Source organism: Antechinus flavipes, chromosome 3 (genome assembly GCF_016432865.1).
Source record: "Antechinus flavipes isolate AdamAnt ecotype Samford, QLD, Australia chromosome 3, AdamAnt_v2, whole genome shotgun sequence".
Lineage (NCBI taxonomy): Eukaryota > Metazoa > Chordata > Mammalia > Dasyuromorphia > Dasyuridae > Antechinus > Antechinus flavipes.
In genome coordinates, this window is record NC_067400.1 from 246046301 (window position 1) to 246110334 (window position 64034).

General features: G+C 36.9%; 5 protein-coding genes across 5 annotated transcripts in view; all 5 read left to right on the forward strand.

The window, feature by feature from the left end:
- The window catches only part of LOC127557142 (keratin-associated protein 6-2-like), an 11725-nt gene extending 297 nt beyond the window's left edge, over positions 1-11428 (forward strand). The window contains exon 2 of the mRNA XM_051990578.1: positions 11188-11428. Within this exon, the coding sequence (XP_051846538.1) occupies positions 11188-11428 (241 nt within the window). The remainder of the gene's footprint in view (positions 1-11187) is intronic.
- Positions 11429-22699: 11271 nt separating this feature from the next.
- LOC127557143 (keratin-associated protein 6-2-like) lies at positions 22700-25447 on the forward strand. Its single transcript, XM_051990579.1, has 2 exons — positions 22700-22850; positions 25200-25447. The coding sequence occupies exons 1-2, from the start codon at positions 22700-22702 to the stop codon at positions 25445-25447; spliced, it is 399 nt and encodes a 132-aa protein (XP_051846539.1).
- A 26295-nt stretch (positions 25448-51742) lies between these two features.
- Positions 51743-51994, forward strand: LOC127557862 (keratin-associated protein 20-2-like). Its single transcript, XM_051991148.1, has one exon. The coding sequence runs from the start codon at positions 51743-51745 to the stop codon at positions 51992-51994; it is 252 nt and encodes an 83-aa protein (XP_051847108.1).
- Positions 51995-57009: 5015 nt separating this feature from the next.
- On the forward strand, positions 57010-57303 carry LOC127557145 (keratin-associated protein 6-2-like). The gene has a single exon (XM_051990580.1). It carries the CDS (start codon positions 57010-57012, stop codon positions 57301-57303), a length of 294 nt encoding a protein of 97 aa, XP_051846540.1.
- A 4807-nt stretch (positions 57304-62110) lies between these two features.
- Positions 62111-62308, forward strand: LOC127557863 (keratin-associated protein 20-2-like). Its single transcript, XM_051991149.1, has one exon. It carries the CDS (start codon positions 62111-62113, stop codon positions 62306-62308), a length of 198 nt encoding a protein of 65 aa, XP_051847109.1.
- Positions 62309-64034: the final 1726 nt, after the last annotated feature.

A 64034-nucleotide genomic window follows, 5' to 3' on the forward strand; every position in this document is an offset into this window, starting at 1 on the left:
AATAGAAAAACTATCACAAAAGGGTCCTGGAATTTCCTTGAAGAACTCACAGAAGTAACAAGAAGTAATCCTTCTGGGAGATGATGCAGAATTTTATCTGTCCTAAGGGAAATTTCAACAATAACTCATTTCAAGCAAGATGGCTTTACTTTGATACACAAATGCTATGTCTATTAAGATTTTCTAATAAAGTTGTTTCTCTGGCTTAGCAAAATTGTTTTTAACTGTCTCTCTTGATTTCCTTCTCTTTGAGATTCAGCCTCTTAGCAAGAAGAGATATTAAACCTTGATGCATTTATTTCTGATGTAGAAGATTTCTGTCAATGAAGTCATCTTTCCCAATTTCTGTTCTGAAAAGGTATTACTTCCATGGAAAATGTCTTTCTCAAATTTGACTCTGATATTATTAATACCCATGGCCCACTTTACTAAAGATATGGCCTTTGTCTCCTATAAACTCCATCCTTTCTCCCATGTTATGCCCATAAATTCTCAGGGCATTGATCTACAAAGTTAAAAAAAAGATTCATATATTCTTGATGTCATATTCATAGTTTATGACTTCCAGACCAAAGGTGTTTCTGAAGATTTTGGAATTGTCTTCTCAGTCTTAGTCTGGAAATCTAGGTGGAGTAGTGGATTAAGTGCAGAAAATGGAATCAGGAAGACTCATCTTCAAGTGTTTCAATTTGTCCTCACACCCTAAACAGTTTGTGTGACTCTTGGCAAGCCACTTAACTTTGTTTACTTCAGTTTCCTCTCCTGTATAATGGACTGGAGAAGAGAATGGAAAACAATTTTATTTCTAGAACAAGGGAATGGCAACCACAAAAATCACTGGTGAGAGATATATACAAAATCTGAACAATGTCATGGAACCTTGCACCTTTGGTGGGCATATTTAGTGGGTAGCAAACTTCATATCCTGTCCAACTGAAACAATGACCTTGAAATGAAGCTCTCCCCTCCATAAGGATAGTGGGCCCACATAATCCAGTACATTTAAACACCCAGAGAAAAAAAAGGATCTCCTTGGCTGCTGAGCAATCTTGCTACACTATGCATTCCTGAGCTCCACAGACTAGATTTTTTCCAAACTCATGTCTCTCACAGAGGGTCTTTGGAAGAAAGCAGAGTCTGATACTCAACCTGGTACATAGATGATGATTATGAAATTTTTATTGATTAAAATATCACTTTCAGGAGAGTGTGAAACAATAGAAATACCAGTAACAAAATATCATTGCTCAGCTACTTTTTATTAATTTCAAATACATTTCCATTACTCTATATTGCTCTCAGGTATTACTATGCATTGATAAAAATGTGTAAGATTTTGTGTATAGATACTGGATTTTAGGGGGAAATGTACTCAGCAGCCTCTGTCAATTGAGTTCTGCCTTAAAATGCCTCTAATTAATCCTTTATCAGGAAACTTTTTTTGTAGGTCAATTCCATGATGTAAATTCTTCAGGAAAAGGGAGATTCTCTCATTCTTCATTAAACAAAGAATATTTTATTTTCATAAGCAAATTCATGAATCAATGAATGCTATCTCTGAATCCATGTTATCCTCATTTTTGACAGACAGAAGGGATTTACTATTTACATTATGCAGTGGCCTTTAAAATACCTTGAAAGAGCTAGAATTAATTCTTGAATGTGTTGGACAGTGATCCTTACCCAAATTGAAATCAGAGACTCTCGGGGTAAAAAGATTCAAAAAAAGAGTTTATTATGATCTTGCGAGAAAGGGCAACTCCCAACAGACAAGTTGTCAGTAGAGGAGTGCAAAACACAAACTGCAAAACATAAGATCAAATAGACCAGAAGTCATCTCCCAATCTTTTTTCCCATTGTCTGGGTGAGTCCAGCTTTACACTCTAAACATGGAAGTTTAACCCAGAAACAAAAGGATATTAATAAATAACAAAGTTCTAATTTAAATTTTCTTAGAGAACTGCTATACAAGCAGATATTCTTGGATGAGAGAATTCTGTTACCTGAATTCCCAAGTGCTTAAATATTAATTAAAAGGCGGGAGGGAAATAAAAAGGGAAATGTTCATCTAAGACAGTTGAACACTTGCAGCTTTTTAGCTATAGCTCAACTTGTTATTGCAAAGGCTCAAGTCACAATTAGGGTATAGTTTAATGCCACATTTCCATGAGAGATTTTCACTCAGTTTATCTCATGCAATTCCCATGATTCCTCCTTTCTATTTATTAACCTTTGAAGACCTCTCACACTATTCTTAATATATTTCCTCAGCCATTTTATTCTCAGTCTCCAATCCCTCTGGACTTTTTTTTTCTCCCTCTACTGGTGTCCAACCTAATCTAACTGGACTTCTCTCTCCAGCTTGTTTAATCTTCATCTTGACCATTAATTTTTGTACTATCTTTGTTAATTCCTCCATCCTGTCTCAAATCTAGTTAGCATCTTTAGAGAGAGATACAACTTTTGAGACAATCTCAAAGAGATCAATCTCTTTTGAGACAAAGCCTTCATAGACTGTCTTATTACTATAAGTTAAGAAGTTAGTAGATTATTTTGATGGCATATCTTTAGGCAGGTCTGGGACCTAGTCAGCCACCTGGCTCCCTGACTCCATCTTTTCAGTTTGCACCTTAGCAACACTCAAGGCTACATTTCCCCCATAAAAGATTTGCTTATAATAAAGATTTTTTTTTTTTTGCTAAATTCTCTTCAGGACCAAGATCACTATAAGATACTCTCTCTCCCTCATAATGTCTTCCCTCTAGCTAATTCTGGCCACTCTGCCAGATAATGGCTTTCTTCTATCTTATGGGGGACCTTCTTTCATATGCTGTCCCAACTCTATTTCATATTTACCATTCCTAGTATCTACTGTATCCCTTCATTTTGTCTGTAACTTATTCCCCCCTAATAAATCTACTTTTTGTCAAAGAGAATGGCCATTGTGAGTTCTTCATATGACCAAACCCCCACTCTTGGTGCTTGCCATAACATGGTGACAAACTCATACCATAGATCACATCAATGAGGACAGGTCTAGAATGGTATGTGGTCCAATTTTCTGATGTCTCTGGCAATTTCCTTCACTACTTGTTCATTATTGTCAATTTTCATGCAGTAGAAATTTAATTTCTCACAAAAATTTAATTTCCCACAAACTCTACCTTCTTCAACCAACAGGCCTGAAATCTACTAATAAATCATTGCTATTGTCATGTGGTTAATAATTATTTTGACCATAGTCTGCAGTCCAAAGAGCCTTTTCAGCATATATATTGGGATTCCATACTCCCAATTCCCATCTGGGGGCCATCTATCACCCCAACCTTTTGTGTTCCCAGTAATTAGAACAGGTAACTTTCACAAATAAAAATGCCAATTGGATGTGAAGCCAAGATATTAGAGAGGAGACACATCTTTTTCTGAGTTCCCTCATGACCTTCAAACTAACAACAAATCTAGCCTCTGATCTGGTTTTGGAATGACAGAATGCATGAATATTGAGAATGTAATAAATTACCAGCAGGAGATAATTTCTGAGATATCCAAAAAAGGTCTGTTTCAATTGAGCACAGAGGGAGGGGGGTTCAAGCACAGGCAGGCTGAGCACAGACTCCAAATGTAGGTAGTACACAGTTCCAGGGTGGTGTGGGCTCTGTGTGCCCAGAGAATCTACCAGGAAGAATCTACAGCAGTGTTGGCTACTCTGTCCTTGCAAGCCAGTAGATCAGCAGATTAGTAATAAGACATCCAACACAAATACAAAAGGCAAATAATGAACCCCTAAACACCAGAATTTGACAGGATCTGACATGCCCACCCAGAACTGGAAGTTAGTCAGCACTGACCCAGAGCAGCCATTGCAACCTATAGAAAAAGTTTAGACAATCTTCCCTTTGCCCTAAAAGCAGACCTCAACTTTTTAAAAAATAAATGAGCAAAAAAGCAAAACAAATTCTGACCATACATAGTTTTTATGGTGAAATTTGTTTTTCTTTTTCCATTTTTGTCAAATCTATTTTTGTAAGGAGTTATATGCTTTTCTATTTCAATAAATCTGTTTTGTAAGGAGTTTTCTTCAGATAATTTCTGTGTTTTCTTTTCCAAATCCTCTTGCAAATTTCTCGTTTCCTTTCCCCATTTTTCTTCTAGCTCTCTTACAAGATCCTTTTTAATTTCTTCCAAGAGAACTTTGTGCGATGGGGACAAATTTATATCACCTTTTGGGGCTTCATCTGGAGATCTACTTTTGGTGACCATATGGTGTCCCTGATGATTTCAGGGTCTTTAGAATAGTCCGGAAAGCTGGGGAACTATAGGTTAAGTACTGGAAATGAAGTCAAGAAAACTCCTCTTCATGTGTTCAAATGTATTCTTATAATCTAAGCAGTTATGTGACCCTGGGCAAGCCAGTTATCTTTTTTTTTTCCCAACAGCTTTCTCATTCTATTATGAACTAGAAAAGGTAATGGCAAATTATTTGGTTTCCTTGGCCAAGAAATACTTAGAGGGATGGCAAAGATTCAGACAACAGTGAAAAGTGACTAAACAACAAAACTCTCATCTAGCTGTCTTGCACCACTTTGATTTCACCAAAAAATCTCACCTCCCTCCCCTTAGGTTTCAGCCACTCATTAGGAAGAGATGTTTAGCCTTGGTGTACTTATCTGTATCATTGCTGATTTTCTCTCCACTTAATTTTTCACCATGAAATAATACTTCTCCAAATTTCTGTTCCAAAAAAAGCATTATTTCCTTATTAAATATCTTTTTCAATTTTGATATCTATATTACTTCCATTTTATTTACATTTATATTACCTCTGCCCCACTTTTGTGGAAGTATAGCCTTTGTCCCTTATAAGCTTTATTTCTCCTTTCATGATCTGCCCATAAATAGCTCTTTTCTTCAAAGTTTCAAAAAGATTTACGAATTCATGGTTTATGATTTCCAAGATGTCTCTGATGATTTTAGAATTGTCTTCACAATCTCTAGTCTGGAAAGCTAGGTGAAGCACAGAATTGAGTGGTGAAATGGAAGATTCATTTTCCTGAATTTAAATATGTCCTTATACACTAAGTAGTTAGTGTGGCCTCTATGCAAGCCATTTAATTTTGTTTGCCCTCAGTTTCCTCATCTGTATAGTGGGATGAAAAATGTATTGGCAAAGAATTTCATTTTCTCGGCCACAAAATCTTCAGGGGAGATGACAAAGATTCAGACAAAGGAGAATAGCACTTTGTTTTTACCAAGAAATCTTAAGATCTGTACCGTAGCATATAACATACCACAAAGATCAAAGAAGAGAGTCATATACACAATCTGATCATTTTTAAGGAATCTTCCACATTTACTTGCCAAATCTCTTGTAGATCTAGTGCATCCTAACCAACTCAAACCAGAAGTAGACAAAATCAAAGTAGACAGTCAAACTGACATTAGGTGGTGCCCATTAAAGCACTTAAAGAGAGCTAGCACAAGTTCCTGATTATCTTCTAAACCAAAGAGTATATATTGAAATTAGTCCCTTAGGTCTTGATCTGGAGGACCTTCTATTGTGTCTGAGCTCCTCTGGATATTCCTTAACTTAGCCAAAGACCATCCATGTACTGAATAGTACTGCTTATACATAGATCTATGCTTCCATCTTCTTTAGTTCTAATAATGCCTTTTCATTAAATCTCAGAGTCACAGTAGAATTTCTGTTTGGCTTCCTTATGTTTTAGAGTGCAGTAATAATGTCTCTGGATGTTCAACAAATGAGCTCATTTTCTTCTGTTAAACCAAAGAATTTCTGAGAAGTTGTTCAACCTGAGAGGTGAAACCTTCTTTTCTCTACTATACTTTCCATAGTCTCAGGTACTTTCTCATTTTGATATCAGCTTTAGGTGAACACCAATATTTTTTCTGAACTCACTGGTTCAATAGACTATCAGACTATTAGCTTGAATTCACGAACCTATCAATTTTATATTGTCAGTACTACCAAGAAATCCCTATTGAAATAGATATTGCCTGTACTGTGGTCTAGCTCTAGCTGCTCTCCTTTCATTAAAAACCCTGAACACCACATTCCTGACCCTTACCTTGAAAAGAAACTGCTCTTTGCAACATATCTAGTGATGCCCTCCTGAGTAAATCCAAAGACCTCTTCAAATATTTTTGCTTCTTGATCTCTCTTTGGTTTTGATACTGCTGGCCAATTACTGGATATTTTTTACTTTTCTCTTCTTGCCTGATGATTCTTTCTTATTCTTCTTAACTAGTTCACCATCTTGTCTTTTCATGTAAAATGATGAATAGAACCCCAAATTCTGTCTCTTTAATTTCTTGTAGGTGTGCTCATTAGAATAATAAGAGAGAATAATTCCCTTCCATTGCAGAGTTTCCAAGTAATACATTTGGAAACTCATTACACAGGACCAGATCTATGATAGCATCTCTGTTAAAAATCCAGATCAACATTATCAATAGGTAATATATACAATTTCAACTAGATAACCATTTTAAATATGTAATGGTAATGTAGTTAGTTACTACTACTACAAATGTAATATGTACAATTTCAACTAGATAACCATTACATATTTGAAATCATACCAAGTCTAGAACAGATTTTCTCACCCCTCCCTCAAGCAATGTCCTCTCCCCCACCTCTTCTCAACTTCTTTCAACACCAAGCCAAGATTTTAGGTTTATATAGTTATGGATATCCCTCACCTTGCACAAACAAGAAAAACTGTGAAAAATGACTGAACAACAAAATTCTTTCTAATTGTCTTTCACCATTTTGTTTTCATCAAGAAATCAAGAACAAGTTAATAGCCCACCCCAAAGATTATAGAATCATAGTTATATACACAGTCTGAACATTATCAGTAAATCTTGCACATTTTGTGAGCAGAATTGCTAGTAGCTAACTGTAAATCCTGTCCAATTCAAATCCTGACTTTGAACTGAGACTCTCTTCCTCTCCATGAGGACAATGGACCTATGGTGGCAAGGATATCCCGCATTAACAGAAAACATGACCCTCCCCCACCAGACAACTGAAGAGAACAACCATTTACAGCCTACAACCAACCTTTGGATTTTTCACCTTCATAGACTAGATTCTCCCCAAAATTATGTCCCTCACAGAGGTTCTTTGGAAGAAATCAGAACTTGACATTCCATCCTGTAAATAAGCAGTGCTTACTAAATTTTTATTGCTTAAAATTTTATTTCAGGAAGTGTGGGAAATACTACAAGTACCAATAACTCTCTTTTGCTTTCCTGCTTTTCCTTAGTTTCAAATGCATTTCCATTTCTATATTGCTCATAGGCATAACTGTCCATTAACAAAAAGCAGGTAAATTTTTGTGTTTCCACTGGATTTAAGAGGGAAATGTCCTCAACAACATTACTCTAAGGATATATCTTCCTAAAAATACCTCAAAAGGGTTGACCAATCTTTTATGAAAGACAATTCCATGGATACAAAGCTTTCAATAAGTGAGAAATTTTCTTTTGGTCAACCCTCATTAAGCAAAGAATATTTTATTTTCAATAGCAAATACAAAAATCAGTTGATGGAGGACAATACTATCTTTGAATCATTGTTATCCTCTTTTTTGACACACAGAATGGGTCTATTACTTACACTATATGGTGACTGTTAAAACATCTTAAGAGGGCTAAGACAAGTTCTTGAATAGTCTCTAAACCAAAGAGTCTGAGTTCCTTAAAATTGAGTCATTTGGGTTTTGATCTAGAGTTTCTTCTTCCACCTAGTCTGGTCTCCTCTGATTGCTCTTCAGCTTAACCAAAAACCATCCATGTCCTGAGCAGACTACTTACACACAGACAAACACTTGTATTTCCTCTGCTCTAATCCCTTGTATCCCAAGGTCACAGCAGGATTTCTGGTTGTCATGTGACATCTTATGGAACTACCTTATCATTTAGAGTGCTGTTGCACGAGGATTGAATGTGGGAGGAAAGAGGACATACCTATGACTGTCCCAATAGACTTAAAGTTATTGATCTCCTAAGCAACTCAAGAATTTCTGAGGAGACCATCATACTAAGAATCAAAACCTTCTTCTCTTCTCTCTTCTACAATTCTACAATCACTTCATACACCATTGGCTCACTTACTTTCTCATACCGACCTAAAATAACCCAGCTCTAGATCCACACTGGCATTTTCCCTGAACTCATTGATTCAGCAGGATATTAATGGCCAGATTCCATGATCGACCAACTTCATATTCTCAGGACTGCCCGGGACTCTCACATTTAAGTAGACCTCACCTTTACTATGGTTCATGGGGACTATTCAGTGCTCTCCTTTCACTATCCTTCAAAGCCCTGAACATCATATTCCTGACCTCCATTTTCAAGAGAAACTGCTCTCTGCAAGTTGCCTAGGGATGTGCTCCTGAATAAACCCAAAGGCCTCTTCAAATCTTCCTGTTGCTTGAAGTCCCTTTGGCTTCAACAATGCTAGCTAATGGCTATTCCTGGGTTGGCTTTACACTGCTCTTCCTGACTGAATGCACTTTTTTTGTTATGCTTAACTAGTCACCATATTATTTTTTCATGCTAAAATACTGGCTAAATCCCAAAATTCTATTCATTTTTTTTCTTTTAACTAAATCTCTGGAATAATGACAGAGAAGATTTTCCTACTATCCCAGATCTTCAATGACATTCCTTTCATCACTCATTGACCCAAGTCCAAATTCATAATGACCACTCTGCTAATATTTAGATCCATATTACCAATAGTCAACATATACAATTTTTTAAATTTTTAAATAGTATTTATTTTTCCAAATACATGCAAAGATAATTTTCAACATTCACCTTTGCAAAATCTTGTGTTCCAAATTTTTCTCCCTCTCTCCTCCCTCCTCTTCTCCAAGATAATCCAAAATAAGTTAAATATGTGCAGTTCTTCTAAACATATTTTCATACTTAACAGGCTGCACAAGAAAAATCAGATCTAAAATGGGGGAAAAAAACAGAAGAAAAAAAACCAAGCAAATGAATAACAAACAACAAAAAGGTGAAAATAATATGTTTTTGTCAACATCCAGTCCCCATAGCTCTCTCTCCATATGTGGATATCACTTTCCATCATTAGTCTATTGGAATTGCCTTGTATCACCTCATTATTGAAAAGAGCCAAGTCCATCAGAGTTGATCATCACATAATCTTGTAGTTACTGTGTACAATATCCTTTAGGTTCTACTCTCTTCACTCAGCATTAATTGATGAAAGTCTAGGCTTTCCTGAAATCAGCTTATTCATCATTTCTGCTGAAACAATAATATTCCATTACATTCATATACCACACATTTGCTCAATTTCCAGTTTCTTGCTGCTGCAAACATTTTTGCACATGTGGGTCCTTTCCTTTCTTTTATGATCTCTTGGGGATACAGAACCAGAAGAGTCCCTGTTGGATAAAGGGGCATGCACAGTTTAAAATGCTCTCCACAATGGTTGGCTCATTTCCAAACTCCACGAACAAAGCATTACTGAACCAGTTTCCCCTCCAATATTTGTCATTATCTTTTCCATTTATCTTAGCCAGTCTGAGACGTGTGAAGTGATACTTCAGAGTTGTCTTAATTTGAATTTTTCTAATAAATAGTGATTTAGAGGAATTTTTCATATGATTAGAAATGATTTTAATTTCTTTATCTGAAAATTATCTCTCCACACCCCTAGAACAATTGCTCAGCAATCATAATTTCCACCCGATAATGCATAACAAAGTCTAGAAGAGATATCCTAATCCTACCTCATGGAAAACCTCTTCTCTCATTTGCTCTTCTCATTTCAGAAGAACCAACATTCCTAATTCTGCTCTATCAATGCAAATAGCTTTTTCGTAGAATAAACTTCTCTGGTCTACCTTCAAAACATCACTAACATTAAAATAGCTTTTTCCAATCAAAAAGGTTCCCATTTAGATAAAAACTACACAGCACCTCTCCAAAAGAGCTTCTGAATTGTCTCCTTGAATCAATCATTTGCCCAGTGGATTTTCCAAAATCATTCTTGTGAGTCTTTCTCCCCAGGACTCTCCAAAGTCCAAGACTCCATACTTAATTGTGTTGTAAACTTCATCTACTTTTCTTCCTCTGAGAATTTAAATATCTTCTCAATTTTATTTCACCCTCTTCTTTAACTGGCCCATTCCCAAATGGGCCGTCTTCATACCCTTCCCACATTTTTGGGTCTTGCCAGTGCTAGTTTACCTTCTTTCATTCAGACAATGGACAGCATTTTCCTTCTCTTTACCTTTGCACAGTACACTACACTTGTCCACCCAGGCTAAAAAAAAAAAAAAAAAAAAAAAAAAAACCCTCGCCTCTCTCCATTCTTCCCTTTGACTTTTTCTGGTCCATTTTATTGTCAGTTTGAAACTAACCTGAGGCACATGGCTTTGCCCATTTCCCTTAGTATCCTGTGCCTCTCTGCCTCTAAGATTTTTTCCCATCAACTCTCTATATTTGTGGCAGGGCCCTTTGTTTCATTTTGTTTTTGTTTTTGGTCTAAGAACATTCATGCTTCCCAAGGAGAGGAACTCTGTGGACATTTTTTATAATCCCAACCATGAGTCTAGGAGTGGGTGCAGTGTAAACAACAAGGAGGGTTTTTTGCTTTATCAATTTCTGTAATAGGTGCTGGGTAGATGGATTCCATCAAGAGATGTTTTGTCACAGTCTAAATTCCAATCTAAAATTTGTGTGAATTCTTCTGTCACTTAATTCTCAAGAAGCACTAATTTAGAGACAGGATTCCATAGTTGTGATGAAGTGTTAGACAGCCAGGTACGCAAGGATAATGGAAGGAGTATACTCATTTCTGGAACAGCATTGTCATGAAATTTGGGAGGACATCAGTAACAGTGAGAAGATAAGTTTTGCAGCATAATAATGATTTTACATTACATGAATGAGATTGGGGCCCAGCCTTCTCAGGAAACCACTGAATCAAGAGTAAAACAAAACAAAAACAAAATTTTAATGTATTGTTTGTGTTGTCAAAGACCAAACAATTGAAAGAATGTGATATTATTCTGGCACTCTTGGTGAATGGAAATTATGCAATTCTGTCCTAAGTCTGTCACACTTCCTGCTGGAACAGTATAAAAATTACCGTGCAAATGATGTCAAACATTCTCACAGAACCCATCTTAAACAATCAACTACCCAAGTGAATCCTAACACCATGTGCTACTATGGCAGCTACTATGGGGGCCTGGGCTATGGCTATGGCTCTGGTTATGGCTGTGGATGTGACTGCTTCCGTGGCCTAGGCTATGGCTATGGAGGCTGTGGCTACGGAGGACTAGGCTACAGTGGCTATGGCTATGGCTATTGTCGTCCATCTTGTTGTGGAAGGTTTTATTCTTATGGCTTCTATTGAAAAAAACCCTTGCTGCTGAATTGCCAAGGAATTCTTGTCCTTCCCTGATTTGGGTTAATTCCATAGTTCTTTAAGGACATCTCATTCCTTCTGCACCTATATCTGGATGGCATGGAAAAGCTCCCACACATTATATACCTCAACAACGATATTGTTTGAGGATGTATTCTGATGGAAGTGGATCTCTTCGATAAAAAGAGCTAATTCAGTTTCAATTGATCAAGGATGGACAGAAGCAGCTACACCCAAAGAAAGGACACTGGGAAATGAATATAAACTGCTTGCATTTTTGTTTTTCTTCCCGGGTTATTTTTACCTTCTGAATCCAATTCTCCCTGTGAAACAAGAGAACTGTTCGGTTCTGCACACGTATATTGTATCCAGAATATGCTGTAACCTACTTAACATGTAAAGGACTGCTTGCCATCTGGGGGAAGGGTGCAGGGAGGGAGGGGAAAAATCGGAATAGAAGTGAGCACAAGGGATAATGCTGTAAAAAATTACCCTGGCATGGGTTCCGTCAATAAAAAGTTATTAAAAAAAGAAAGAAAGAAAGAAAGAAAGAAAGAAAGAAAAGCTCTCACAACCAGATCTTGGAATTCCCAGGAGTAATCATGGCTGGCAAGATGCAGATACCATGAAGCAGAAGGACACATCCTTCTGGAAAATGATGCAGACTCTCACTTATCAAAAGAGAGACTCCAACAACACTCCATTCTCAACAAGTTGGCTCAGCTCTTATACACTGAGTTTTTTATGACATTCTAATAAACTTGTTTCTTTGGCTTAGTAAAAGTATTTTTTACTTGTCCTTGAACTCCCTCCACTTGTGTTTCAGTCTCTCAGTGTGAAGAGATGTACAGGCTTGATGTGCTTATCTGTGTCACTGTAAGGATTTGCTCTTCAATCCATTTCTGGCAATAAGCAGATACCTCCCCAAATTTCTGTTTAGAAAACTCATTTTTTCCATGTAAATGGCTTTCTCAGTTTTGACTATTGCAGGTCTTATATCTTAGTCCATTCAATTACCTATGCCCCATTTTACTGAAGGAGTGAGACATTGCACTCTTTAAACATCATCCCTGCCCTCTCATTTTAACCATAAATGGACAGGGTTTTTATCTTCAAAGTTTCAAAAAGATTCACATATTTTGGGTGTCATATTCATGGTTTGTGACATCCAAATCCAAGATGTCCCTGGTGGTTTCAGAATTGTTTTTCCAATGTTGATTTGGAAAGTAAGGTAAAGCAGTGGATAGAATTCCAGAAGTGGAATCAAGATGACTCATCTTCACATATTAAAATCTGTTCTCATATCCTAAATTGTTTGTGGGATGCTGAGTCTGCTCCTTAAGTTTGTATCCCTCAGTTTCCTATCTGTATAATGGGATGCAGCAGGTTATATCAAATAACTTCATTGTCTTAGCCCCGAAATCCTCAGATGCAGTGACAATATTTCAGACAACAGTGAAAAATGACTAAAGAACAAAATCCTTGTCTAGTTCTTTTTCCACTTTGTTTTCACCAAATATATCAAGATCTAAAGCACACCACGGGGAGCTTTAGCTATCACAGTGATCACAGAAAAGAACCACATATGCATCTGAACATTATCAGGTAACCATATATCTTCAGTAAGCTAAATCTCTATAGCCAACGGCATATTGTGAAGAACTCAAACACTGCGCTTGAACTGAAGATCTCCCATACATGAGAGCAATGAACCCATGATTGCAATGATGTCCTCCATAACCAGGAAATACTTCAACTCTCCAGTCAACTTAAATACCCAGAAAAAGACAGCATCTGTAAGGTTGCTCAGCAGCCTGGCAAATAATCTTTTGATTTCTCAATTGCACAGGCTAGACTTTCCCCAAAATCTTATAACTCAAAGAAGTTCTTTGGAAGAAGCTAGAGCAGTAATTATTAAATTTGTATGAATTAAAATTATCTTTTAGGAAGTTTGGGAAATACTAGAAAGGCCAATGCCAATGGATCTTTGCTTTCCTGATCTTTGTTAGTTATAAATAAATTTCCATTGCTCTATGTTGCTCATAGCCATGACAGTTCATTGACAAAAATGCAGGCAAGCTTTTAAATTTATAGTAACTTTTAGAGAAAAATGCCCACAGCACTCTCACTACATGAAGACTGTGCTAAAAAAAAAAAATAGGCCTCCAAATGTTGACCAATGTCTTATCAGGAAACATCCTATGAAGGTCAATTCTATGAATATAAGCATTCAATAAAAGGAAAATTATCTTTTGCTCACTCCTAATTACTCAAAAAAAAATACTTCATTTTCAAATCCAAAATTCAATTGAAAGGAAGAGAATGCTAGGTCTGAATCCACATCATTTTATATAGGGGTGTATTACTTTCTATGTGGTGGCTATGAAAACACATTAAGAGAGGTAAGGACAAGTCCCTGAATATCCTTTGCTACCAAGAGTCTGAGTTATTTGAATTGAGTCACTTAGATCTTGGTCTGGAGTTCCTTTTCCCATGTAATTTGGCCTCCTCTGAATGCTCTTTAGCTTAGCCAAAGACTACTCATGCCCTGAGCAGGCTACTTACACACAGACCAATACTTGTATTTTCTTCTGCTCTAAGCCCTTGTATCCCAAGGTCAAGGTAGGATTTCTGGTTATCATATGATATCATGTTGAGCCATCTTATAATTTGTAAGAATATTGAATGTGGCAGGGGAGAAGACACACCTATGGTTGTCCTGGTCAACATGAGCTCATTGATCTCCTGAGCTACCCAAGAATGTCTCAGTTGTTGCTCAATTGAATAATAAAAGTCTCATTCTCTTCTCTCTTCTACACTTTTCCAATGGGCAACCACTTCATTTTCCAGGACTTAAGTTATTTTCTCATATTGACCTAAAATAGCCCAAGCTCCAAATGCACACTGTCATTTCTTCTGAATTCGCTGGTTCAATAGGTTCTCAATGTTTGAGCTTACCTACCTCATATTCTCAGGACTGCTCAGGATTCCCACATATAACTAGACCTTGCCTTTACTGTAGTTCAAGGGACCTATTCAGTGCTCTCCTTTCACTATATTTGAAAGCCCTGAACATCACATGCCTAATTCTCAGCTTCAAGAAAACCTACTCTCTCCAAGATTTCCTTTTTTTTTTTTATTAAGTTTTTTTATTTAATAATTACATTATATTGACACTCATTTCTGTTCCGATTTTTTTCCCCTCCCTCCCTCCACCCCCTCCCCTAGATGGCAAGCAGTCCTTTATATGTTGGATATGTTGCAGTATATCCTAGATACAATATATGTTTGCAGAACCGAACAGTTCTCTTGTTGCGTAGGGAGAATTGGATTCAGAAGGTATAAATAATCCGGGAAGAAAAACAAAAATGCAGATAGTTCACATTCGTTTCCCAGTGTTCTTTCTTTGGGTGTAGCTGCTTTTGTCCGTCATTTATCAATTGGAACTCAGGTCTCTTTGTCAAAGAAATCCACTTCCATCAAAATATGTCCTCATACAATATCGTTGTCGAAGTGTATAATGATCTCCTGGTTCTGCTCATTTCACTTAGCATCAGTTCATGAAGGTCTCTCCAAGCCTCTCTGTATTCATCCTGCTGGTCATTTCTTACAGAACAATAATATTCCATAACATTCATATACCACAATTTACCCAGCCATTCTCCAATTGATGGGCATCCATTCATTTTCCAGTTTCTAGCCACTACAAACAGGGCTGCTACAAACATTTTGGCACATACAGGTCCCTTTCCCTTCTTTAGTATTTCTTTGGGATATAAGCCCAATAGAAACACTGCTGGATCAAAGGATATGCACATTTTGATAATTTTTTGGGCATAATTCCAGATTGCTCTCCAGAATGGTTGGATTCGTTCACAACTCCACCAACAATGCATTAGTGTCCCAGTTTTCCCGCATCCCCTCCAACATTCATCATTATTTTTTCCTGTCATCTTAGCCAATCTGACAGGTGTGTAGTGGTATCTCAGAGTTGTCTTAATTTGCATTTCTCTGATCAATAATGATTTGGAACACTCTTTCATATGAGTGGTAATAGTTTCAATCTCATCCTCTGAAAATTGTCTGTTCATATCCTTTGACCATTTATCAATTGGAGAATGGCTTGATTTCTTATAAATTTGAGTCAGTTCTCTATATATTTTGGAAATGAGGCCTTTATCAGAACCTTTAACTGTGAAAATGTTTTCCCAGTTTGTTGCTTCCCTTCTAATCTTGTTTGCATTAGTTTTATTTGTACAAAGGCTTTTTAATTTGATGTAATCGAAATTTTCTATTCTGTGATCAGTAATGGTCTCTAGTTCATCTTTGGTCACAAATTTCTTTCTCCTCCACAAGTCTGAGAGATAAACTATTCTATGTTCCTCTAATTTATTTATAGTCTCGTTCTTTATGCCTAGGTCATAGACCCATTTTGATCTTATCTTGGTATATGGTGTTAAGTGTGGGTCCATGCCTAATTTCTGCCATACTAATTTCCAATTATCCCAGCAGTTTTTATCAAATAATGAATTCTTTTCCCAGAAGTTAGGGGCTTTGGGTTTGTCAAACACTAGATTGCTATAATTGACTATTCTGTCTTGTGAGCCTAGCCTTTTCCACTGATCCACTAATCTATTTCTTAGCCAATACCAAATGGTTTTGGTGACTGCTGCTTTATAATATAATTTTAGATCAGGTACAGCTAGGCCACCTTCATTTGATTTTTTTTTTCATTAGTTCCCTTGAGATTCTCGACTTTTTATTGTTCCATATGAATTTTGTTGTTATTTTTTCTAGATCAATAAAATATTTTCTTGGAAGTCTGATTGGTATAGCACTAAATAAATAGATTAGTTTAGGGAGTATTGTCATCTTTATTATGTTCGCACGGCCAATCCAAGAGCACTTAATATTTTTCCAATTATTTAAGTCTGACTTTATTTGTGTGGAGACTTTTTTATAATTTTGCTCATATAATTCCTGACTTTCCTTTGGTAGATAGATTCCCAAATATTTTATGGTATCAACAGTTATTCTGAATGGAATTTCTCTTTGTATCTCTTGCTGTTGGGTTTTGTTGGTGATGTATAAAAATGCTGAGGATTTATGGGGATTTATTTTGTAGCCAGCTACTTTGCTAAAATTATGAATTATTTCCAATAGCTTTTTGGTAGAATCTCTGGGGTTCTCTAGGTATACCATCATATCATCTGCAAAGAGTGATAGTTTGGTTTCCTCATTGCCTACTCTAATTCCTTTAATATCTTTCTCGACTCTTATTGCCGAGGCTAGTGTTTCTAATACGATATTAAATAATAATGGTGATAGTGGGCAACCTTGCTTCACTCCAGATCTTACTGGGAAAGGTTCCAGTTTTTCCCCATTGCATATGATGCTTACTGATGGTTTTAAATATATGCTCCTGACTATTTTAAGGAAAAGTCCATTTATTCCTATGCTCTCAAGTGTTTTTATTAGGAATGGATGTTGGATTTTATCAAATGCTTTTTCTGCATCTATTGAGATGATCATGTGGTTTTTGTTTGTTTGGTTATTGATATAGTCAATTATGCTAATAGTTTTCCTAATATTGAACCAGCCCTGCATTCCTGGTATAAATCCTACTTGGTCATAGTGTATTATTCTGGTGACAATTTTCTGTAATCTTTTTGCTAATATTTTATTTAAGATTTTAGCATCAATATTCATTAGGGAGATTGGTCTATAATTTTCTTTCTCTGTTTTCAGCCTACCTGGTTTAGGTATCAGTACCATATCTGTGTCATAAAAGGAGTTTGGTAGGACTCCTTCAATCCCTATTTTTTCAAATAGTTTATATAACATTGGAGTTAATTGTTCTTTAAATGTTTGGTAGAATTCACATGTAAATCCATCTGGTCCTGGGGATTTTTTCTTAGGGAGTTGATTGATAGTTTGTTCTATTTCTTTTTCTGAGATGGGACTGTTTAGGATATTTACTTCTTCCTCTGTTAGTTTGGGCAAGCTGTATTTTTGGAGGTATTTTTCTATTTCATTTAAGTTGTCGAATTTATTGGCATAAAGTTGGGCAAAGTAACTCCTAATTATTGCTCTAATTTCCTCTTCGTTAGTGGTGAGTTCTCCCTTTTCATTTTTAAGACTAACAATTTGATTTTCCTCTTTCCTTTTTTTAATCAGATTTACTAAGGGTTTGTCTATTTTGTTGGTTTTTTCATAGAACCAACTCTTAGTTTTATTAATCAATTCAATAGTTTTTTTACTTTCAATTTTATTGATCTCACCTTTTACTTTTAGAATTTCAAGTTTAGTGTTTGACTGGGGGTTTTTAATTTGTTCCTTTTCTAGCATTTTTAATTGCAAACCCAATTCATTGACCTTCTCTTTCTCTATTTTATACAAATAGGCCTCTAGAGATATGAAATTTCCCCTTATTACCGCTTTGGCTGCATCCCATACATTTTGGTATGATGTCTCATTATTATCGTTTTCTTGGGTGAAGTTATTAATTATGTCTATGATTTGCTGTTTTACCCAATCATTCTTTAGTATGAGATTATTTAGTTTCCAATTATTTTTTGGTCTACTTCCCCCTGCTTTTTTGTTGAATGTAATTTTCATTGCATCGTGGTCTGAAAAGGATGCATTTACTATTTCTGCCTTACTACATTTGAGTTTGAGGTTTTTATGTCCTAATATATGGTCAATTTTTGTATAGGTTCCATGAACTGCTGAAAAGAAAGTGTATTCCTTTCTGTCTCCATTACATTTTCTCCAGAGATCTATCATATCTAGCTTTTCTAGTATTCTGTTTACCTCTTTGACTTCTTTCTTATTTATTTTCTGGTTTGATTTATCTAATTCTGAGAGTGCAAGGTTAAGATCTCCACTATTATAGTTTTACTGTCTATTTCTTCTTGCAGCTCTCTTAGTTTCTCTTTTAAGAATTTAGATGCTACCCCACTTGGTGCATATATGTTTAATATAGATAGTGCTTCATTATCCATGCTACCCTTTAGCAAGATATAGTGTCCTTCCTTATCTCTTTTAATTAGGTCAATTTTTGCTTTAGCTTGATCTGAGATCAGGATGGCTACCCCTGCTTTTTTGACTTCACCTGAAGCATAGTAGATTTTGCTCCAACCTTTTACCTTTAACCTGCATGTATCTCCCCGCTTCAGGTGTGTTTCCTGTAAACAACATATTGTAGGATTCTGGCTTTTAATCCATTCTGCTAACCGCTTCCTCTTTATGGGGGAGTTTACCCCTTCACATTTATGGTTAGAATGACCAATTCTGTATTACTTGCCATCTTGTTAACCCCGGTTTATGCTTTCCTCCCTTCTTTCCCCTTTCCCCCCCTTCCAAGTATTAAGCTTGTGAGCACCCCTTGTTTCTCACAGCCCTCCCTTTTTAGTGTCCCTCCCCCCGGCCTTAGAGTTCCTCCCCCTATCTTACCCCTTTCCCTCCCAGTTCCTGTATTCCCTTCCGCTTAGCTTATTCCTTCCCTTTCCACTTTTCCCTTCTCACTTTTCAATGAGATGGGAGAAGTTTCACCATAGATTGAATATGTCTTAAGATTTTTCACTTAAAGCCAATTCTGAAGGCAGTAAGATACCCACTATATTCATCCCCCTCCATTCTTTCTCTCAGATATAATAGGTTTTCTATGCCTCTTCATGAGATGTACTACCCCCGCTTTACCCTTTTTCTGGTACAATGTCCTTTCCACATCAATTTCTAGAACAAGGTATACATGTATTCTTTATGCATCTATATAGTCAAAATATAGTTCCCAAGATTAATCTTTACCTTTTTAGATTTCTCTTGAGTTCTATATTTGTAGATCAAACTTTTTGTTAAGTTCTGGTTTTTTCATCAGAAATAGATGAAATTCGCTTACTTCGTTGAATGTCCATCTTCTTCCCTGGAAAAAGATGCTCATTCTCGCTGGGTAAGTTATTTTTGGTTGCATACCAAGTTCCTTAGCCTTTCGGAATATCATATTCCAGGCCCTTCGATCTTTTAATGTGGATGCTGCCAGATCCTGGGTGATCCTTATTGTGGCTCCTTGATACTTGAATTGGGTTTTTCTAGCCGCTTGCAATATTTTTTCTTTCATCTGAGGGTTCTGGCATTTGGCCACTATATTCCTTGGTGTTTTGATTTTAGGATCCCTTTCAGTGGGTGATCGATGAATCCTTTCAATGTTTATTTTTTCCTCTGTTCCTATGACTTCTGGGCAGTTCTCTTTGATAATTTCCTGGAAGACAGTGTCCAGGCTCTTTTTTTCATCATGTTTTTCTGGGAGTCCAATGATTCTCAGATTGTCTCTCCTGGATCTGTTTTCCAGGTCTGTTGTCTTCCCCAGAAGGTATTTCACATTTTTCTCCATTGTTTGATTTTTTTGGATTTGCTTGACTGATTCTTCTTGTCTCCTCGAGTCATTCAATTCCACTTGTTCAATTCTGATTTTCAGTGAAGTATTCTCTTCACTCACTTTTTTAAAATCTTTCTCTAATTGTCCAATTGAGTTCTTTTGTTCTGTGGAATTTTTTTCCATTTCGCCAATTTTGTTTTCCAGTTCACTAATCCTATTTTTCAAGGATTTTACTTCTTTATCCACTCTCTCTTTAACTGACTTCTCCAGGCTCTTTTGCCAAGCCTCCCTCTCCTTTTCCCAAGCTTCCTTCTCCTTTTGCCAAGCCTCACTCTGCTTTCCCCATTTTTCTTCTAGCTCCCTTGTGAGAGCCTTTTTAATCACTTCTATGAGGTTCATCTGTGCTGAGGAACAGACGATCTCCTCCTTTGGGGAATCACCTGGGGACTGCCTGTTTTTAGTCTCCTCAGGATTTAGAGTCTGCTCTCTATCTGTGTAGAAGCTGTCTAGGGTTAAAGTCCTCTTCAGCTTCTTGCTCATTCTGTCTATTAATCAGAGACAAACTACCAAAGAAAAACAGAAAAAAACTGGAGTCTTTCTTTGGGGGGGGGCTGGGTGTGTTATCGAGCTTCCTCTACAGACTGCAGGGGCAGCAGTGAGGCACTAGCAGGACTGTGCTGCGCCTGCGCTCTGAGATCCCAGAGCGTGCTGAGTCACTGAGGGGGGGCAGGGGGGGGGCGGCCAGGTCCTGAGAGACTCCAGCTGTTTGCGGTTGTGTTCTTCAGCCCCGGTGTTTTTAGCTTCTCTGCTGGGCTGTTGACTTGCTGCAGGTTCCAAACCTGTAGCGAAGCTCTCCCCGCAGAGACAGCTGCGATCACTCCCCACCCCCTCTCCAGTCTGCTCCCGTGCTCTCACTGTCGCTGCCTGCCGCCTGCGCCCGATCTAAAACCGCCCCAGCCCTCCAGTAAAGACAGACCTTTCTTGGCGGATCTCAAGGATGGCTTCTCTTGGTAACTATTTGTGGGTTTTTTTCAGTCAAGCATTGATTCAGAGGCTTGTAATGAAGTGGATAGTGAGAGAAAGCGCGGAGCTTATGCAACTGTGAGCCTCCTCTCCGCCATCTTAACCGGAAGTCCCTCTCCAAGATTTCCAATGAGGTCCTCTGAAAGTAAACCTAAAGGCCTCATCAAATTTTCCTGCTGCTTCATTTTTCTTTTGACTTTTATCCTGCTTTTTAACTGTCATTTGTGGATTTGCTTGACATTGTTCTTTCTGCCTGATATTCTTTCTTGTTCTACTTAACTAATTTGGCATCTTGTCCTTTCATGCATAATAACTGGCTGAAGTTCAGGCTTCTGTCTCTCTTTTTTTTCTTTCCCCATGTTCTCTGGAAGAACCACTTTCCTTTTCAGAGTTTCCAAGCCATTCCTTGGTCACTCATTGCAATAGGTACATATCCATAATAGCCATCTCTAGTAAGATCCAGAGCCACATCATCAATAGTCGATGTACACAATTTCAACTTGATAACCACTATATATATCTTAAATTATCTCATGTAGAGATTTCCTCATCCTGTCTCATCCAAAGTCTCCTACTTCTTCTCAACTTTTCTTTTTTCCAGAGTAAAGATATTATATTTATAGTGTCAGGGACATCCCATTTCCTGTGTTATCACTACAGATACCTTTTTAGTTAAATAAACTTTACATCACTGATATGAAAATACTTCTTTCTAATCCAAAGAATCCCACTTAGACAAGGTGCACAGAGAACCTCTCCAAAAAAATCCTCTAAATCAGTCTTCTAGATTCACTTGTTTGCTTACCCTGATCCTCTCTCCACTCAGCTGCCCAGTGGATTTTCTAAAGATGGTCTTCTGACACCTCCATCCCTAGGATTCCCCAGAGTCCATGTTACCTAGTACATTCCACCTACTTATCTTTGCCTGAGGATTTGAATAGGTAGCTTCTGTATGGAATCACACCCTTTTGGGTAGCTGATCCATCCCAAAATGACAGGCTTCATAGACTTTGTTTCCCTTCCCATATTTTATATAGTCTTGCCAGTACTAGCCTACCCTCTTTCACTCAGACAGTGGACAGCAAATGCCTTCTCTTTGCATTTACACAGACTGACTGTCCATCCTACCCAGAAACCTCTCTTTTTATCCATCCTTGCCTTTGGAATTTCTTTGGTCCAAGTTATCCCTGGACTTAGGACATTAGAACTGCCCCAGAAGATGGAAATGGTGGACAATTCTTGTAACCTAAACCATGTGCACAGTGCAAACATGAGGCAAGGGATCTGTGTTTTGTCAGCTTTTGGAGTAGATGCTAGGTTGATGGATTCCATCAAAAGGTACTCCACCACAATCCCAATTCCAATCTGAAAGTTTCATGAACTATTCATCATTTGAATCTCAAAAAGCACTGATTTAGAGAGAAAGGATTCCATAGCTATGATGAAGTATCATATGGTCAGGAGGAAAGTGCAATAGGAGGAGGACCCTGATGACCAGGGAGTGCTGCTCTGGAATCTGAGAAGGGCATCAGTCACATTCACTACATAATTTTGGCAACACTATAATAAGTTTGCATTGTTTGAATGAAATTGTGGCAGAGAATTCCCAGGAAAACAAGCAATCAAGAGGTGGGAAAAAGAGAAGTAAAAACCTTAATGTGTTGTTTGTGTTGTCAGGGACCAAACACTGAAAGAATGTGATATTACCCTGGCAATTTGGTTAATGGGAATTATGAAATTCTGGCCAGAGTCTGCCACACATCCTACTGGAAGGGTATAAAAGTTCCTGTGTAGATGGTACCATACATACTTACAAAACCTGCCCTTAACATCCAACCACTTAAGTGAATCCTGACACCATGTGCTACTATGGCAGCTACTATGGGGGCCTGGGCTATGGCTATGGCTCTGGTTATGGCTGTGGATGTGGCTGCTTCCGTGGTCTAGGCTATGGCTATGGAGGCTGTGGCTATGGAGGCCTGCGCTATGGTGGCTATGGCTATGGCTGTTGTCGGCCATCTTGTTGTGGAAGGTTTTATTCTTATGGCTTCTATTGAAGGAAAAAAAAACTCTTGCTGCTGAATTCTCAAGGAATTCTTTTCCTTCCTTGCTTTGGGTTAATTTCATGGTCTTTAAAGGGCATCAACGTTCCTTCAGCACCAGCAGCTGGATGGCATGGGAAAGCTCCCTCAACAGGTCTTGGAATCCTCATGGAGCAGTCAGGGCTGACAAGGTGTGCATACCAGGAAGCAACAGAACCCATCCTTCTGGAAAATGAGGCAGACTCTCCCATGTCATAAGAGAGACTCCTCCAACAACACCCCATTCTCAGCAAGTTGAGTGGGCTCTCATATACTACTGTGTCTTTTATGAAATCCTAATAAACTTGTTTCTTTGACTTAGTAAAACTGTTTTTTATGTGTCCTTCTTGAACTCCCTCTACTTGTGTTTTAGCCTTTCATTATGAAGAGATGTTCAGTCTTAATAGGCTTAATAACTGTCACTCCAGAGGATTTGCTCTCCACTGCATTTTTGACAACCAGCAGATACTTCTCCAAATTTCTGTTTACAAAAGTCATTGTTTTCATGTAAATTTTGCTCTAATGACCTTTGTGCACTATAAGCTTTATTGTTCTCTCACATTTTGAACATAAATGGACAGGGTTTTTATCTTCAAAGTTTCAAAAAGATTCACATGTTTTGGTGTCATATTCATGGTTTGTGACATACAAATCCAAGATGTCCCTGGTGATTTCAGAATTGTTTTTCCAATGTTAATTTAGAAAGAGAAGTAAAACAGTGGACTGAATTCCAGAAATAGGGTCAAGAAGACTCATCTTCACACATCAAAATCTGTCTTCATACCCTAAGTAGTTTGTGGGATGCTGGGCCTGCCCCTTAAGTTTGTATCCCTCAGTTTCCTCATCTGTATAATGTAATGTAGAAGGTTATAGCAAATGACTTCATTTTCTTGGCCATGAAATCCTCAGATGCAGTTACAATGCTTCAGTCAACAGTGAAAAATGACTAAACAACAAAACCCTTGTCTAGTTGTCTTTTACCACTCAATTTTCACCAAAATATCTCAAGAGCTAAAGCACAGCACAAGTGAATGGCACACCACAGTGATCACAGAAGAGAATCACATACACACTCTGAACATCCTCAGATAATGATATACTTTCACTAAACCATATCTTTAGTTGCCAACTGCATATTGTGAATAACTGAAACATTGTCCTTGAACTGAAGCTCTCCTATAGATGAGAACAATGGATCCATGTTTGCAAGGATGCCCTGTATAACCAGGAAATATTTGAACTCCTCCTTAAGTACCCAGTAAAAGACAGCATCTACAAAATTGCTCAGCAGCCTGGGAAACAACCTTTTGATTTTTCAATTGCTCAGGCTTTCCCCAGAATCTTTTAATTCAAAGAAGTTCTTTTGAAGAAACTAGAGCAGTAGTTACTAAATTTTATTGATTAAAATTCTCTTTCAGGAAGTTCGGGAAACACTAGAAAGGTCAATATCAATGGATCTTTGTTATTCTGCTCTTTGTTAGCTATAAATAAATTTCTGTTACTCTTTCTTGCTCAGTTATGACAGTTTATTGAAAAATATACATGTAAGATTTTGAATTTCCAGTAGCTTTTAGAGGGACATTCCCTCCATACTCTCACTCTATGGAGATCTTTTTTTTTTTTTGGTCAGGAAACATCCAATGTTTCTCAATGCCCATGTTCTCACTGGTCTTAGGATATTAGACCTGCTCCAAAAGAGGGAAATGATGGACACTTCTCATAGCCCCAATCATGAGCCAGGAATTTTAGGGAATGAGCTCCCTAAAAACTTTAAGGAGGTTTCTGTTTTGTTAGACATGGAATAGGTGTTGGGTGGATAGATTCCATTAAGAGGCACTCTACCACAATTTTAACTCCAATCTGAAAGTTTCATAAACTCTTCTGTCACTTGAATCTCAAGAAGCACCTGATTTAGACATAAAGGATTCCACAGCTGTGATGAAATATCAGCTGGAAAGGAGGCATGTATTATAGAATGAGAACCTTGAAGATCAGGAGAGTGCCCTCATGGAACCAGGTTAAAGCATCAGTTAAATTCAACAACACAATTTTGGCAACACTAAAATAGGTTTACATTATATGAATGATACTGTAGCAAAATATTCCCAGGAAAACAAACAATCAAGAAAGGGAAAAAGCAAAACAAAAGCTTAATATGCTGTTTGTGTTGTGAAGGATCAAAGATTTACAAGAATGTGATGTTACTCTGGCAATTTAGTGAATGGAAGTTCCAACCTGAGTCTATCATACTTCTTGGTGTACAAATGTTCCTGTACAGATGGTGCCATACATACTCATGAAACCTACCTTAAACAACCATCCACCCAAGTGAATCCTGACACCATGTGCTATTATGGCAGTTACTATGAGGGCCTGGGTTATGGCTATGGCTCTAGTTATGGCTGTGGATGTGGCTGTTTCCATGGCCTAGGCTATGGCTATGGAGATTGTTGTTATGGATGTTATGACTATGGCTGCTGCCACCCTTCTTGTGGTGAAAGATATTATTTTTATGGCTTCTATTGAAAAACTTTTTCATGCTGGACTTTCAAGGAATCTTTGTCCCTCCTTGTTTTGGAATAATTCTAGGGTTTCCATCTACTTCTACAGCATATGCCATGGAAAAGCAACCACAACAGGATCTTGGGGTTTCTATGGAAAACTTAGGGCAAATAAGTAGCAAGGACCAAGAAGCATCAGGATCTGTCCTGAGAAAAATAGCAGATTCTCACTAGTCATGAGAGATTCTCCTCCAATAACATTCTGAGCAAGTTAGCTCAGGTCTCATACACTATATCTTTTTCAATTTTCTAATAAACTTGTTTTCCTGGCTTAGAAAAACTATTTTTACCATTGTCCTTGAGCTCTCTGTACCTGGGTTTCGGTCCCTTGAAGAGATTTTCAGCCCTGATGTACTTTATCTGTTTGCAGAGGATATTTACTCTGTAATGCATTTTTGGAAATAAGCTGATACCTCTCCAAATTTCTGTTCACAAAAGGCATTATTTTCATGTAAATGTCTTTTTCAAATTTGATTATTACAATATTTACATTTTAGTTCATTAAAAAAACCTATGACCCACTTTATTTAAGTAATGATCTTTATCCACTATAAGCTATATCTCTTCTCTCACACTGTGCCCATAAATGGACAGAGTTTTTATTGACAAAGTTTTAAAAAGGTTCACATATGTCATGGTTGTGTCTTCCAAATGCAAGATATCTTTGGTGATTTCTGGATTGTCTTCCCCAGTACTAATCTAGAAAAGCTAGGAAATGCAGTGGATTGAGTGTGAGAAATTCAGTCAAGAAGATACATATTCCTGCAAGGAAAACTTTTTAATTTAAGATAATCAAAAGTATCTCTTTTATGATCAGTAATGATCTCTAGCTCTTCTTTGGTCATAAATTCCTTTTTTCCCCACAGGTCTGAGAGATAAACTATCCTATATTCTTCAAATTTATTTATAATATCATTCTTTATGTCTAGATCATGAACCCAGTTTTACCTTTTCTTGGTATATGATGCTAGATGTGGGTCAATGCCTAGTTTCTGCCATACTAGTTTCCAATTTTCCCAACAGATTTTGTTAAATAGTGAGTTCTTATCCCAAAAGCTGGGGTCTTTGGGTTTGTCAAACACTAGATTGCCATAATTACTGACTATTTTGTCCTATGAACCTAACCTATTCCACTGATCAACTAGTCCATTTCTTAGCCATTACCAAAACCACTGTTTTATAATATAGTTTTAGATCTGGTACAACTAGGCCACCTTCATTTGATTTTTTTTTCATTTGTTCCCTTGAAATTCTTGACCTTTTGTTCTTCCAGATGAATTTTGTTATTTTTTCCTAAGTTAGTAAAATACTTTTTTGGGAGTTTGATTGGTATAGTACTAAATAAATAGATTAGTTTAGGGAGTATTGTCATCTTTATTATATTCGCTGGACCTATCCAAGAGCAGTTGGTATTTTTCCAGTTGTTTAGATCTGATTTTATTTGTCTAAAAAGTGTTTTATAATTTTGCTCATATGGTTCCTGACTTTCCCTTGGCAGATAGATTCCCAAATACTTTATATTATCAATAGTTATTTTAAATGGAATCTCTTTGTATCACTTGCTGTTGGATTTTGTTAGTGATGTATAAAAATGCTGATGATTTATGTAGATTTATTTTGTATCCTGCAACTTTGCTAAAGTTGTAGATTATTTCTAATAGATTTTTAGTTGATTCTCTGGGATTCTCTAAGTATACCATCATATCATCTGCAAAGAGTGATAATTTGGTTTCCTCATTACCTACTCTAATTCATTTAATCTCTTTTTCTTTTCTTATTGCCAAAGCTAACATTTTAAATACAATATTGAATAGTAATGATGATAGCGAGCAACTTTGTTTCACCCCTGATTTTATTGGGAATGGTTCCAGTTTATCCCTATCACATATGATGCTTACTGATGGTTTTAAATAGATGCTGCTGACTATTTTAAAGAAAAGTCCATTTATTCCTATAATCTCCAGGGGTTTTAATAGGAATGGGTGTTTGGATATTAACAAATGCTTTTTTCTGCATCTATTGAGATAATCATATGGTTTTTGCTATTTGGTTATTGATACAGTCAATTATGCTAATAGTTTTCCTAATATTGAACCAGCCTGCATTCCTGGTATAAATCCTACTTGGTAGTGTGCACCATGGATTTTCCAGAGACATTTTTCTGACTCTTCTTCCTCAGGAGTTCCAAAAGTTCCAGGTTGGAGCCTTATCTGGTAAACTTTTATACTTGTCTTGTAAATTGTCTTTGCTACCTTAATTTGATGGTCTTCCTAGTGCTGGCCAACTTTTCTTCATTCACACAATGGATGTCATGTGCCTTCTTTTTGCCTTTGCACAGACTGGTTATCCCTCCCCTGCCCATAATACTCTTCTCTCTCCTGTCTTCCTCTCTAACTTACTCTGGTCCATTATATTTTCAGTTTTAAACTCACCAGTGCCACGTGGACTTGCTCATTTACCTGATGCTATACTATACTATATAGTAGTATAGTATACTATGCACTAAGTATATTGTGCCTCTGCCTCTGACTTCTTCTCTCATCAACTCTCCATGTTTGTGATATTTCTCTTTGTGTTTACATGTTCTCCCTTGCCTCAGGATTTTACAGCTGTCCTGTAAAGAACATCAGCTTTACAGAGAAGCACTCTGTAGACATTTCTTATAACACCAACCATAAGCTTAATGGCAATTACATTACAAATTCTACAGAGGCAGTTTCTACTTTATTTGCTTTTGAAGTAGGTGTTGAGTGAATAGATTCCATCAAGAAAGCCTTGAGAACAAAACAACTCTTTTAAAGTACAATTGACCAAATGCAAAAGGAGTTTGAAAAGTTACTTGAAGAAAATAATTCAATAAAAATTAGAATTGAACAAATGGAAGTGAATGACCCAATTAGACATCAAGAATCAGTCAAACAAAATTTTAAAAATGAAAAAATAGAAGAAAATGTAAAATACCTCATTGGAAAAAAATAACTAACCTGGAAAATAGATCCAGGAGAGACCATCTAAGAATTATTGGATTACTTGAACACCATGATGAAAAAAAGAGCCTGAACAATATCTTTCAAGAAATCATTAAGGAAATCTGCTTTAATGTCCTAGAACCAGAGTACAATAATCATTGAAATAATCCACCTGTCACTTCCTGAAAGAGATCCCAAAATAAAAACTCCAGGGATAATGGCTCAATTCCAGAACTATCAGATCAAAAAGAAAATACTGCATGCAGCCAGAAGGAAACTATTCAAGTACTGAGGAGTCTTAATCAGGATTACCCAAGATCTAGCACCTTTCACATTAAATGATAAGGGAGTATGGAATATGATATTCCAGAAGCTAAAGGAGCTTGTACTACAACTAAAAATCAACTACCCAGTAAAATTAATCATTATCTTTCAGGGATGGATATTCAATGAAATAGGGGATTTTTAATAATTTCTGGTAAAAAGACCAGACCTGAGAGAAATTTTGATCTTCAAATACAAGACTCAAGAAAAGCATAAAAAGGTAAATTGAAAAAAATGTTTTTTAAAAAGATTAAAATGTTTGCATCCCTACATGGGAAGATGTCACATGTAACTCTTGAGAACTGTAACTTTGTCAGGGTAGTTAAAAGCAATATATTTAGAACCATACTTAGAGGGAGTAGGTGCAAGCTAAGTAAGCGCTTTCTCTCTCTCTCTCTGTGTCTCTCTCTCTCTCTCTCTCTTTCTCTCTCTCTCTCTTTCTACCTCTCTCTTTCTCTCATTTTTTTTCCTGAGGAATTTTAAAAATTAGGTTGGGAGATCTATATTTTCTTTTTTTCTTTTTCTTTTTTGTCCTTTTCGTTTCTTTTTTCCCCCCTGAGGCAATAGAGGTTAAGTGACTTGCCCAGGGTCATACAGCTAAGAAATGTTAATGTCTGAGGCCAGATTTTAACTCAGGTCCTCCTGATTTCAGGGCTGGTACTCTATCCACTGCACTACCTAGCTGTCTCAGAGATCTATATTTTCTTTCACAACATGATTTTGTTTTACATCATTTCAAATGTGGTTTTTAAATGTGGTTATTCTTAAAGGGAATAAGGGAGTGAATGTAGAACTCAAGTTTTAAAAAGAAATATAAAAAATTGTTTTAAATGTAATTGGGGAAATATATTAAATTAATTAATTTTTTAAAACCTAATTAAATACCAAATTAGAAATTCTGAAAATCAAAAGAGAAATTAGTAAAACTGAAAGTAAGAAAACTATTGAACTAATAAACTATTGAACTAATAAACAAAACTAAGAGTTAGTTTTATGGGAAAAAAAGCAACAAAATAAATAAACTTTTGATTAATTTGATTAGAAAAAAGAAAGGAGAAAACCAAATTAGCAGTAACAAAAAATGAAAGGGCAATCTTATCACCATATTAAAATAATAATTAGGAGCTATTTTACCCAATTGTATACCAACAAATTTGCTAATCTAGGTGAACTGGATGGATACAAACAAAGATATAGATTACCCAGATTGCTGGATGAGGAAATAATTACTTAAATAATCCCATTTTTGAAAAAAAAAAGAAATTAACCAAGCCATTAATGAACTCCCCAAGAAAAAAATCTCCATGGCCAGAGGAATTTAAAAATGAATTCCACAAAACATTGAATGAACAATCAATTCCAGTACTATATAAACTATTTGGGAAAATAGGAGAAGAAGGAGTTCTACCAAATTCCTTTTATGATACTGATATAATGCTAATACCTAAACCAGGAAGTGTCAAAACAGATAAAGAAAATTACAGACCAAATTTACTAATGAATATTGACGCAAAAAATCTTAAATAAAACATTAAGAAAGAGATTACAACAACTTTTAAGCAGGATTATATACTATAACCAAGTGGGATTTATACCAGATATGCAGGGCTGGTTAAATATCAAGAAAATTATTACCATAATTGGCCATATCAATAACCAAACTAACAAATCATATGATTATTTCAATAGATGCAGAAAAAAAGCACTTGACAAAATACAACATCCATTCCTATTAAAAGCACTAGAAAGTAGAGGAATAAATGGAGTTTTCCTTAAAATGATAAGAAGCATCTATCTAAAATTATCAGCCAGCATTATATATAATGGGGATAAGCTAAAAGCATTGCCAATAAGATAGAGGTGAAACAAAGTTGCCCATTATCACCACTGTTACCTAATATTATATTAGAAATTTTGCTTTAACAATAAAAGAAAAAAACTTGAAGGATTTAGATTAGGTGATGAGGAAACAAAATTGTCACTCTGCAGATGATTATGATAATATATTTAGAGAATACTCAAGAATTAGCTAAAAAACTACTAGAAAGCTTTAACAACTTTAGCAGATTTACAGGATATAAAATAAATCCACATAAATCATCTGTATTTCTATATGTTTCAAACAAAGTCTAACAGCAAGAGATGCAAAGAGAAATTCCATTTAAAAAAACTGTAGATAATATAAAATACTTGGTACTCTACCTGCCAAGACAAAGGCAGGAACTTTTGGAACATAATTACAAAACACTTTCCATGCTAAATTAGATTTAAACAACTGGATGAATATCAAGTGTTCATGGGTAGGTCAAGCTAATATATTAATATATTAAAAATAACAGTAATATCTAAATTAATCTATTTGTTAAGTGCCATACCAATCAAACTGCCAAAAAATTACATTATAGAGCTAGAAAAAATAAGAACAAAATTTATCTGGAAGAACAAAAAGCCAGGAATTTCAAGGGTTTAATGAAAAATGAAAAAATGAAAATGAGGGTCGCCTAGCTGTACTAGCTGTAGACATTATATATATATATATATATATATATACACACACACACACACACACACACACACACACACACACAGAGAGAGAGAGAGAGAGAGATATTATAAAGCAGCAATCATCAAAACCATTTGGCGCTGGCTAAAAAACAAAGTAGTAGATCAGAGGAATAGATTAGGTTCATAAGACACAATAGGCAATGACTATAGAAATCTAGTGTTTGATAAACCCAAAGACTCCAGCTTCTGGGATAAGAAATCACTATTTGACAAAAATTGCTGGGAAAATTGGAAAATAGTATGGCAGAAACTAGGCATTGACTAACACCAAACTCCCTATACCAAGAAAAGATTGAAATAAGTTTATGATTTAGACATAAAGGGTGATACTATAAGCATGTTAGAAGAACAAAGGCTAGTCCAGATCTCAGATATGTGGAAAAAGAAGAAATTTACGGCCAAAGAAGAACTAAAAATATTATGAAATGCAAAATGGATAATTTTGGCTTAGGAATATCTATTTGATTGCTGAGTAAAAAGAGGATCTGAATGGACTGAGTCAAGAAGACCTGTTTAGAAGATCTTTTAGAGAGGAGCTGTGTGGGACTTTTCTAAGTGGGAATTTTTATGATTGGAAAGAAGTATTTCAATAAAAATGATATTATGAAGGTAGGGCAAACAATTTTATTTGACCAAAAAGATATTTGCATACATTAAAAGATCTTGATTGTATGTTTTCACTCCAGAAAGGAGAGGAAAATTTGAGAAAAGAGGTAGGGGGTGTTGATTGAGATGGTATTAGTATAATCTCTTTTAGGACTTGGGTAAATTTGAGATATCTGTTGGTTATCAAGTTGAAATTAGGGTTGTTGTGCCATTCCCCAACTGATAAATGGTCAAAGGATATGAACAATTTTCAATCAAAGAAATTAAAACAATTTGTAGTCATGAAAAATGCTCTAAATCACTATTGATTAGAGAAATTCATATTAAGATGATTCTGAGATCCTGCTTCAAACCTCTCAGGTTGGCAAGATAAGAGAAAAAGATAATAATGAATGTTGGAATGGATGTGAGAAAACTTGGACACTAATGCATTACTGATGGAGTTGTGAACTGATCCAACCATTCTGCAGAGCAATATAGAACTATACCCAAAAAGTTATCAAACTGTGCACACTCTTTGATTCAGCAGTGTCTTTATTGGGTCTGTTTCTCAAAGAGATCATAAAACAGGGAAAAGGACCAACATGGGCAAAAATGTCTGTAGTGCCCTTTTTAAAGTGACAAAGAACTGGAAATTGAGTGATGCCCCTCAGCTGGGGAAAAATTGAATAAGTTACGGTATATAAATATAATGGAATATTATCGTTTTGTAAGAAATGATGAGCAAGCTGATTTCAGAAAAGCCTGGAAAGACTTACATGAGCTATGCTAAGTGTAGGGAGCATAACCATAACCAAGAGAACATTGTTCACAGTAACAACAAGATTGTGTACCCATCAACTGTGATGGACATAGTTCTTTTCAACAATGAGATGATTCAAAACAATTCCAATAGACATGTGATGGAAAGAAACATTCACATCCAGAGAAAGAAAGAGAGAGACCAAATGTGGAGATAAGCATAGTATTATTATCACTCTGTTGTTGTTGCTTGTTTGTTTGCTTATTTTTTTTCACATATTGTGTTTTTTTTTCTCTTTTGCTATTTTTACATAACCTAATGAATATGGAAATATGTTTAGCATAACTGCACATGTTTAATCTATATTGAATTCCTTGCTGTCTAGAGAAGAGGGAACAAAGGAGGAGGAAAAGAAAAATTTGGAACACAAGTTTTTACAAGGTACATGTTGAAAAGTATCTTTGCATGTATTTGGAAAAATAAAATACTATTTTTTTTTAAAAAGGGCTTGACCACAATCTCAACTTCAATCTAGAATTTGTGTGAACTCTTCTATCACTTGAAACTCAAGAAGTACTACTTTTGAGATACAGGATTATATAGCTAGATGAAGTATCAGATATAGAGAGAAAAGTGTAATAGAAGGAGGTCAGTGAAGTCTTGGAGAGTCCTGCCATGAAGACTGGATAGGGCATCAGTAACATTAATAATATACCTTTGGCAACACTAAAATCATTTCTCATTAGAGGAATGAGATTGTGGCAGAGATTACTCAGAAAAACAGTGAATCAAGAGACAAAAGATAAAAACAAAATCTTAAATTGCTGGTGGTATTATCCGAGACCAAACAATTGCAAAAATGTGATTTTACATTAGCAATTTGACTAATGGTAATTATGCAATTCTGGCTTGGGTCTGTCACATTTCCTGATGTAAAGGTGTAGCTGGTGCCATACATACTCACAAAACATACTCTAACAACAATCTACCCAAGTGAATCCTGACATCATGTGTTACTATGGCAGCTATTATGGGGGCCTGGGCTATGGCTATCGCTCTGGTTATGGCTGTGGATGTGGCTGCTTCCATGGTCTAGGATATGGTTATGGAGGCTGTGGCTATAGAGGCTGTGGCTATGGAGGCTATGGCTATGGCTGCTATCGTCCATCTTGCTGTGGAAGTTATTATTCTTATGGCTTCTACTGAATAATCCCTTGCTGGACTGTTAAGGAATCCTTACTCATCTTTTCTTTGGGTTAATTCCATGGTCTTGTAAGGACCTCACATTCCTTCTGTACCTGCAGCAGACTTGTCCTTCTGCTAAATGATATAGACTTTCACCTGTGATGAGGAAAACTCCTCCAACAACAACTCATTCTCAAAAAAATTGGCTCAGCTCATATATTATTGTGTCTTAAAACTTTCTAATAAACTTGTTTCCCTGGCTTAGCAAAGTTTTGTTTTTGTTTTTTAATGTGGCCTTCTTGACCTCCCTATCCTTGGGTTTCATGATCTCTTCAGGAAGAGATTTCAACCTTGACGTATTTATTTGTGTCATTGCAGAACATTTTCCCTCCACTTCATTTTGGCAATGAAGTGAAACCTCTCCCAGTTTCTGTCAGCAAAGACATTATTTCCATTTCAAATGTCTTTCTCAAATCTGACTTCTGTAGTACTTAAGATTTCATTCTCTAATAATACCAATGGCTCACCTTACTGAAGGCATGGTCTTTGTCTACAATAAGTTCCATCCCTTCTCCCACATTCTGTCCATAAAGAGACAGGGTTTTTATCTTCGAAGTTTCAAAAAGTTCCACATCTTCTTGGTGTCATATTCATAATTCATGATTTCTAGCTCCAAATTATCCCTGATGATTTCAAAATTTTCTTTCTAATCTTAGTCTGGAAAGCTATGTGAAGTCGTGGGTTGAGTGCTGGAAATGGAGTGAAGAAGACCCATCTTCCTGAGTTCAAATCTGTCCCCATCAAATCTGTCCTAAACAATTTGTGTAACCATGGATAAAGCATTTTGTTTGCATCAGTTTCCTTAATTGTATATTGCACTAGAAAAGGTAATGGCAAATGCCATTGTTTTCTTAGCCAAGAATTCCTCAAAGTAACAACTATTCAGACAACAGAGAAAAATTGTTGAACACCAAAATTCTTGTCTAGCTTTCTTTTTCCACTTTTTTTTCACTTAGAAATCTCAAGATCTGTAGCACAGAACAAGTGAACGGCATACCACAAAGACTACAGAAGAGAGTCGCATATAAAGTCTAAAAAATTTCAGCTAACCATGACTCTTCAGTTGACCAAATCTCTAGGAGCCAACTGCACATCTTGACCAACTCAAACTATGCCTTTGAACTAATGCTCTCTTCTATATTAGAGCAGTTGATCCACGGTAGCAAGGATGACCTGTATAACCAGCAAACACTCAACTCTCTAGTCAACTTAAGCACCCAGGAAAAGCGAGCATCTGCTAAACTATTCAGCAGTCTAAGCTATGAACTTTATCATATACCTCATGGAGGTTCTTTAGAAGATACCAAAACCTAATCCAACAGCTGGTACATAGGTGGAACTTACTCAATTTTTCTTGATTATAATTCTGTTTCAGGTAGTTTGGGAAACACTACAAATGCTAATACCTAGGGATTCTTATTTACTTGCTATTGGTTAGTTTCAAATGTCTTTCCTTACAATATATTGAATATGGGCATTATTGTATATTGAAAAAAAAGCATATAACTTTTTGATTATCTGTTGGATTTTAAAGGAAAATATCCTTAGCAGCCTAAGTCGATTGATTTCTTCCTAAAAATATCTCCAAACAGTTGTGAGGATAAATTCTATGAAGGTCAATTCCATGGAAATAAATCTTTCAGTAAAAGGGAAATTCTTTCATGTATAATCCCTTATTGGGCAGAGAATGTTTTGTTTTCTTTAGTGAAGCCAAAAATCAGTTTAGAGGGAAAGAATATTATCTATGAGTCCCTTTAAAAGTTCTTAGGGACAAACAGAAGGGGTCTAATATTTATACCTTAAAAGACCTGAGACAAATCCCTGAGTATCCTCCAAATGCAAAAGTCCAAGTTCCTTAAAATGAGTCTCTTAGGTCTTCATCTAGAGGACATTCTATCTTATGGTCTGGACCCCTCTGGAAGCACTTCAGCTTAGCCAAAGATCACCCATGGGTAACCCAAGAATTTCTCAGGAGTTGCTCGACCTGAGTCAAAACCTCATTCTCTTCTCCCTGCTACAATTTCTTAGTTGTTGTCTGCTTTATTTGCCTTGGACTCGGTAACATTCTAATTTTGACATAAAATAAACCAGTTCCAGCTTCAGTTCCAGAGGAGTATTTCTTCTGAGTTCACTAGTTTAATAGGCTAGCAATAGTGTAAATGCATGATTCTACCAATCTCATATTGTCAGCACTGCCAGCTGCCTTTTAATTAGATATTGCCTTTAGCATATTTTAGGGAAAAATTCAGAAGTATCTATCTGCTCTTTTTTTCATTGTCTTTGAAATCCCTGAACATCACATTCCTGACCCTCACTTTCAAGAGAAACTGCTTTCTGCAATTTATCCAGTAATGTTCTCCTGAATAAACCTAAAGGCTTCTTCCAACTTTCTTGTTTCTTGATTTTTCTTTGGCTAGTTACTCTTCCTAGATGTGCTTGACCCCACTTTTCCTGTATAACTGTTATTTCTTATTCTTCTTAATTACTTCATAAATCTGTCATTTCATACAAAATGGATGGTGAAAATCAACTTTCTACCTCTTTTCTTTTTTTCTTTCTCTCTCTATTGTCATTTTCTTTCTTTTATGAATGTTCTTTCTAATAATAAGAGAGAAGAACCTCTTTCCATTTCAGAGATTCCAAGCCATTCCTTTGGACACTCACTGATACAGGTCCAGATCCATAATACCGTCTCTGGTAAGTTTCAGAGTCACATTATCAATAATCAATATACAAAATTTAAACTTAACAACCAATATATAGGTCAAATCATCCCAAGTCTAGAACAGATTTCCTCATCTTGCCTTATGCAAAGCCTCCATCTTTTCTCAACTTTTGTCCTCCTCTTGCAAGAGCAACAATATCCAGCAAAGATTTAATTTTATAGTGTCATGGACATACCTGACCCTGCACTATCAATGCAAATGTCTTTTTAGTTGAATAAATTTGTCTGCCTACTTTTACAACATCAAGGGCATACAAATACCTCTTTTTAATAGCAAGATTTTCACTTAGACAAGGTCCACACAGAACCTCTTCCAAAGAACCTCAGATTGGTTTTCAATCATTTGCCTACCAGATCCTCTTTCCACTCAGTTACCTATGGATTTTCCAAAGGCATTCTTCTGACTCCTCCTCCTCACCTAGGACACTGCAGTCTCACAGGCCCTACACTTATTGTCTTGTAAATTCCAACTATTTTAACTTCTCTGAGGATTTAAGTGGCCTCTATCTGACATTTCATTCTCTTCTGTAGCTGGCCCATTCCTAAATTGGCAGTCTTCATATCCTTTTTTTCCCCTCCATGTATTTAATAGTCTTACCAGTGTTAGATGGTAATACTCCCTCATTCAGACAATGCTCAACATTTGCCTTTTGTTTGTCTTTGCAATGATTGACTGTCCACTGTGCCTAGAATACTCTCCTCTCTCTTACCTTAACCTCTGTCTTGCTCTGGTATATTATACTATAAATTTGAAAACTACCAGTGGTATACAGTCTTTCCATTTCCCCAAGTATCCTGTGCTCTGCCTCTGAATTTCTTTCCCATCAACTTTCCATATTTGTGGCAGGTTCCTTTGTGTTTACATATTTTCACTGGCATCAGGATGTCAGTGCTGCCTGAGAAGAGTGACTCTGTGGACATTTCTTATAACTCTGACCATAAGCCTAGGTGTGGACACAATGGAAAAACTGGGGAGATCATTTCTGCTTTATCTGCTTTTGGAATAGGTGTGGGGTGGTTGGATTTCATCAAGAGGGAGTTCACCCAAATTTCAAATTCAGTCTGAAATTTGAGTAAAATTCAATCTCAAGAAGCACTAATTTAGAAAGGCAGAATTCCATAACTATGACAAAGTATCAGATGGCCAGGGAAGCATGTATAATCAAAAGACAACATTGAGGTCTTGGAGAGGGCTGCTATGTAGGGCTTCAGTCACCTTAACAGCATACTTGTGGCAATGCCATAATCATTTCACAATACAGAAATGAGATTGTAAGTAGGGCCTTCACAGGAAATAAATGAACCAAGAAGAAAAAACACAAACAAAACTTTAATTTGCTGATGGTATTGTCAGGAACCAAATAATTACAAGAATGTGATTTTACATTGGCAATTTGGTTAATGGTAATTATGCAATTCTGGCCTGAGTCTGCCACGTTTCCTGCTGTAAAGGTATAAATGTTCCTGTGCAGATGGTGCTATACATACTTACAGAACCTGCCCTTAACATCCAACCATTCAAGTGAATCCTGACACCATGTGCTACTATGGCAGCTACTATGGGGGCCTGGGCTATGGCTATGGCTCTGGTTATGGCTGTGGATGTGGCTGCTTCCGTGGCCTAGGCTATGGCTATGGAGGTTGTGGCTATGGAGGCCTGGGCTATGGAGGCTATGGCTATGGCTGCTGCCGTCCATCTTGCTGTGGAAGATATTATTCTTATGGCTTCTATTGAAAAACTTCTTGCTGCTGGGATGTCATGGAATTTTTGCTCCTCTCAGCTTTAGGATAACTCCATGGCCTTTTAAGGACTTCATATTCCATCTGTGTCTACATCTGGGTGATGTGGAATAGCCACAACAGGGTCTTGGAATGCCCATGGAGCCCTCTAGACATGAAAGTGGTAGAGACCTTTAAGCTTTCAGGACCCATCCTCCTGGCAAGATGCACACTGTCTCACCTGTTATGAGGGAGATTCCTCCAACAACTTCTTCCCTACAAGTTGGCTCAGCTTTCATACATTATTGTGTCTTTTACAACTTTCTAATAAACTTGTTCCCCTACTTAATTAAATTGTCTTTGCCTATTCTGTTTGACCTTCTTGTACTGAGTTTTAGCCTCTCATCATGAAGAGATTTTCAGCTTTGATGTGTTTATCTGTGTCATAGCAGAAGATTTATTCTCCAATTCAGTTTTGCAATGAACTGATACTTCAAATTTCTATTCAGAAAAGGCATTATTTCCTTTGCATGCAATATCTTTCTGAAATTTGACTATTGCAATACTACATTTTAGTACCTTATAATATCCTGCTCCACATTCCTTAAGGAATTGTCAGCTCCATTCCTTCCCTCATATTCTGCCCACAAATGGACAGGGCTTTTATCTTAAATTCTCAAAAAGATTCACATATTCTTGGTATCATATTCATGTTTTATGCCTTCCATATCCAAGGTGCCCCTGATGATTTCAGAACTGTCTTCCTAATCACTAATCTTGAAAGCTAGGTAAAGCAGGGGATTCAGTAAAACAAACAAACAAAAAAAAAATCAGAATCAGGAAGACATATCTTCATGTGTTCAAATCTATCCTCACATGTCAAGTAGTTTTTGTAGCAATGGGCAAGTTAATTAACTTTCTTTGCCTCAGTTTCTCATCAGTATAATAAGATGAAAAAGATAATGGCAAAGTACTATTTTGGGGGCCACAAAATCCTCAATTGGGGTGAAAAAGTTTCAGATCACAGTGAAAAATGACTGAACAACAAAAAACCTTTCCTAGCTATCTTTCACCTGATTTCACCAAAAAATCTCAAGCTCTGTAAAACAGAAAAAGTGAATAAAAGATCACAGTGATCACAGAATAGAGTCATGTATGCAGTTTGAATATTTTCATGGTGCCTTGCACCTTCACTGGGCCCCATCTCTAGTACCTTATGGTACATTCTGTCCAACTCAAAAATGGACCTCAACTTGAGGCTCTCTCCTCAGCAGACCCATGATTACAAGGATATTCTTTATAATCATTAAATACATAAACTCTCTAGTCAACTTAAACACCCAGAAAAAAAAAAGACCTCTGCTTGACTGTTCAGCAGCCTGGCTACCCCACCTTCACAGGCTAGACTTTCCTCAATATCATATACCTCATAGATATTCTTTGGCAGAAAGCAGAGCTTAATACTCCTTCTGATACATATATGGGACTTACTGAATTTTTGTTGATGAAAATTCCATTTCAGTCAATGAAGAAAATACTAAAATTGCTAATAACAATTGATAATTGTTCTTCTGTTGGCTCTTAGTTTCAAATGAATTTCCATTACTATATATGCTTATAGGCATTTTTGTGCATTGAAGAAAAGCATATAAGTTTTTTTTTTAATATCCATTGGATTTTAGGGGGAAAATGCCCTCGGTAGCCTCTGTCTATTGATTTCTTCCTAAAAAATGCCTCCAAAGGTTGGCCAATACTTGTCAGAAGGCATTCTGTGAAGACCAATATGTGAAGACCAATCCCAAGGTCTTTTCTTCAGTAAAAGGGAAATTCTCTTGTAGACAACCCTCATTTAGAAAAGACAAAAACTAGATGAAAGGGATATAATGCAATCTCTGAATACATATCATTCTCCTTAGGGACAAACAGAAGAGGTCTACTAATTATGTGATGGAATGGCTATTAAAATACCTTAAGAGAGCTGACAAATCTCTGAATATCCTAAAAACCCAAGAGTTTGAGATTCTTGAAATGAATCACTTAGGTCTTGATCTAGAGGACTTTCTACCATGTGGTCTGAACTGCTCTGTATGTTCTTCAGCTTAGCTACAGACCACTCATGTATTAAGCAGACTGCTTACACATACATCATCTTGTATCTTCCTGAACTCTAATCCCTTGTATTCCTCTTCATGAAATTTCAAAGTCACAGTAGGATTTCTGAATGTTATGTACTTTATCCCTTACAGTGTAGCTGTAGGAGGATGAGAATTTAGAAGAGGTAACATGCATCTGGATGCCTAAGAGATGCACTCATTTTCTTCTTGACAAGAAAAGAATTTCTGAGGAACTGCTCGACCTGAAAATCAAAACCTTATTTACTTCAATCTACTCCATTTTTTAAGTTGATGAACTCATTTGGCATAGATTCAGTTACTTTCTAATTTTGACATGAAATAAATCAGTCCAGCTCCAGACCACCAGTTATTCTGAATCCAATCATTCAACAAGCTATCAATAGCTTGAATGCATGAACCTCCCAATCTCATATTGCCAGCACTGCCAACAATTCCTATACTTAAATAAATATTGTCTTCTCTATGGTTTGTAAAAACTATTCAAGATCTCTAACTGATCTCTTTTCTCTTTCTTTGAAAACCCTGACCATCACATTTCTGATCTTCATTTTAAAGAGAACTGTTCTCTGCAAGTTGTCCAGTGATGTTCTCTTGAATAAAACTAAAGGATTCTTTAAATTTTTCTGCTGTTTGATCATTCTTTGACTTTGACACTGCTGGCCAATTACTCCTCCTGGGTGTCCTTTCCCTGCTCTTCCTGTCTGATTGTTCTTTCTTGTTCTTCTTAATTAGTTCGCTATCCTAGTCTTTTTTGAAAAATGAATGGTTGAAGCCAAAGTTTCTATCTCTTTTCTATCTTTTTTCTCGTGTTCTTTGAAAAATAGAGAAAAACACCCTTCCATTCCTAAGTTTCCAAGCCATTTTTTTGGACACTCACTGACATATGTTAAGATCCATAATGACAACTCTGTTAACATTCAGACTTACATTATCAATAGTCAACACATGTAATTTCAACTTGAAAACCATTACATATTTGAAATCATCCCAAGTCTAGAACATATTGACTCATCCTGCCTCATGAAATATCTCTTAATTCTTCTCAACTTCTCTCCTCCTTTCAGGAGCAACAAAGCCTAGCAAAGAAATTAAGTTTATAGTTTTAGGGACATCCCTGACCTTGTATTATCAATGCAAATATCTTGGTAATGGAATAAACTTATCTGCCTTACCTTCACAACATTACTGGCATAGACGTATTTCTTTCAAATCACAAAGATTCCCACTTCAACAAAGCCCACACAGTCTCTCTCCAAAGGAGCCTCTGGTTGGTCTCATCTCAGTCCTTTGCCTACCAAGATCCTCTCTCTACCTACGAATTTTCCATAGCCTTTGTTCAAATTCTTTTTCCCCAAAGACTCTCCAACATCCCAACATTTTTTGTCTTGTAAACCCCAATTCCTTTTCCTTCTTTAAGGATTGTAAGAGATAGTTTCTATTGGGTTTTTCACCTTTTCCCATAGCAGGTCCATTCCCAAATTGTCAATCTTAATATCCTTTCTTTCACTCTCCACATTTAATAATCTTGCCAGTGCCAGCCTACCTTCCTTCATTCAGACAATGCATGCTATGTACCTCTATTTACCATTGCAAAGACTGGCTGGTTCATTATATTCTTAGTTTAAAATTGATCTGACACATGGTCTTGAACATTTTCCCTCATATCCAGTGCCTTTGCCTCTGACATCTTCTCCCATCAACTCTCCATGTTTGTGGCAAATCCCTTGTGTTTAAATGTTCTCTCTGCCTTTAGGACTTTAGAGGTGTCCAAGAAGAGGCATTTAGTAGACATTTCACATAAACATAACTATAAGTTTAGGGGCTAGCACCTTGCAAAACCTGGGGAGGTGTCTTTTGCTTTATCTACTCTTGTAATAGGTGTTAACTGTGTAGATAGATTGCATCTAGACCAACTTCACCACAATCTAAATTCCAACCTGAAATTTCTATGAACTCTTCTCTCACTAGTGTCAAGAAGCACTAATTTAGAGAGCTAGGATTCCATTGGTGTGATGAAGTATTAAATAGTCCCTCCCTGCTTTTGGCTAATTCCATCATCTTTTAGGGACATCACATTCCATCTGTATTTGCATCAGGGTTGCATGGGAAAGCTACAGAGAGGATCTAGGAATCCTCATGAAACACTCAGATCAGCGAAATTGTAGGGATCAAGAAGCAGCAGGACCCATGGTCCTAGGCAATGATGCAGAATCACACTTTCTAAGGAAGACTCCTTCAACAACTCATTTCCAGAAAGTTGGATCAACTCTGATACATGAAGGTTTATTGTCTGTCAAGACTTTTTAATAAACTTATTTTCCTAGCTTAGCAAAATTGTTGTTATCTGTGCTTCTTGATTTCTTTTTCCTAGGTTCAGTATCTCATCAGGAAATAATGATGTATTTATCTATCTCATTGTAGAAGATGTGTTCTGCAATTCATTTTTGGCAACGAAGTGATCTGAAAAGACATCATTTCCATGTAAAATGTCTTTATAAAAATTAACATCTACGTTATTTACATTTTAATACCCTTATAATTTAAAAACTCAATAATAATGTAATACTTAATAATATCTATACCCACTTTACAAAAGACACTGCCTTCTATTCATATAAGCTCCATCACTTCCTTGTTCTTCCTCATGGGCTGTGTGACTCTAAGCAAGCTGTTTAACTTCATTTACCTCAGTTTCTCATCTTATAATGAGCTGGAAAAGATAATAGTGATTGATTTCATCAATTCCATAGATATTCTTTCAGTGAAAGGGAAATTCTCTATGATTGCACTCATTAAACAAAGATTATTTTATTTTCATTAGCAAATAAAAAAATCAGTTGCATAGGGGCAGAATGCTTTCTCTAAATCATTGTTATCCTTCTTTTTGACAAGCAAAAGGGGTCTATTACATCATGTAGTGTCCAATTACACCTTCTTGTTGTACTCAATTAGTCACCATCTTGTACTTTCATATAAAAAATACTGACTGAAGCCCAGAGATTTATGTCTTTTGTTTCTTTTAACCATTCTCTCTGGAAAAGTGACAGAGAAAAATGTCCTACTTTTCCAGAATTTCCAAAACATTTCTTTGATCACTCACTGACCTAGATTCAGATCCATAATGACCTCTATGGTGATGTGGGGTAGTACCCATATTATCAATAGGTAACATACACAATTTACTTTTTTTATTTTAACGCATTTTATTTTCCCAAATACATGCAAAGAAAGTTTTCAAAATGCACCTTTGCAAAATTTTGTGTTACAAAATTTTCTACCTCTCTCCTCTCTTTTCCCTTCCCAAGATAGAAAGCAATCTCATATATGTTAAACATGTACAATTCTTCTAAACATAATTTCATACTCATCATGCTGCACAAGAAAGAACAGATCAAAAGGAGAAAAAATACAAGAAAGAAAGAAAAAAAAGACAAGCAAACAAACAGTAGCAAAGGTGAAATAGTTTTCTGTCTGGATGCAGATGGCACTTCCTATCACAACTCTGTTGAAATTACTTTGAATCATTTCATTGTTGAAGAGAACCAAGTCCATCATACTTGATCATCACATAAGCTTCTTGTTACTATGTACATGTTTCTCTTGGTTCTTCTCTGTTCACTCAATATCAGTTCATGTAAATCTTTCCAAGCTTTTCTGAAATCAGCCTGTTCATCATTTCTTATAGAACAGTAATATTCCATTACAATCATACACCATGACTTTTTTAGCCATTTCCTATCTAATTGGCATCCAATCGATTTCCAGTTGCTTGCCTCTACAGAAAGCATTACTATAAACATTTTTGCACATGTGAGATCTTTTATGGTTTCTTTGGCATACACACCCAGTAGAGACAATGCTAGATCAAAGGGTATGTACAGTTTGATACCCTTTGTCATAGTTTAAAATTGCTTTCCAGAATGATTGGATCATGTCACAACTTCACCAACAATGTGTTAGTGTCCCAGTTTTCTCACATCCCCTCCAAAATTGATCATTATCTTTTCCTCTCATCTTAATCAATCTGAGAGGTGTGAAGTAGTACCTCAAAGTTGTCTTAATTTGCATTTCTCTAATCAATATTGATTTAGGGCATTTTTTATATGACTAGAAATTATTTTAATTTCTTTGATTGAAAAAATATATATATATCAAATTACTTCAAGTCTAGAAGAGATACATTAATCCTATGTCAGTCAATACCCCCTACTTCTTCTCAATTTCTCCCCTCCTTTCAGGAGTAACAGTGAAAATCTTAGGTTAACAATATCAAGGACATCCATGACCCTTCACTATCAATGGAAATACATTTTAAGTTGAATAGACTTGTTTGCCCTATCTTCACATAACACTGTCATTGAAATACTACTTCCAATTACAAAGATTCCCACAGAGCACCTGTCCAAAAGACTCTCTAAACAGGTCTTCATGACTCAATCTTTTGTTCATCCCAATCTTCTTTCCACTCAGCAACCAAAAGGATTTTCCAAAGCCATTCTTCAGACTCTTCCATTCCTAGAATCTCTCAAAGTCCCAGGTCCCATACTTGTTATGTTGTAAACTGCTTTTTCTTCCCTGAGGATTGAAGTAGCTTCTATCTGGCATTTCACTATATTCTTTAACTGGCCCATTCCCAAATTGGCAGTCTTCATAACCTTTATTTCCCTTTCCCTGTTTTATGATCTTGCCAGTGCTAGCCCACCTTCTTTCATTCACACAATGCACAACATTTGCCTTCTGTTTACCTTTGTATAAACTGGCTGTCCACCCTGCCCAGAATACCCTCTTTCCTCCATCTTTCCCTTTGACTTTCTCTAGTCCATTACATTGGATGTATCATCCATAATACTGATTTGAAGCACATGGCCTTGCTTATTTACCCTAGTACCCTCTGTCTCTGAGATCTTCCTGCATCAATTCTCCCAAAGGGAGGGACTCTGTGGACATTTTATAAAACCCAACCATGAGATTAGTAGTGGACCCAATACAAAGAATGAGAAAGCGTTTTTTGCTTTATCTGCTTTTGAAATAGATATTGGGTAGATTCCATTAAAAGGTGCTCCATCATGATCAGAATAACCAATCTGAAATCTGTGTGAACTCTTCAGGCACTTGAGCCTCAAAATAATAATAATAATAATAATTTAGAGAGACAGAATTATATGGGTGTGATGAAGTATCGTTTGGTCAGGAAGATAAGTGTAATGGAAGAAGGTCAGTGACATCTGGGAGAATACTACCCAGGTAAGGTAGGACATCAATAATATTAATAGGATATCTTTAGCAACACTATAATTGTTGCATATTACAGGAATGAGATTTTGGCAGCATCTGCTCAGAAAAACAATGAAAGAAAAAGAAAAACATAAAAACAAAACCATAATGTGTTGATTGTGTTGTCAGGGATAAAACAATTGCAAGAATGTGATTTTACACTGACAATTTGGTTAATGGGATTTATGCAATTCTGTCCTGGGTCTGCCACACTTCCTGCTGGAAGGGTATAAAAGTTCCTGTGCAGATGGTACTATATGTATTCACAGAACTTACCCTAAACAACCATCCACTCAAGTGAATCCTGACACCATGTGTTACTACGGTGCCTATTATGGAGGCCTGGGCTATGGCTATGGCTCTGGTTATGGCTGCGGATGTGGTTGCTTCCGTGGCCTAGGCTATGGCTATGGAGGCTGTGGCTATGGCGGCCTGGGTTACAATGGCTATGGTTACGGTGGCTATGGCTATGGATGTTGTCGCCCATCTTGCTGCGGAAGGTATTATTCTTATGGCTTCTATTGAAAAACTACCTGCTGCTGGACTGTCAAGGAATCTTTGTCCCTCCCTGCTTTGGGCTAATCCCATTGCATTATAAGGATTTCACATTCTTTCTGTGTTAAAGCTTGGTGGTATGAGAAAGCTACCACAACAGGGTCTTAGAATCCTAATAGAGCCCTCAGGGCAGGGAAGTGGCAGGAATGAACAAGCAGCAGGACCCGTACTTCTGAAAACTGGTGCAGATTCTCACCTTACAAGGAAGACTCCTCCAACAACTCATTTCCAGCAAGTTGGCTCAGCTCTCATACACAATTGTGGCTTTACAACTTTCTAATAAACTTGTATTCCTGGCTTAGTAAAACCGTTTTTATCTATCCTTCTTGAACTCTCTGTACTTGGGTTTCAGCCTTGGAAGATGTTTGGCCTTGATATGCTTATCTATGTTATTGCAGAAGATTTATTCTCCAATGCATTTTTGGCAACGAGTTGATACCTCCGAAAATTTCTATTCAGAAAATGCATTATTTCCACATAAAATGTCTTTTTCAAATCTGACTATTGAAGGACTTGTATTTTAGTCCATAATAATACCTATGCTCCACTTTACTGAAGGAATGACCTTTGTCTCCTATAAATTCCACATCTTTTCTCACATCCTGCCCATAAATGGGCAAGGATTTTATTTTCAGTTTTAGAAAGGTTCACATATTCTTAGTGTCATATTCATACTTTGTGACTTTCAAATCCAAAATGTTGCTGATGATTTCAGAATTGTCTTTCCAGTCATAGTCTAGAAAGCTAAATAAAGCAGTGAATTGATTCCTAGAATAAAGAAAATGAATCTTAGTAAGTTCAAATCTGTCCTCATACCTTAAATAGTTTGTGTGACCCTGAGAAAGCCAATTAACTTCATTTATTTTTTTTCCTCATCTCTATCACTAGAGAAGGTTATGTTAAATGACTTCATTTTCATGGTTTGGATTAGCCTTCACAGAGGTTCTTTGGAAGAAATCAGAGCTTGACACTCCACCTGATGGATAAGCAATGATTACTAAATTTTTATTGCTTAAAATTTTGTTTCAGACACTGTGGGAAACACAAGAAATGCCAATAACTATGGGTTTTTGACCTCCTGCTCTTTGTTCACTTCAGATGTATTTCCATTTCTCTACATTGCTCATAGGCATGACTGCATTGATAAAAAGCATCTTAATTTCTACATTTCCACTAGCTTTTAGGGGGAAACATGCTCAGCAGCCTCTCTCTGTGGAGATCTTCCTAAAAATATCTCAAAATGGTTGATGAATCCTTTCTCAGGAAACATTCTTTGAAGTTCAATTCCATGAATACAAAGCCTTCAGTAAATGAGAAATTGGTCATCCCTTCTCAAACAAAGAATATTTTATTTTAGTTAGCAAATACAAAAATCAATATGGGTAGAATACTTTCTATGAATCTATGTTATCCTACTTTTTGAAAAACAGAAGGGGTGTGCTACTTACACTATGTGGTGACCATTAAAATATCATAAGAAAGCTAAAACAAGTCCCTGGATATCTTCTAAACCCAAGAGTTCAAGTTCCTTGGTTTCAATTACTTAGGCCATGATCTGGAATTACTTTTCCCATGTAGTCTGGACTCCTGTGGATGCTTTTTAGCTTAGCCAAAGACCACCCATGTCTTGAGCACTGCTAATGACAAACAGACCAACATTTCCATTCCCCGCCCCCCCCCATTCTAATCCCTTGTATCCCAAGATCACAGGAGGATTTCTGGGGCTAGCTCTTATTGAGCTACCTCTTCTTTTAAGTGCAGTTATAAGAGAATGAAGATGGGAGGAGAGGACACACTTATAGATGTGATCTGAGGTCATTGATCTCCTGGGCAACTAAAAAATTTCTGAGGATTTGTTCAACCTAAAAGTCAAAACCTCATTCTCTTCTCTCTACTAAACTTTCTCAATTATTGACCACCTCATTTACAATGGGGTCAGTTACTTTCTCATGCTGATATAAAATAACCTAGCTCCAAGTCCATAATATTTCTCCTGAACCCATTGATTCAGCCAGCTATCAGGGGCTGCATTGCATATTCTAACCAAGCTCATATTCTCAGGATTGCCAAAACCACCACATTTAAGTAGACTTTTCCTTTTCTGTGGTTTATGGGATCTGTTCAGTGCTCTCCTTTCACTATCTTTGAAAGTCAATAACTTCACATTTCTGAAACTCTACTTGAAGAGAAAGTGCTCTCTGCAAGATCTCCGGTGATGTGCTCCAGAATAAACTTGAAGATCTCTTCAATATTCCTGCTGTTTTTACACTTTGGCTTTGACACTGCTTTCCAGATGCCTTTTGTAGTTTTGCTATCACTGTTCTTCCTGACTGATCTTTCTTGGTATTCTTAACTAGTTCACCATCTTGTCTATATATATATGACTGGCTGAATCCTAAGCTTCTATCTCTTTTTCTTTTACATTTGTCCCCTGAAGAATGCAAGACAAAAATTTGCTTTCATTCCAAAGTTTCCAAGCCATTCCTTAGTCACTCACTGTCACAGAACCAGATCCAAAATGGCATTTCTGATAACTTGCAGACACATTATCAAGAGTCATTATACACAATTTCAACTTGATAATCAATACATACCTCAAATCACTTTAATTCTAGGGAACATTTCCTCATCCTGTCTCATGAGAAGTCCCTACCTCTTCTCAATTTCTCTTCTCCTTTCAGAAGCAACAACATCAAGCCAAGATCTTAGTTTTATAATGCCAGAGACATCCCTGACCTAGCAATGCAAATATCTTTTTAACTGAATAAACTTGTCTAGTCCACTTTCACAACATCAATGGCAAAAAGGAAACACTTTTTTCCAATCTTGATTAACATAGACAAGGTCCACACAACATTTTCTCTTAGTACCAGCCCCCCCCCATTGTCTTGTAAATTCCAATTGTTTTCCTTCTCGGATGATTGAGATAGATTTTATCTGGCTTTTCACTCTCTATAGTAGCTGGCCCATTCTCAAATTAGCAATCTTCATACCCTTTATTACCTACTTTGTATTTTATGGTCTTGCCAGTGTTAGCTTACCTTCCTTCATTAAGACAATGCATGTCCTGTGTCTTTTGTTGGCCTTTGCACAGAGTGGCTGTCCACCCTGCCCAAAATACTCTTCTCTCTTCACTTCTCCCCTCTGACTTTTTTTTGTTCATTATATTCTCAGTTTGAAACCCACCTATTGCATATGGCCTTTTCCCCAAGTATAGTGTCCCTCTCTGACTCTGACTTCTCTCATCAACTATGTTTAATGGCAGGTTCCTTGTGTTTACACATTCTCACTTGCCTTAAATCTTTAGAGCTGTCCTAGAATAGGGACTCTGTGGATATTTGTTATAACCCCAACCATGAGCCTAGAGGTTGACACAAGGCAAAAACTATCTGTTTTTGGAATGTGTGTTGGATATAGGGAGTCCATCAAGACAGTGTGCACCACAATCTCAATTCCAATCTGAAATTTGTGTAAGCTCTTCTATCACTAGAGTGTCAAGAAGCACTAATGTAAAGAGAAAAGATTCCATAGATATGATGAAGTGTCAGAAGCTAGACAGGCAAAAGTAATCAAGAAGGACAGTGAAATCTGGGAGAATGCTGCATGAAGCATAGGTAGGGCATCAATCACATTAACAACATAATTTTAGAAAATAATCTATTCACAATTCAGGAATGAGATTGTAGTACAATCTTCTATGGAAAAAAAGAATCAAAAAGAAAAAAAATATTAAGGTGTTGATGGCGTTGTCAGAGATGAATTGCAAAAATGTGATTTTACCCATGGGAATTTGGTTAATGGGAATTATGCATTTCTGGCCTGAGTCTGGCACACTTCCTACTGCCATAAAAATTCCTGTGCAGATGGTGCCTTACATACTCACAGAACCCACTCTTTCCTGGGTGTGCTAGACCCTGCTCTTCCTGCCTGCTTGTTACTTCTCCTTTCTCCTTCTCCTTCTTCTTCTCCATTCTTCTTCTCCTCCTCCTCCTCTTCCTCCTCCTCCTTTTGCTCCTGTTCCTTCTTCTCCTTCTCCTCCTCCTCTTCCCTCTCCTCTTTCTCCTCCTCTTTCTTTTCCTCTTCTTCCTTCTCCTTCTTTTCCTTCTCCTCCTTCTCTTCCTCCTTCTCCTCCTTTTCCTTCTCCTCCTTCTCTTCCTCCTCCTCTTCCTCCTCCTCCTCTTTTTCCTCCCCCTCTTCCTCTTTCTTCTCTGTCTCCTCCTCCTCCCCATGCCCCTCCTCAATCCTCCCTTTTTCTCCTCCCCTTTCTCTATTGCAACCCCTACCCAAACTTTTCCCCTCACCTGCTCAATGGATTTTCCAGACTCTTTCTCCTCTAGGACTTTTGAAAATCCCAGGCTCCATGCTTGTTATCTTGTCAACTCCAATTACCTTTCCTTTTCTGATGATTTAAAGATATAGCTTCTGTTTTGCATTTCACCCAATTCTTTAGCAGGCCAATTATAAAATTGGTAGTCTTCAAACTTTTTTATTTATATTCCTTAATTTCATGGTCTTCCTAGTGTTAGCTAACATTCCTTCATTCATATTTTGAATGGCATATGTCTTCTATTTGTCTTTGCACAGACTGGCATTCCAGCCTGCCCAGAGAACTCTCTTCTCTCCTAAAATCCCCTCTGACTTTTCCTAGTCCACTATACTCTCAGTTTGAAACTCACCAGTGGTACATGGGCTTGCTCACTCCTCCAAGTATCCAGTGCCTCTAAAATCTTTTCTCATAAACTCTCCCGTTTGTGGCAGGTTCCTCTATGTTTACATGTTCTCACTAGTCTTAGGTCCTTAGAACTTCCCAAGGAAAAGCACTCTGGACATTTTGTAAATCCCCAATCTTTACCTCATGGCAGGAACAGTGCAAAAACCAGGGAGGTGGATGAATTCCATCAAGAAAATCTCCTCCACAATCTCAACTGGAATCTGAAATTTGTGAGAACTCTTCTGTCATTGGAGTATCAAAAACCATTAATTTACAGAAAGGATTTCATAGGAGTGATGAAGAATTAGATAGCAAGGGAACCATGTATAATAGAAGGAGGATGGTGACATTTTGGAGAGCAATGCCATGAAGCTTTAGCATACCTTTGGCATCTTCATAATTGTTTCACATTATAAGAATGAGATTGTGGCAGAACCTTCTCAGAAAAACAATGAATCAAGAGGGAAAAACAAAAACAAAACATTAAGGAGTTGGCAGTGGTGTCAGAAAGCAAACAATTGCAAGAATGTGATTTTACCCAGGCAATTTGGTTAATGGTAGTAATGAAATCCCAGACTATCTCTGTCACATTTCCTGCTCAAAGGGTATAAAAGTTCCCATGCAGATGTTGCCTTATATATTCAAAGACCCTATCCTGATAATTCATCCACCCAAGTGAATCCTGACACCATGTGCTACTACGGCGGCTACTATGGAGGCCTGGGCTATGGTTATGGCTCTGGTTATGGCTGTGGATGTGGCTGCTTCCGTGGCCTAGGCTATGGAGGCTATGGCTGTGGGGGCTGTGGCTATGGAGGCCTGGGCTATGGAGGCTATGGCTGTGGAGGCTGTGGCTATGGAGGCCTGGGCTATGGAGGCTATGGCTATGGCTGCTGCCGTCCATCTTGCTGTGGAAGGTATTATTCTTATGGCTTCTATTGAAAAACCTCTTGTTGTCAAGGAATCTGTAGTCCTGAAAGGACATCCTCTTCCATATGCATCTGCAATTAAGCTATATGAGAAAGCTACCACAGCAAGGTCTAGTAATCCCCATGTCACAATTAGCCAAGGAAGTGACAAGAAACAAGAAACAGCAGGACCCATCCTTCTGGGGAATGATGCAGACTTTCATCTGTCATGAGGGAGACTCCTCCAGCAACTCTTTTCCAGCAAGTTGGCTCACCAATCATATACTATTATGTCTTTTAAGACTTTGCAATAAACTTGTTTTCTTTGCTTATCAAAGTTGTTTTTACTTGTCCTGCTTAATTTCCATCTCCTTGGGTTTCAGCTTCTCATCATGAAAAGATTTTTAACCTTGATGTGCTTATCTGTCATTGCAGAAGATTTGCTCTCTAATGCATTTTAGCTACAAGCTGATACCTCTGAAAATGTCTGTTCAAAAAAAACATTATTTCTATATAATATGTCTTTATCAAATTTGACTATTGCAGTACTTACATTTTAGTCCATTAAAATATGTATGCCACATTTCACTAACAGAATGCCCTATAAGCTCATTCCCTTCTCTCACATTGCGCCCATAAATGGAGAGGGCTTTTATTAATGCCAAAATTTTCAGTTTTCAAAACCTTTCACATGTTTTTGGTATCTTATTCGTGGTTTGTAAATTCTTAATCCAAGTTGTCCCTGTTGATTTCAAAATAGTCTTCCCTGTCTTAATTTGGAAAGAGCTAGATGAAACAGGGGTTTGAGTGCTGGAAAGAATCAATCATCTTCATGTATTGAAATCTGTCCTCATGCCCTAAGTAGTTTATACGACCCTGGGCAAGTCATTTAACATTTATTTATCTCTGTTTCTTCATCTATATAATGAAATGAAGAAGGTTATGGCAAATGACTTCCCTTTTTTTTTTTAACCATGATATTCGCAAATGCAATGACTATGATTCAGAAAACAGATAAAAATGACTGAACAACAATACCCTTATCTAGCTGTCTTTTATCACTTTTTTCTCCAAGAAATATCAAGATCTGTAGCACAGTACAAGTTAATAGCACACCACAATAATCTCAGGAAAAAAGTTGTATACATAGCCTAAATACTGTCAATTAACTCTGCACTTTCAGTGATCTGAATCTCTAGTAACCAGCTACACATCCTGTCCAACTCAAAAACTGTCATTGACCTGAAGCTTTTCTTACATGGGGGCAATGGACACAAGATAGCAAAGATGTCCTGCATAACCAAAAAACAAAAGTCCACAACATCAAGTCCTTGACAGGACTTCAGAACATAGAAGAGCTTGATATTCCTCTGGGTACATAAGGCAGTGCTTGCTAAACTTTGTTAAGTTTTTGTATTCCCACTGGTTTTTAGATGGAAATGAGCTCAGCAGCCTCACTCAGTTGAGTTTGTTCTACAAAATGATTCCAAAAGTTTGAGCAATCCATTTTCAGGAAATATTATATTAAGGTCAATTACATGGATACAAAGCTTTTTAGTAAAATGGAAATTTTCTCTTTCTCACCCATAATTAAGCAAGGCATATTTTATTTTGCTTAGCAAATACAAAAATCAGTTAATTGGGGCAGAATGCTTTCTCTAAATCATTATTAACTTCCTTTTTGACACACAGAAATGGTGTACTATTTACATTATGTGATGGCCATAAAACACCTTAAAGCAACTAGGATAAGTCCCTGAATATCATCTAAACCCCAAAGTCCATGTTTTAAGAATTAAGTCATTTTCGATGTTAATCTGGAGGAACTTCAACCATGTGATCAGCTTAGTCAAAAACCATCCATGTGCTGAACAGTGCTGTTTATACACAAACCCAATACTTCCATCTCCCTGAACTCCAATGCCCTGTATTTCACTTCATGAAATCTCAAGGTCGCAGTAGGATTTCTGATTGTCAAGTGACATCTTATTGGGTTATTTTGTGCTTTGGGATGCAGTTGTAAGAGGACTAAAATCTGGGGGAAGAGATGATGTAAATTCTGGGCTAGCTTCCTGGAGGCCTCAGGGTCATTCAAAGTCAGAATAAGCAAAAGCCCTTTGGGAGAAGAATGAAGGAGATGGACAAAATTGACAGGAGTTTTGCCAAAGATTTAGAGTCCAGAATCTCCACACTTTTCTCCTCTCCATCCTGCAACCAAGGGAAGTCTGGTTTGGCTCACTCCACCCTCTAATCCCTCCTACGATTATCTGTATATACCAAAAGATGGAGCCAGCACAGAATAGTGAGAAGGGCCATTTCCCCAAATATATGCTAATAGAGTTATTGCCCAATAGGTAATTAGCCTTAAGTGCTTGGTTGTCTGATTCAAGCACACCTTTTAAGAGTTTCAGCCCTTTACAAGATGGCACACATCTGGATGCCCAACAGATTTGAATTCATTTTCTTCTGGACAACTGAAGAATTTCTGAAGAGCTGCTTAACCTGAGAATCAAAACCTTATTCTCTTCTCCCTGCCACACCTTCTCATTTGGTATACAACTTATTTACTATGGACTCAGTTACTTGGCAGCTTATGTCAAAAAAGTTTGACATAAAATAATCCAGTTCCAGCTCCACTTCCAGAACAGTATTTCTTCTAAATTCACTTAATTAACAAGCTATTAATGGTTTGAAAATATGATCTTACCAATCTCATATTGTCAGCACTGACCAGGATTGCCATATTTAAATACATATTGCATGTATTGTGATTTGTGGAAACTACTCAGGATTTGTAGCTACTCTCTTTTCACTGCCTCGGAAAGTCCATCACATTCTTGACTCTCATCTTCAAAAGAAACTGCTCTCTGCAAGTTGTCCAGTGATGTCCTGCTGAGTAAACCAAAAGTCCACTTGAAACTTTCCTACTGTTTTATTATCCCTTGCCTTTGAGAATGGCCAATTACTCTTCTTATATGAGCCTGACCCTGCTCCTCCTGCCTTATTGTTCTGTCTTCTTATTTTTGTCTTCTTCTTGTCCTTTTTGTTGTTCTTGATCTTATCCTTATTCTTCTTATTTTTGTTCTTCTACTTGTTCAAATTTTTCTTCTTCTTTCTCCTCCTCTACATTCATCTCCACCTCTTTCTCTTCTTGTTCTTCTTCTTGTTCTTCTTCTTGTTCTTCTTCTTCTTCTTCTTCTTCTTCTTCTTCTCTTCTTCTTCTTCTTCTTCTTCTTCTTGTTCTTCTTGTTCTTCTTCTTCTGTTTTTTTTTCTTTTTCCTCTTTGCCTTCTTCTCTTTTTTCTTGTCCTTCTGTACCAAATTGGCATTTCATATAAAATGTTTAGACTAAAGTCCAAGCTTCTGTCTCTATTTTTCTTTAACTCATGCTATCTAAAATAAGAGAGAAAAATCTCCCATTCCAAAGTTTACAAGTCAGTTCTTTGGACACTCACTAACAAAGATCCAGATCCACAATAATATCTCTTTAAGATCCAGATGCGCATTATCAAAAATCAAAATAAAAAATTTCATCTTGATAACAAATACAAATGTCTAGAACAGATTTCCTCATAGTTTCTTATTGCAAAGCTTCCTATCTCCCTTCACTTTCTCTCCTCCTTTCAGGAGCACAAATATCTAACCAGGTTTGTAGGTTTACAGTTACAGAGACAAACTTGTCCCTCCAATTCCAGTGCAAATATCCCTGTAATTGAACAAATTTGTCTGCCCTACATTTACAACATTACTGGCATTGAAATAATTCTTTCCAATCATAAAGACTCCCATTTAGACAAGGTCCATGTAGCAACTCTCTAAAAGAGTTTATGATTGATCTCATTCATTCAATTTTTTGCTCATCCAGATCCACTTTTCACTCAGCTGCCAAAAGATTTCTCCAAATGCACTGCTCAGATTCTTCTTCCTCTAGGACTCTTGAAAGGCCTAGGATCTCTTGTTGTCTTGTAAACTCCAATTACTTTTCCTTTTCTGATAATTTAAAGATATAGCTTCTATCTGACACTTAGCTCTCTTCTCTGACTGGCTCATTCCAAAATTGGTAGTCTTCATACATTTTTATTTTTATTCCTTAATTTCACAGTCTTCCTAGTGTTAGCTAACATTCCCTCATTCAGATTATGGATGGCATGTGTCTTCTATTTGTCTTTGCACAGACTGGCAGTCCAGTCTGTCCAGAAAATTCTCCTCTCTCCTAACTTCCCCTCTGACATTTGCTAGTCCATTATACTCTCAATTTGAAACCCACCCATGGTACATGGGCTTGCTCACTTCTCCCAAGTATCCAGTGCCTCTGTCTCTAAGATCTTCTTCCATCAACTCTCCATGGTCATGGTAGTTCCCTCTGTGTTTATATGTTCTCTCTAGTCTTAGGACTTTAAAGCCCCACAAGGAGAAGGACCTTGTTGCCATTGCTTATATTCCCAAAATGATGTTACTGGAGAACACAGTGCAAAAACAGGGGAGGTAATTTTTGCTTTATCTGCTTTTGGAATAAATGTTGGGTGAATGGACTCCTTCAAGAAAATCTTCACCATAATCTCATCTCAAATGGGAAATTTGTATGAAGACTTCTGTCATTGGAGTCTCAAAAATCATTAATTTAGAGAAAGGATTTTATAGCTGTAATGAATAATCAAACAGTGAAGGAACAATGTATAATGGAAGGAGGATGGTGACATTTTGGACAGTGATGCCATGAATCTTTTGTAGGGCATATGTCATATCCTTTGGCATACCTTTGACAACATAATTGTTTCACATTATAGGAATGACATTATGGCAGAAAAGCAATGAATCAAGAGAAAAACAAAAACAAAACATTAAGGAGCTGGTTGGTGGTGGTGTCAGAAACCAAAGAATTGTAAGAATGCAATTTTACCCAGGTAATTTGGTTAATGGAAATGATGAAATCCTGGCCTGACTCTGCCACATTTCCTGATTGAAGGGTATAAAAGTTGCTATGCAGATGGTGCCATACATACTCAAACCCTATCCTAAAAACCCATCCACCCAAGTGAATCCTGACACCATGTGCTACAATGGCGGCTGCTATGGGGGCTTTGGCTATGGCTATGGCTCTGGTTATGGCTGTGGATGTGGCAGCTTCCGTGGCCTAGGCTATGGCTGTGGAGGTTGTGGCTATAGAGGCTATGGCTATGGAGGTTATGGCTGTGGAGGCTGTGGCTATGGAGGCCTGAGGTATGGAGGATATGGCTGTGGCTGTGGAGGCTGTGGCTATGGAGGCCTGGGCTATGGAGGCTATGGCTATGGCTGCTGCCGTCCATCTTGCTGTGGAAGGTATTCTTCTTATGGCTTCTACTGAAAAATCCCTTGCTATTGGGCTGTCAAGGAGTCTGTAGTCCCAGAAGGACATCACCTTCCATCTGTGTCTGCAGCTGAGCTACCTGGGAAAGCTACTGCAATGGGGTCTAGCACCTCCATGGCACATTCAGAGCAAGTCATGGCAATGACCAAGAAACAACAGGACCCATCCTTCTGGGAAATGATGCAGACTCTCACCTGTCACGAGAGTGAATTCTCCAACAACTCCTTCCCAGCAAGTTGACTCATCTCTCATATGTTACTATTTCTTTTACAACTTTGCAATAAACTTACTTCTCTTGCTTAGTAAAGCTATTGTTACTTGTGCTGCTTGACCTCTGTCTCTGGGTTTCAGTCTCTCATTAAGAAGAGATTTTCAGTCTTGATGTGCTTATCTGTGTCATTGTAGAAGTTTAGGTCTCCAATGCATTTTTGGCAATAAGCTGATATTATTGAAAATTTATGTTCAGAAATGACATTATTTCCACATTTTATATGCATACCATATAGCATTTCCATGTAAAATGTCTTTCTCAGACTTAACTACTGCAGTTCTTACATATAATTCCATTAAAATATGAATGACCCACTTTGTGGAAGGAATGATTTTTGTCCCCTATAATCTCCGGCCCTTCTCTCATGTTGTGTCCATAAATAGACAGTATTTTTTTCATCAAAGTTTCATATATTTTGATGTCATATTCAGGGTTTGTAGATTGCAAATGAAAGATATCCCTGTTGATTTCAGAATTGTTTTCCGAGTCTTAGTCTGGAAAGCAAAATGAAACACAATATTGAGTGCTAGAAATGGAGTCAGGAAAACTTAGTCTGTTCAAATCTGTCCTCATAACCTAAGTAGTTGGAGGCTTTGTTTTCCTCATTTCTTCATTTGTATAATGGATTGGAGAAGGCTATGATAAAAGAATTTCTTTTCTTGGCCACTAAAACATCAGATACAGTGACAATGATTTTGACAATGTTGAAAAAACGACTTAAAAATAAAATCCTTGTCTAGCTCCCTTTCAGAATTTTGCTTTCTACAAAAGATTTCAAGATCTAACACACAGCATAAGTTGATGGCATACCACAATAATCACAGAAAGAATCATATTCATAGTCTGAATATTTTTTGTTTTATTTTTTTAGTTAATATGTTCCCCCAGTTATATTCAAGACAAAAATTCTGTTTTACATTTTTTTTTTAATTTTTGAGTTCTGAGTTCTCTCTCTTATCCCCAACCACAATTAAGAAAACTGGTGAAGTCATGAAAAAGATTTCCATAAAAGTCAAGTTGTCGAAAAAAAACAAAACACATAGATCTACCCACCCTAATGAAAATAAAAACCATCAAAAGAAAATGAAGTTAAGAAAAAAGAGAAAGAGATAAGAGAGAGAAAATGCTTCAGCCTAAATTCAGACACAATGAGATCCTTTTCTGAGTATGGATAGAATTTTTCATCATAAGTACTTCAGAGTAATCATGGAAGATTATACTATTCAGACCACAAAAGTTATCCATAGCTGATCATCCCAGAACATTGCTATGATTTCACATACAATACATTTCACTTTGCTTGCATTCATGGAGGACTTTCCAGACTTTTTTCTACCTGAGAACATCCTACTCATAATTTCCCATAAAATAATAATATTCTATCATAAACATATCACACAGTTTATTGAGCCATTCCCCAACTGCTGGGCATCCATCTCACAATTTCTAATTTTTTTGCCCAGAGAAGAGAACTGCACACAGGCTGAATGTTGTCAGCTAACTCTACACTTCCAGTAGGCTGAATCTCTACTAGCCAATTGCACATCTCGTCCAAATCAAATACTGACATAAACCTGAAGCTTTTTCTGACATGCTGTAAGGATGTGCAGCAGAATCTCAAAACATACTCTCTATTCAACTTACATACCCATCAAAAAAGAGCACCTGCTTGGCTGTTTAGCAGCCTGCCTGATAACTTTTGGATTCCTCAGTTCCATTGGCTAAACTGTCCATAAAATCATGTCACTGAAAAAACTTCAGAATATACTAGAGCTTGACATTCCAGCTGGTACATAGGAAGTGCTTACTAATTTTGCAAGTTTTTATTTCCACTGACTTTTAGTGGGAAATATCCTCAGCACTCTCACTCTGCTGAGTACTTTTAAAAATGTGTCCAAAATGTTGAGCAATTAATTGTCATGAAACACTACAGTAAGGTTAATTGCATAGATAACAAAGCCTTCAATAAAAGGGAAATTGTCTCTTTCTTACCCCTCATTAAGCAAAGAATATTTTATTTTGATTAGCAAAAACAAAAATCAGTTAATAGGAGCAGAATACTTTCTCTAAATCATTGATATCCTTCTTTTGGCAAATAGAACAGATCTAATACTTTCACTATGTAATGGTTAAAAAAAAAGCTTAGGAGAACTAGGACAAGTCCTTGAATATCTTCTATACCCCAAAATCTGTGTTCCTTGAATTGAGTCACTTCCATCTTCCTAAACTTCAATCGCTTGTATTTCACTTCATGAAATCTCAAGGTCATAGTAGAATTTCTGATTGTCAGGTGACCTCCTATTGGGCTATCTTATGATTTAAAGTATAATTGTATGAGGACTATAATCTGGGAGAAGAGATGGCAACCCTCCAGAGTCCCAACAGACTTGAGTTCATTTTCTTCTAGACAACTAAAAAATTTCTGAGATGCTGCTCAACCTGAGAGTCAAAACCTCCTCTTGTCTATGCTACACTTTCTCATTTGGTATCTATTTTATTTGCCATAGACTTAGTTACTTGCTCAGTTTGACATAAAATAATCCAGTTAGAGCTCTAGCTCCAAACCAGAATTTCTTCTGATCTCACTGGTTCAACAAGCTATTAATGGCTTGAATACATAATCCTACCAATGTCATATTGTCAGCACTGCCAAGAACTCCCACATTTAACTACCTATTTCCTTCATTATGGTTTGTGGAAACTACTCAGGGTCTCTAGCTGTTCTCCTTTTATTTCCTCTGAAAATCCTGACTATTACATTCTCGACCCTCACCTTTAAGAGAAACTACTCTCTGCAAGTTGTCCAGTGATGTCCTCCTGAGTAAATCAAAAGGCCACTTCAAATTGACTGCCACTTCATCCCTCTTTGGCTTTGAAATTGTTGGCCAATTCCTCCTCCTAGATATGCTTGATCCTGCTCTTCCTGCCTGGTTGTTCTTTCTTACTTTTCTTCTTTTTCTCTTGTAATTCTTGTTCTCTTTCTTCTTTGTTTTCTTCTTGTTGTTCTTTTTTATGTTCTTCTACTTGTTTTTCTTCTTCTCCTACTTTTTTCTTGTTCTTGTTCTTCTCCTTATTCTCCTTGTGCTTCATCATCATCATCATCTTTTCTTCTTTTTCTTTTTGCACTTCTTCTTCTTCCCTCTTCTTTTTCTGCTTCTCCTCCTTGTTCTTCTTCTTCAGCCTATTGTTGTTACATATAAATTGACAGACCGAAGTCCAGCTTCTGTCTCTCAGATGCCCAAAGGATTGTTCAGACTATTCATCCCCTAGGACTCCTGAAAGTTCCTGGCTCCACATTTGATGTCTTGTAAATTCCAACTGCTTTTTCTTTTCTAATGATTTAAAGATATAGATTTTATCTGGTTTTTAATCCTTTTCTGATGCTGGCTAATATCAAAATTGATAGTCTTCATACCCTTAATTGCTCTTTCTTAATTTGATGGTGTTCCAAGTGGTAGTCAACTTCATTCAGACTATGAATAGCATGTACATTCCATTTGCCTTTGTACAGCATGGCTGTCCAGCCTTCCCAGGAAATTCTCCTCTCTCCTAAATATCCCTCCAACATTTTTTAGTCCATTCTACTCTGTTTGAAGCCCACCAGTGGAACTTGGGTTTGCTCACTTCTCCAAGTATCCTGTGCTGTTGCCTCTAAGATCTTTTCTGATGAACTCTCCTTGTTTGTGGCAAGTCCCTTTGTGTTTACATGTTCACTCTAGTTTTAGGATATTAAAACCATACAAGGTTAGTGAAATACATAAAGAAAAAAAATAGGGAAGTGATTTCTGCTTTATCTGCTTTTGGAATAAGATCATGAATGGTTTCCACAAACCATAGTAAAGGCAATTGGTAGTTAAATGTGGGAGTTCTTAGCAGTGCTGAAAATATGAAATTGGTAGGACTATGTATTCAAACCACTGATAGCTTGTTGAACCAGTGAGATCAGAAGAAATGCTGGTCTGGAGCTGGAGCTCTAACTAAATTATTTTATGTCAAACTGAGCAAGTCCTGAGTCTATGGACTCTGTCAAGAGGGTCACCACCAAAATCTCAACTCAAATCTGAAATCTGAATGAAGTCTTGTATCATTGGAGTATCAAAAAGCATTAATTTAAAAAAAGGATTTCATGGCTATGTTGAGGTATCATAAAGAAACCATGTATAATGGAAGGAAGATGGTGACATTTTGGAGAGCAGTGGCATGAAGCTTGGGTAGGGCATCAGTCATATTTTTTGGCATACCATTGGCAACATCATAATTGTTTCAAATGATGAGAATGAGATAGTGGCAAAACATTCTCAGAAAAAGAATGAATCAAGAGGGAAAAAACAAAAGCAAAACATTAAGGAGTTGGTGGTGGTATCAGATATCAAACAATTGCAAGAATGTGATTTTACCTAGGAATGATGAAATTCTAGCCTGCTTCTGCAACATTTCCTGCTCAAAGGGTATAAAAGTTGCTGTGCAGAAGGTGCCATACATACTCAAAGACCCTATCCTGAAAATCCATCCACCCAAGTGAATCCTGACACCATGTGCTACTACGGCAGCTACTATGGGGGCCTGGGCTATGGCTGTGGGTCTGGTTATGGCTGTGGATGTGGCTGCTTCCGTGGCCTAGGCTATGGCTGTGGAGGCTGTGGCTATGGAGGCCTGGGCTATGGAAGCTATGGCTATGGCTGCTGCCGTCCATCTTGCTATGGAAGGTATTATTCTTATGGCTTCTACTGAAAAATCCCTTGCTATTGGGCTGTCAAGGAATCTGTAATCCCAGAAGGATATCACCTTCTGTTTGTGTCTGCAGCTGAGCTACATTGGAAAGCTACCACAACAGGGTCTAGCAATCCCCATGGCATACTCAGAACAATGACCAAGAAGCAGCAGGACCCTTCCTTCTGGGAAATGATGCACACTCTCACCTGTCAGACTTCTCCAACAACTCCTTCCCAGCAAGTTGGCTCATCTCTCATACATTATTGTGACTTTTATGACTTTGCAATAAACTTGTTTTCCCTTGCTTACCAAAGTTGTTATTTGTCCTGCTTGACCTCTGTCTCTTTGGGTTTCAGCCTCTCATCATAAAGAGATTTTAAGCCTTGATGTGCTTATCTGTGTCATTATAGAAGTTTAGGTCTCCAATGCATTTTTGGCAACACTTTGAAATCGCTGAACATTTCTGTTCATGAATGACATTATTTCCATTTAAAGCATCTTTCTCAGATTTGACTATGAAGTTCTTACATATTAGTCCATTAAAATACATATGCCCCACTTTACTGAACAAATGGCTTTTGTTCTCTATAATCTCAGTCCCTTCTCTCATTTGTGCTTGTACTGTCCAACTTTCCAAAGTTTCATATATGTTTGGTATTATATTCATGATTTGTAAATTCTAAATCCAAGGTATCCCTATTGATTTCAGAATTGTCTTCCCAGTCTTACTCTGGAAAACTAGATGAAACAGAGAATTGATTACTGAGAATGGAGTCAGGAAAAATTATCTTAGTGCATTCAAATCTGTCCTCATCACCTGAGTATTTGAATACTTTGTTTGTCTCAATCTGTATAACGGTCTGGAGAGGGCTATGGCAAATGGTTTTTTTTTTTTTTTTGGACCATTAAAATGTCGGATGCAGTCACAATGATTCAGAAAACAGTAAAAAATGACTGAGCAACAAAATCCTTGTTGAGCTCTCTTTCACCACTTTGTTTTCTTTAGGAAATCTCAAGATGTAAAGCACAGCATAAGTTAGGCACACAATAGTCACAGAAAGAATCATGTATACAGTCTGAATATTTTGTCTTGTTTTGTTTTTGGTTGGAAAAGTTTTTTCCTAAAATTTTTGAGTTCTACATTTTCTCCCTTATTCCCATTCACAATTAAGAAACCTACTGTGAAGTTATGAAAAACATTTCCATAAAAGTCAAGTTGTCAAAAGAATTATAATTCCCTCATGGCAAAAAAAAATGAAGTTAAGAAAAAGAGAAAGAAATGAGAGAGAAAGAGAGAACATTTCAGTCTTTATTCAGACATAATGAGTTTCTTCTCTGGGTAGGATTTTTCATTATAAGTCCTTAAGTGAAGTCGTGGATGATTGTGCTACTGAGACAATTAAAGTTTTCTACAGCTGATCATCCCAGAACATTGCTATGACTTTGCATACAATATATTTCACTTTGCTTGAGTTCATGAAGGATTTCCAGATTTTTTCCTTCCTGACAGCATTCTGCTCATCATTTCCCATAAAAAATAATATGCCTTCACAAATACACTCCACAGTTCATTGAGCCATTCCACAACTGATGAGCTTCCCCTCAATTTCCAGTGTTTTTTTTTTTTTTCTTGAGAAGAGACCTGCATACAGTCTGAATATTGTCAGCTAACTCAGTGGCCAAATCTAGACAGCTACATATCCTGTCCAAATCAAAACTGACATAAACCTGTAGTTTTCTTTAT

What these genes read in the sequence shown, in the direction of transcription:
- LOC127557143 (XM_051990579.1), top strand. Translation starts at nt 22,700, where the DNA reads ATGTGCTACTATGGCAGCTACTATGGGGGCCTGGGCTATGGCTATGGC. An exon ending in TGGCTATGGCTATGGCTGTT is followed by an intron (nt 22,851 to 25,199) that starts GTCGGCCATCTT and finishes GTTCCTGTACAG; the next exon opens with ATGGTGCCATACATACTCAT.
- LOC127557862 (XM_051991148.1), top strand. Translation starts at nt 51,743, where the DNA reads ATGTGCTACTACGGCGGCTACTATGGAGGCCTGGGCTATGGTTATGGC.
- LOC127557145 (XM_051990580.1), top strand. Translation starts at nt 57,010, where the DNA reads ATGTGCTACAATGGCGGCTGCTATGGGGGCTTTGGCTATGGCTATGGC.
- LOC127557863 (XM_051991149.1), top strand. Translation starts at nt 62,111, where the DNA reads ATGTGCTACTACGGCAGCTACTATGGGGGCCTGGGCTATGGCTGTGGG.